We start from the raw sequence: 72089 nt of genomic DNA on the forward strand, positions 1-72089 counted from the left end.
GGCTATGGAGGTCGGCTGGCCCAGATCTTTTTTGTCTGTGGCTGTTAGTTTTCCGTTTTAATAAACTTGATTCCCCCATTATCTTCCCATCAGTGTTGTGCGGGGCTGCCGCAGTTTTTTGGGGTGTTTTGGTGATCGTTTTGGTTGTTCTTTGGGTCGGCAAAGAGGATGATCCACATCTGGTTAGGTTTCTCATTCGGGCGCTTCTTTGCGAATGGAAGTTTGAGGGGTGTTCTCGGTTCAGATCTATGGAGGTATTTCGGTGTTTTGGTCAGGGGGAAGCATTCGAGCGCTTCCATGCGTATGGGAGTTTGAGGGGTGAACGCCGTCCAGATGTGTGGTGTGTTTTCAGTGGTTGGGTTGTTCGGCCATAGGAGTGGAGAAGTGGAGATGGCAGTGTTTCGACCATAAGAGTGTTTGGGTTGTTTGGGTTGATCAGCCTGGGGTGTGTTTGGATGCATTGAGCATAGGTGAGGTGTGGTGCAAAGGAGCGTGCAGCAGGTAGGTGGGTGTTGGGCGTGCAGCAGGTGTGTTTGGATGCATTGAGTACTCGGAGTCTTGGGTGGCTATGGAGTTTCTAGGTCGGTTCAGCAGCATAGGTGAGGTGTGGTGCAAAGGAGCGTGTGCAGCAGGTAGGTAGGTGTTGGGCGTGCAGCAGGTGGGTGTAGGGCGTTGGGTGCTGTCAGGTTTTGGGCGTTGGGAGTTGAAGCAACCAGGTGTAAAGCTTTAAATTTAAAAAATAGCAAGTGGGTGGGAAAGATTTTGTTTAAAAATAGCAGGTGGCGTTGGGAGTGAAGCAGCATTGGATTTGGTGTGGGGTTTTGGATTTGGTCTTAGGTTTTTATGGGCTAATTTTGTGGGGATTCTTGTATTTTTTTTTCTAGTTAAGTCCTTCTTAACTTTTTTTGTTTTTTTTGTTTTAAAAAAAAAAAAAAAAAAAAAAAAAAATCGTGAGGCCAAGGGGTTGGTTGTATGGATGCGAGTAGCAGTAGTAGGGGTATTGTGTACTTTCCGAATCTCTCTCGATGCATTTCATCTTCCTGTACCTTTAATTTCATGCTGTTAATGAAATTTTTCTTTGCTGATCAAAAAAAAAAAAGAGATAGAGGGCTGATAGTGGAGTGAAAAATAGGAGAGGTGCGATGCGATGGATGACAATAAGAGCGAGAGATGTTGTCAACAATAATGAAGGAAATAAATGAATAAATTATGGCGGTGTTTGCAAGATGTGGGTTTGGTTTTTTTTTTTGATTTTTTCCATTAATAGACAAAATTTTTGTAAAACTAAAAAAAATTAATCCAAACAAAATATCACATTCAACTCCATAATCATTTCACTTTTTCTCTTACAAATATCACATCCAACCACAAAAAAACCTAACTATCTTCCCAAACACCAAAAAAATTTTCTCCAGTAATATCCTACAACTAAAAAAACCTATATAAAAACCCACTTTCCAAACACCTATGTAAATTACTTTTTCCGTTAATTATAACTACTAGCATAATTATTCTTGCCATGAACGGGTATAAATAAATAATTAAAAATTAATTTTTAAAATTAAATAATAATTTAAAAAATTTATCTACAATATTTAATAAAATTGATTTAGAATCAGTTAAATTTTATTCGTTTTTATCATAGTTACATATAAGAGAATTTTTATTTATTTATTCTTATGTCATTAATTGTGTGCTGTAAGTTTTTAATAACAAATATATGTCATAATTTAAGTGGTAAAAATTAAAAAATAAATCACAAAAATTGTATTTATGATAAAATATAAATACATTTCATCTTATAAATTTCGTAAATTTAATTTATCATATGATAATGGTAAATTACATTTGTCAATATAGTAATTTTTTCAAATTTTGTGAAGTCTAAAAATTATAATTTGCCTTATGTTACAAGATTTATATAAAAATGAATTAGGATTCACTGTGATATTAAATTTGGGCTTAATATTAGATTTACGTCAACTTGTCCTTCACCTAATCGTTAAAAATTGTCTTGTTCTGTTTCCAACTTATATGAATCATTTGACCTATCCTATTTATTAAATTAGTAAATAAATATTTGTAAATATTTTTTTTATAATAAAAATAAGAAATATGGACTTATTTTATGCATACTTATTATAAAGTTTCAACTATAGTTTAAAAAAAAATGATATATTTATGTTTAAAACAATTAAATGAGTAGTTATATATATTTATGTATAAAAAAATTATTTAAGATAAAACCACCCTAAATTGTCGGTCATATTCTAATCGTAATAAATTTAAATTATATCATAGTTTATTATTTTGTGATTGATATGAGCTAATTTGGGGGTTTTAATATTAGATTAAACACTAAAACGTAGCTAAGAAAATTTAGTTCAAGTCGATTTTTTTTGTTAATAATTCTTGATTTAAGCCTAGTCTTTAGAGAATCGTCTAATTCATGTCTAATCCATGAGTTAGTACACCTACCTATTTATTTAATTTTTAATTAGTAAATATATATTTTTTAAAAATTTATAACAAAAATAGGAAATATGTACATATTTGTCTGGTTTATTTATTAACAATTTCAAAATTAATTATGAAATTATATACTTATTCTTAAAATGATGAATTACATTGGTAATCCCTATATTTTAATTCTTGTGTTATTTTTGTCCTTGCAATTTTAATTTTCTCAATTTTGGTCATAAATTTATAATTATGTCTCAATTTAGTCCAATTGTTATAATTGCTAGTTTTTTTTTTATTTATAATTTATTGAAAATACACACATGAGTAGCATTTGTTATACTTTTATATACAAAATTATAAACTTGTTCAACTCAATAACTATTTTCTTTAAAAAATCTTAACCGGCATTATCAATTGGACCAAATTAATACAAAATCTAAAATTAGGGGTAAAAATCAAACTAATTGAAATTACAGAGACCAAAATGACACAAGAGACAAAATGCGGGGACTATCGATATAATTCACCATTCTTAAAATATGTCTAATATTGATTGTATCAATATTAAGATATATTCATATCTGAAAAATTATTTAAGACTAGATCAGATTAAAACCTGAATAAAAAATTAATGACTTGACAACAATACATGCCAGTCTCCTACTGTGCTACAAATAAATAAATACAAATACAAGACCCATTTTCTTTACATATACTACAAAGTTATACAAAGGGACTCAAAAACTCCATAAATCTTCAATCAAATAATCCAAACTTTCTTCCTGTAAAAAGATAAAAAAACCACGGGGTGAACACTAATGCCCAGTAGGAATCTTATAGTTCTCAATTAATAACTAACACACAGATAGAAATGATCATGTATGTACGGTGATACCATATAGTAAAGTGACATTTTGTAATTCAAAATATTATACGAAAAGTATCTTTTCTTAAAATTTCACTTGAACATTTAAGAAAACTCCCTGCCATAAATGTAGTCTCTCGTCATTAGGAAGCCATAAATTCTCTTTGAAAACAAGTGCACTTAAAGAAGAACATCATCTTAAATTTGTCAACCCGATTCCAAATTATTCCTCATTTCGTTTCCATTTTAATATTCCACATTTCATTTCCATTCTAACATTACCATACTCCATAACATCAAAATCCAAAGAATTAGGGTTCAATATAACACAAGAATTACAAACCATTTTTTTAATTCAATTTCCCAATTACTTACAAAACAAAACTCATAATCTTCCATTTTGTCACAAGCAATCCATTGAGTTCATCATCATTAGCCCCTAATTCAATTACCCACATGATGCCAATTTCAATCCTTAGTCCATTTTCCTTCAGTTCGTTTTCAATTCATTTATTCTTCTCAATTCATGAGTCAATTTCATTATTTCACAACAACCAAACTGAGACTACAACTCAGTGGTTTTCCCAATCATACAAAATACACATAAACACTTCAAACTGTCATTTTATGGAAATTTTGTCCGCGGGATCGACACCCATATATAAATTTCGGGACTTTCACCCAGGACAACTCCGGCTAACTTAGTCATAATGGAGTCAATCCCCTTTCTCCTCTCAAACAAACATACATATACAATGTATTTAATCACTGTAACGTCATCAAAATAATACATATAAACCCAACTAATATGACATCCATAGACATAAGAGAATAAAGCATATTTCCATATGTCAGAGTATTCATTATAAAAGTATTACATGTTGACAACAAAAGTAAATGCCTTACGGGCTTACAACTTTCCAAGTCAACACTTGGTTACAAAAAAAAGAGTACTAACTCAAAACACATTAAGCCTTTGGCTTGAATTTACATGTAACACAAATATAACTACACCAAAATAAGCCTTCAGCTTTTACAATCTCCCAAGCTACAACCTTGGTGGCGGCATATCACCTGCACCTGAAAATGATGTCCTATATAGGGTGAGCCAACGCCCAGTAGAGATATGCTAAACATAATATGAGCGATAACTAAAACATTGGCATTTGATAAATGTTGAACTCATATAAACAAACGCACATCTCTTCAGAACCAATCCGCATTCACACACACACACACACACACACACACACACACACATATATATATATCAGTCATTTTCACTTTAATTATCCAAAACCAATTCATAGATATGGTGCTCTATTCATCCAGACAGTTCATAATAAGATTACAACTCACATCATTAACATTTCAATATTCCAATTTCAAATGAGACTACAACTCATATCAATAATACTTTAACACTTCAATTCATTTACGTTATGCAAACGTAATCAAGATTTCGGGACTTTCACCCTAGACACTCCGGCCAACTTAATTATCACTGGAGTCCATCCCCTATCTCCTCCCAAATCCGGTTTAGGAGTACATCCCGTATCTCCTTCCAAACCGTGGAGTACATCCCTTATCTCCTCCCAAACAACATACATATGCAATGTATTTAAACACTTATCATATTCAATGATCAAGCAAAGCACATATTCAATGTGTTGTTCCATCCGTCATATTCAATGACATATCCCAGGTGATTAGTTTCAGTTTTTCCTAATCAACATACAGGGTCTACAACAATCAAGATTATCCTCCACCGATAGCCCAAAGCAGTTATCTCTAAACAGATAATAAATTTATCAAACAGATAAAATATAAACATTTTCATAGGTGAGTGATTAACTAATCCAACTACACCATTCAATCCCATAATTTCTCAATTTCATGATTTTCAACTCAATTTCACCTTTTTTCAAATTAATTATTCAAATTAATTATTCAATATAATTAGGGCATTTTTCTCCCTTTTCCCAACATTGACCCAAAGATCCAAATATCATCAATGAACATCAATAACCTCATTTTGAGACCCATATACACATGTATAGTTCAAAAGGAACAAAACACCTCTTTATACATTTCAAGTTTTGAAACCCTAATACCCAAAATTTTCCAACTTCAACATTAAATCAAAATGGCCACAAGTTTATGTCAAAGGCCATAAATATGAGTAGTTATCCCTACCTCAAGTGAAGAGACTCATAGGAGATGAAGGTAGAAACCTAAGATACTCCAAACACCAACTTTTTCGGATAGAAATGAAGCCCACACCAAGCTCCACACTTTTTACAAAGGGATTAGGGTGGAAGATCACTAGAACTAGGTGGATTTGTAGAGAGAAGGTGTATTGTAGTAAGAGAAACTCTCAAATTAGGGTTTTGGAAAGTTAGAGAGAGAGAGAGAGAGAGTGATGAAAAAATGATTTGAAATGACACAGTCGCGATCTGATATATGTATAGTCCGCTCGAGCGGAGAATAGGACGCTCGAGCGTAAAACACAAAAACTTTACCCACTTGAGCACCAAGGCATAACAACAAAGCACTATCCGCTCGAGCACAAAAGGCCCGCTTGAGCGTAGAATATACTTCTCCAGTACTTTACAGACTTCGAATACCCGCTCGAGCGCCAATATACCCGCTCGAGCTCAGACCCGCTCGAGCGTAAGGAACGCCGCTCGAGCGTGAAAAACACCTCTGCAGTAAATCTGCAGACGCACAAAATGCTGAAAGGATGCAAACTCTGTTTGAGCGTAACAAGGCCTGCTCAAGCGGATCATCAAAAATCTGGGCAACAAGATTAGAGACTAAAACTCAACCAACCTGTTACAAACCTGCCCAACACATCCTAAAACTCAAATACAAATAATTAAAGGACGGAAATGAAACATATGCAACAACCGACATCCACGGAACCGAGTTCGGAATACAATAACCAATGGAGGGAAAACCGGGATCGCTATAATCACACAATCACACATGGAGTACATCTCCTTTCTCCTCCCAAACAATCATACATATACAATGTATTAAAACACACAGTCATATTCAATGACAACCATTTCTCAGACTTATCATATTATTTACTCTTTTCAACTAGCACAATACATTTGATCCAAAATATGATTTTCAAATGAAACAAGTGCACTTAAAACATAACACAAAAATTTTCAAAATCTCTTTTCAAAACATATAGTTTAAATTCTCAAAATCCATTGCCTTCTCCATGATATGCATGATTTATAGATAGTTTGGTTTGCCTAGTCAATATGCAATTTCTACAACGATCATAGCTATCCTCCACCGATAGCCCAAAACAAATTTATCTAAATCGATACATAAATTCCTTTAAAGATATGTTTGTTTTTTTTTTTTCAAAATCTCAAATGAGAGTGATAATACATACCAAGCTCCACCATCATCATTAATAATCCTCCGATTTCACATTTACAATGACAATTTTAATTATTTATACAAAATAACAATTTGATCCAATTGGGGCAAAACTCCCCTTTATCCAACTATCAACCCAAACTCAACACAACCCAACACAACTCAACTTGGTTCAAGACAATTCAACATAGTCAAACCAATTCAACATAATCAACACTATTCAACATGCTTCAATTTAACACCACTAATGGTGTGTTTGGTTGGGTGATTTGGGGAGGGATTTGGAAAGGGAAAGAGAAATGGTGTGTGAAACTTTGTGAAATATATACATATTTTGTTCATATTTCACCTACCTTTTCTATTTCTCTTTCCAAATCCATCTCCAAATCCTCCAACCAAACACAGCATAAATGTAATTCAACATAATTCAAGGTGAACTCTTAAATCCCCATTTCATCTTTTCATCCCAAGTCTCATGCCATCCATATCATTAACGAATCTTTTTTCCCAAATTTCATTTCATATTATAGCATTATTTATAATATCCATAACAAAGGTTCATTTGCTAATTTTAACATAATTTTCAAACACTTCCAAAATCTAATTAAATTTGTATATATATAATTCAATACATCAATTTCATGATTCTGCTTTCAATTTGGGCAAAATCATTATTTATCATCATGGATCAATTTAGGGTTTCAAAAAAATCAAGAATTTCAATAAAATTTCAAACTTCTCAAGCCATTACTTTTTATTCCAATTTTCCCATTGATTTCATACCTAAGGTTCATAATCCATCATCTTAACCCAACAATTGAACCCCCAACATCTCAAACCCTAAACCCCCAAATCTCATGATTTACTCTATATGCTCAAAAATGGAGATTTTGCATTTATATAATGAAAATACCACAAATCTATTTATTAAAGTAAGTATTGAAGAGAAATAGAACCTCTGCCTCAAGAATCAAGCAAAAGAACGAAGCTCCAAGAAGAAACCTTCGCCAATCCGAAATCCAATCGGTTGAAAAGTGAGTTCTTCAAGCCTTCTTCACTTTTTGGTGGAAGATCTTGATCAATCCAAAGGGAAATCAAAGGCATTTGAGGTCAAAGACCTGGGGTTTTCGGACCTAGGTGAGAGGGATGAAGAGAGGAGATGAAAAGTGTAAAGAATGATCTAGAAAAGTCCCTTTAAACTTGCTGAATTCGCGCGGTCCACTTGAGCGTCTCTTTTCTCGCTCGAGCGTACCTGCTTCAAGCACAGATTCCAAAACTTCAAACATGCATAACTCTCCCATCCGGACTCCGTTTTAGGTCGTTCTTGTGTCCAAATCGAAGCCCCGAAGACAATATTTCCAATGGTTCTAGCCTCACACCTAAATTCAAAGTGTGGAAAAGAAAAGGGCAAAAGAGTGACGACTGTTCGTAGGAAGATTATTCAAATTAAAATTTTTTGTCCAATCTTACTTTACCATCACGTTACCACTTCAATCAATGAACCAAAATAAAATATGGAGGCTCCAAACATAATAATAAAAGGTCAAAAACAATCCCATTAGCCTCAGAAATACAAACTCAACCAGGCAGACCGCTCGAGCGCTCAATCTTGTGCTTGAGCGCGCAGACCAACAAAGCCGGCCGCTCGATCGACCACTCCTACGCTTGAGCGGAAATTCACAACTCTCAGAATTTCGGATAGACTGCAAAAGTACTAGAAGCCTCACAAGTCCGCTCGAGCGTCAACTCCTCCGCTCGTGCGGAGGGAAAAAAATTCTGGATTGCTACAACTTGAATTTGGTTAAAATTTATTATTGACTTCTCATCTTTAAAAACTAACAATAAACATAAATTAATTTTTTGAACATTGTAAAAAGGTAAATAAAGAAATATATTATCAATAATAATAATAACAAAACATATTTTTATTTATCATGTGACGTTTCACCACTGCGTTGGTAATAGATATTAATACTAAAATTCATTACGATAATACAACAATAATATATCAAATGATAAGTAACATGTGATCACAATAATTTTTGATAGTTATACAAAAGTACCCAAAATTATATATAAAAAATAATATATGATCTGTATTCAATTTTTATATAGTGAAATTCACACTTAATCTCAACTACGTATTAGTTTTCCAAATCAATTCATCACCCAAACTATCTACTATTCTTTTAATATTCACCGTTTCAAAATCCAGCCAAACAATGCTCTGGCCGAACACATCATCACCCTTATTGTTGCCATGCTCATCACCTCCACTAACCATTATGCAACTCCGGTCTAGTTTTTTTTATCTTTATAAATATAAAAAGACAATGTTGTGGAAATAATAAAAATGTACTGTTAGAGTTTTAAAGAGTTAAAAATGAAAAATAAAAAAATGCATGATTTTAGATTTTCTTATTTTATATATGGGTGTTAATTTTTTTTTTAAATCCATAAATTATTGAATAGTATTCATTATTTAAAATTTTATTTATTGATGGGTAAGTCAATTAAACGTTTTAAATTTTTTATAAATAAAAAATTTGAATTTTTTTAAAGAAATTTAAAAAAAAGCCAAATCATAAAGAACAATATAAGATGCCTTATTCTTAAAAAAAAATAAAAAAATTCATAACTATATTATCAATTCACATATATCAAAAGAGATAATACCAACAACATAAAAAATACACAAGCATCCACCAAAAAAAAAAAAAAAAAAAATTCAAAACAAAGATAGTTAACAGATATATATTTATTATCAATTTAGTTGAAAAAAATACATTGGAAAAAAAAGTCATATAGAGGAAAAAAAAAAAAAAACACTCACACGAAAATATAAACTTACAAAAAAAAAAAAAATCACAAAAAATAAACTTGAAATAAGTTTGGACTATTGGCAAAGAGAGAGAATAATCATTACATCATTATATTTGGAGAAGAGTTGGTCGGGTTGAAAAAAAAATCAAATATTGAATATTTTAAAGAGATAATTATATTGAATTTTTAATTTGATTGAGTTTTTAAAATTTTAAAATTATATTATTTTCAAAAAAGGTGAGAGTGGGATGAAAGTAACTTACTATATTATTTTGAATTTTGAAATTCAAAATCATAGATAATTAGTGTCTTTTTTTTTTTTTTGAATTGTTTTGATCAATATTATTTTTGAAAAGAGTGAGGGTGATTTATCATATTGTTTTGAATTTTAAAATTCAAAATTGTAGATAATTATAACTTTTTTTGTTTTTGGATTTTTGACTTAAGGAACTAACCAATAGATTTTTTTTTATTTCTTTAAAAATTAACAAAATTAGTTTGGAAGTTTGAAACTTTCACCGTCATTGTTATTTAAAAGACAATTTTCCTTATATATATAGATTGGATACAAAAGAATAATTAGAAATGAATTATTTTGATATAGAGTTAGGTGGTGTTCGACAAAATTGAAAATTGAAGATTGAAAATTAAGTATCGAAACTTAAATGCTGAATTTTTTAAGTTGAAAAGTTATTTGATAAAAGTTTAAGTGTTGAACTAAAAATAAATTATTTCATATGTGTAAGATCAAATTTGAAATTTATATTTTTAAATTATATATTTCAATTTTTAAATTGTGGTGGTAGTAGTAGTGATAGTGGTGACGGTGGTGGTGATAGAGGTAATGGCAGCAATAGTAATAGCGATGATGGTGGTACTTATGACAACAATGACAATGGTGATAAGTGTGGTGGTGGTGGTGGTAGCAGTAGTTATGGTGGTGGCTGTGGTGGTGGTAATGGTGGTAGTAATGAGTTTATAATAGTGTATATCGATATTTATGCTTAATACTTATAAATTTAGTCAGAATTAAGTTTTATATAATCTATTTTTTTTTTAATTTAACTTACATTTTAAGAAATATTTAAATTTTTAAATGATATCAATTATGATTATCAAACGAGTTTAATTCGTTTGGCAATTCAGGTTGAAACTTAAAAAGGCATAAAAGACAAAATCGATTAAATAAGTCAATAAAATAAAATATCACATTTAAATCATAATTATTTAACTATTTCTTTTACAAAAATAAAAAAATTTTTACCAAACAATTTTTTTAATTTCCAAGTTAAAAAATCCCAATTCCAAAAAGCCGATTAACAAAATTTTTGCCAAAAGGATAGCTTAATACATACAATTTTAAATACTGAGTAATATTATCAACCATCCCCATAGACTTTAACTCATTTGTCTGTGTGTTGTTATTGGACAACTAGGCATCACTCGGTACATGCGTAACCGGACCAAACTACCATTCTGGTTGCTAAACTAAATTCCCAACTGTCACCAACGAGTCGTTAAACAACTTTCTCGAGAAACAAACCACTCAAAAAAAAAAACCCGAATCTCCCCCTCTCTTTCTCTCTCTAGAAAAAAAACTCTACATTGTATCTATCGCCGTTGCAAATTTGTCTCTCACTTTCTCTCTCCTCCTTCGAATTCCTCACTGCATTTCTTCGATCTCACCGCCTAATTCCTCCTACAAAATAGCAATTTCTCAGACCCCTCTCTCGGCTCAGACTCTTCCCCAAATCTGAGCTTTTATTGCTTCGATTGTGATCGGGAATTGTTCGACAATGGCATCTTTCTCTGTTCCTTGCCCTAAATCTTCTGCCCTATTCACTGCTTCTTCTTCTTCTTCTTCGCAGCAGCAGCAACCAAACCCAAAGCAAACCCAACACTGTTTGGTTTCGTTCCCATCGAGCTCGTCGGCGTTGTTAGCTGGATCGTCCCTCAGACTCCAGGTTAATTCATCATCGTTTGTGGGTTTTTATTGAATTTGCTCTCAATTGATCATAAATCTTTTTTATTTTTCGATTTTTGGTAGCTTTTGGAATAGTTTCGCTGATTGAATACTAATATTTTTGGATTAATTTACAAAGATTTCAATTTAGAATGATGGTAGTTGCATTTTTTGGAATTGAAAATGTGCATTGACGAGGATGCTTTGGCCAAATCTTCCTATTTCTTATTATGTTAAAAATGGTGAACAATTACAGTAGAGGTGAAAATTATCACAAATGTTTTATTTATTTTTATTGTTGTCTCTTTCTCATTGTTTATAATCCAAATTATCTATACTTGCAAACTTTCCAGCCAATTCCTTATCCTTATGCCCCCTTGACCAGTCATGTTACATTGTTTGATTCTAATATTATTGCATTTTGTTTTATATTTCTTTGGCAGGGGACTAGGGACAATCAATCTAATGTTTCCAAGGTGTTTGCCCAGCTTAATGAGGTAAGCTGCACATTCTTATAGAATGTTTACACTTCCTTTTGTTATAATGATGTTCCCTTTATGCTCTATCTAAAACCTACTCTACACATCCTAGGTTGCCCTCAAATCTTCAAATTGTGCACCAGTTCCATCTACAAAGCCCGTGGAACCTGCAAAAGAATCTCCTGCTCAAAATACTGTTCCAGATGCATCATCCATCTCAGCATTTATGACCCAAGTGGCAGACCTTGTTGAGTGCGTTAAAACCCCCATTTTTCTGCTCACAGATGTTTCTTTATGTTGCGGAATATATGTTAATAGATGCTTAAAATTCCTCCTCATTATTCTTTGTCAGGCTTGTAGATTCAAGAGACATCATGGAGCTACACCTTAAGCAACTGGATTGTGAAGTCATTATAAGAAAAAAGGAAGCTTTGCAACAACCTCCTGTAATTATGATGCAGCCTGCTTCTCCCCAAACTATGGCGCCATATCAACCACCTCCAGCGCAGGTCAATGCTCCTGCTGGTCCTGTTCCTTCAGCTCCAGCTTCAGCACCAGCACTACCTAGCCCTGCAAAGCCAAAATCATCCCATCCTCCTTTGAAATGCCCAATGGCTGGAACTTTTTATCGTTCTCCAGCACCAGGAACTCCCCCTTTTATCAAGGTAAATTTCTTAATTGATTTCAGTTGTGTGCGTAGCTGCATTTGTGCATGCAGCTGTGCTCATGCTTGTGTTTTTGGAGAGTGTGTGTGCACGTTTAAGAGAGAAACTAATTCTAATTCTAATTCTAATTCTTATTCTTGAAAACTTATTTCATTGTTAAATTACACTTACTTTCATTGTTTTTCTGAAGCAATTTTATCTAGTAATTTTTTTAGTGTTTGCATGTTTTATTGTTATCTTTGTAGTTAGAAAACTTCAAAGATCCCTAAAAACATTACCCCTAAATTCACCCTAATGATGTGGCAGGGAGTTGGGTCTTAGGTGATTGATTTTTAAATCAATATATAATTGACATGGAGTAGTCTACGTCATGTAAATTTAGGGGTCTCAAGCTTTTCCCTAATAGTTAATACTGATAATCGCTTGCCTTCTTTTTCCTCCAAAATTAATATTAGTTTGAATAATTTAAGAAAGAACCCCCTTCCTACTCTCTTTCTCATATGCAATTATTACATATTGAAATATCCATGGTATGCTACAAACTGCTTATTCCACGCATTACTTTTGTTTCTATTGAACTTCTTCTTTCATTTTCAATTTTTTTTTTTCTCTTTTTTCTGTTACCTCTGAATTAATATAATATGTTTCTCCTGAGTTCTAAAAATTCATATCAATTATGGTGGCAAATGATTCAGTTAACCAATTTATTAAGCAAAAATAACTTAAAATATGTTGGAAAAAGGTGATTATCCTGCCTTTCGGTTTTTTATTATCAACTTTCAGCTTATAAAAAGCTGCACCAAACAGGCCCTATACTGTGGCATGTGGCAATAGCCACACAGTAGCACTATGACCATGTCCTAGTTTTTCTATTGATGTTTTCAAAATGAAGTACAAGTCATCTTTTACCTTATCTCTGGCTATGATTGTGGTTCTCCAGGTAGGAGATAAGATCCAGAAAGGCCAGGTAGTTTGCATCATTGAGGCCATGAAACTGATGAATGAGATCGAAGTAAGTGTCTGCTTTAATTATCATTTTTTACGATTCTTAGTTTCAGTCTTATATACTAGTTGGTTAATGTTCCACATGCAAAATAGATAAAATCTTGGGAGTTCTAGCTTTCTGGTTTGGAATTGTTACTTCATGTGTGAGCAAGGTTCTGAAAAGCGGTTGCGGTCGCCGTAACGGTGGCGGTGGCGCGGTTGCGGTTGCGGGGTGTAAAGGCCGTAGTGTAACGGTTGCGGTAACCGGAACCGTGAATTTTTTTATTTTTCGCACAATTTGAAAAAAACTTACCAATACGCATATTTTTTTTCCATGATCATATTTATTGGGTTAAAAATAAATATTGATCAATTTTTATAAATTTTTAAGTATGATCCAATATATTTCATATTTTTAAATCACTATAAACTGAGTTTTTTACATTTTATTTTAATAATTAATGACTTTATATTATACAAAAAATCAATCACTAACTATTATATATAAGATAAACAATGACAAAAGTAAGAGAATAAATAAGAGCCTAAATATATATATATATATATATACATATTTTAACAAAGTCAAATAGATAATGGTGCTGTTTGGTATAGCTGTTAAAACAGATTATAGATTATAACTTAACAGATTATAGATTATGGCTTTAATCAGAAGCTGTTAATCTGTTTGGTATAGCTGTTGGATTATAGATTTAAGTTGCTGAGTAGTGTTTGTTAAATAAGCTGTGAAGTAGTTTTTTCAATTAATTTTTATTTTTTATTATTCACTATTTGTCTACATTTCTCATAAAAAATAATAATAATATTTTATAGTTCATTTTGATCTTTTTCTATTTTTAAAAAAATAAAAAATAAAAAAATTTAAGAGTATAACGTGAATTAACATGTCCACAGCAGAAGCTGATAATCAGAAGTAAGGAGTGAGCAGCTTCTCAGAATCAGCTTTTTTGACTTAAAATAAGTTGTTAGAATCAGAAGCTGTTTGAGATAAGTTTAACCAAAAAGTCCAAAATAACTTTTTAAAAGTCAGAAGCCATAAGTTAGCTAAAAAAAACCCCACCAAACACCCCCAATGACCACACTTATTATTATTATTATTATTATTATTATTATTATTATTATTATTATTATTATTATTTTCAAACAATATATAGATAGACACACACAAATAAAATGGTTGAGTGATAGTAGCTGAATAGAATAGCATAGGTCTTACATCTTTAACAAATCAATAACATGTTCTTCATCTTCACTCTTCTCTCTCTATCTCTTACTCCTCAATTTTCTCTCTTTATCTTTCATCTTCTCTCTATCCCTCTTCCCATAGTTTCAGCTTTTTTTTGTATGTTTTTTCAAAAGAAACAGTTTGGAACCGTTACGTAACGGTGTATAACATGCCGTTACGACCGCTACGGCACCGTTACGACCGCTACGGCCAACGCACCTGTGAATCTCAATCACACTGCAAAAGCGGCCGTAACGGGTGGCAGTAACCGCCAGAACCGTTACGTAACGGTGTTACGTAACGGTGTTACGTAACGGTTGCGGCCGCTTTTTAAAACCTTGTGTGTGAGATTCCTGGCAACCTAATTAAAAAATCTAAAAAATCCTGAGATATTGATTTGTGATTATGATTCGATTTTAAACAATGAATAGCAATCTGAATCAAACAATCAACAATAAATTGACACAACGATTTAATGTGGAAAAAATCATAATTGCACACCTTCAATTGTGATAAAAAAAATAACGGGCCAAAATCACAAAACAATCCACTAAGAAGATAAAAAGAAATTATACACGAGAACCCTCAATTACCTGGCGAATCCACACTCGAATTAAGCCGAACTCAATGTGTCTCTTCCACCACCATCTTTACCTCGGAATTGCTTTACCCAATGTTGAATCCATAACGCCAATGTCAAATCTACGATGATGAGTCACTCCAGAATCTATCAAAGCTTCAGATCCAAGTTTTCCAGAATCCACTGATGAACACCTTTCTTGTTTTGTGAAACAACCCTTAATGCTTATTAATAAATTGTTCATTGATCAATTGATCACCTTTTATACATTAAAGAAACTCATATATAAACATCCTCCAATTTAGAACACTTTGTTTTTACTCCTCTCTAAGAATCTGAACGGGTTAAACTCTAAAACGTGCAAACGACGCATTTTATACTAAACAAAGCCCCGAAAACTGCGCGATCCCCGTGCTTAGTCAGCAAAGTGGCAAACAAGGAATGCTCAAGTTAAGATATGGAATGTCAGCACAAACTCCTTTACATAGGTACAACTCGGGTTAGGTTCGCATCTAAACTCTCATAACTCACAAATACAATATAGCGAATAAAATAAAACTGAATGGAGTTTTGTCCAATAAGATTGCCAATTACAAAAACCTAATAATCTCCCCATTCGATTGCCAATTACAAAAACCTAACACTAACTATTATCATGGAAGATTCTTAGGAAACTAGGAAGCTCCAATAGGTTAGCCCACTTTTTTGTGAGGTCAGAAATCTTAAATGTCATTGTAGAGATAGAACATCCGTCTTTTGGATTTTGAAATCTTATATAAATGAGAGAGAAAAAAAGGTAAAGCTACTGACAACTTTGAGTTAGTATTGATTGGCTAAAAAGACCCATTTTGCTATATATATATATATATATATATATATGTATATAAAAGCCTTAGCTAGTTTGGCAAACTCATTTCCCGCCAAACAAGACACTTTAGCTACTCTAAAAAAACCATTATAATAAGTCAAAAAGTTAGGAATGTGCTAAACAAACTAGCCTTTTTAGCCTTAACTTTTTCGTGGACTTGGCTTTTTAAGCTAACTTCCAAAAGAAGTGTGAAAGCTTGGTCTTAGATTCTGCATATTAGTTGAATCATTTTTAGCTCACCAAAATTTTAGCCCCCTCAGCGATTTCACACAAAATTTGCAAAGAAACATGCAATTTAATTCATGATATATATATATATATATTGTAAGAAGCTAGGACAATTCTAAAAAGGTGGCATGTCCGTGTCATTGTCGGATACTGACACTCGTTGGACACTTTTACAACACATGCCCGACACTCATCCAAACATATATTATTTTTTAAAAGAAAATTTGGACTCAGATAGTCTTTAGACAATTAGAGGACACACATGTTCATTGCTTAAGCACATGTATCCATTGATTAAACACATACGAAACTAGTTAAGTTTGAACAAAATAACTTAGAATACGTTGATAAAAGAAAAATGATGTCTATTTATAGAAATTAATGTTATGTTGTATTTATTTATTGTGTTAGAATGATAAATTTATATATATGACATAAAATAAATATATAAAATTATATATTTTATGCGTGTCCTCCATGTCGTGTCCAATATTTTAAAAAAATTGTTGTGTCGTCGTGTCCGTGTCATGTCACGTGTCTGTGTTCATTATTAAATAGATTGTCTTTTTGATGCTCTGTGTCAGGCTGATCAATCAGGAACTGTGGTTGAGATAATTGTAGAAGATGGTAAACCAGTTAGTGTGGACACAGTATGTATCTCTCTTTTCTTGGAAAATTTTAATTTATTTTCTTTTCTTAAATCATTGAATACAGAGTCTATGGTTTTCTAAAATATTTCATTCCTTTTTGCAGCCCTTATTTGTCATTGAGCCTTGAAGAATTAAGCTACTTCTTCAGTTATTGGATCATGTATGAGAAAGCATATGATGAGCTTGAGCTGAGTTCATTTGTGTTCTTAGATTGTAATGTCTTCAAAGCTTAGTTCATTTGTGTTCTTAGATTTGTAATGTCTCACCTTTGTTACTTGGATTCATAAATTTTGAAACAATAGAATTATTTATATAGTGCTTTCTCTGTCATAGAGGAAGGTATTTCATTTTCTGTATGATTATAAGAGAATAATCATTCTGTACTGAAGCAAATGAATGACTATTTCATTATATTATATTTCATTTTAATGAACTAAACACTACATTAGCATACGTTTAGTAATAGTTATTATTATTATTTTGATTGTTTGTCTTTAATTCTTTTTATTCATTTATTTATTGTAAACGAAAATCAAATTTAACAAATATTTCATTTCTTAAAAATGTAAATAATCTCCTGAATTTATAATTAGTTTAGGGCGAAAATGCTTTTTTCTTTTTCTTTTCATTATTTTGAATATAAATTTTGAGGCCAGTCTCAAAAACTCCTTTTGATCACCTTCTCTCGCTAGCCAGCCCCACTCTCCGGCCATTACTTCCAAACCTAGTGATGGAGCCATGATTCTATTATTAGAGAGCCAAACGTATTAAAATTGACTTTTGAAAATTCCTTGTTCTGATTTCACACGGAAATTGAAAATTGGTAATTCAAACCCTATCACTCAATTAACATACCTGAAATGCAAATTTTGTGAATTGCATCACAATTTCAGCATGATTTGCACACAAAAGTGTCAATTTCACATAATAAACTCTGTTATTCATAAATTATATCATAACAAACAACTGATCATCGAACTATGCATTGGAAAAGGTTCCCTCTTGGGACAGATTGGCAATTTTATCAGATGTTCGTTGGTTGGCACGAAATAGGCGTTGAGACTTTGTCTGGACAAGGAGAGTCAACAACAAAGTAGCTCACTGGGTAGCTAATGCTCTTGCTAAGCAAAATCTTCCTGTGACTTGGGCTAGTTGTTCCCCTTTTGCTCTAGCTTCTTTACTTTCTCTTGATGTATCTGAAGCTCTTTCTTGAGTTTTTATTATATCTTGTGTTCAAAAAGAAAAAAAAAAAAAGAAGCAATTTCAATGCATAATAGATTTAGGTGTTTCAATTTGATAATCAAATTTTATATCAATTACCAAGAATAAGGGAAACCCGATCGAGTGCCCAGCAATTTTTTAAAATTTTCTAAGGGGCTACTATTTTGGAATGGGGAGGCTCTAAATGTACCCTAAAAATTTGGTTGGGCACCCCATTACTCTGAACATCTTAACCTTAATTTTGAATTTTGAATTTTTTATTTATTGAACACTCCAAAACACTTAATTAATCCCACTTTTACCCTTTACACCCAACTGTTGTTGCAATCGTTGCCACCGCCGAAGCCTCCTTTGTCACCGCTTTTGCCTTCAGACACTCACCACTCCTTCTTAACCATCTGTCACCCCCTTTCCTTCTTTCATAGCCATTTGCCGTCCCCACTTCATTTTCTCCTTCTTCTTCCGAAACCGAAAAGAAAGAGAGAGAACAAGAAAGGGCACTTTTACCCCTTTCACCCAACTGTCGTTGGGATCGTTGTCACTGCCAGAGCATTCTTTGTCATCACTTTTGCTTCTAGACGCCCGCTACCCCTTCTCAGCCATCCATTAACCCCTTCTCTTCCTTCACCGCCATTTGCCGCCCACACTTAATTTTTAGTTTCTCCTTATCCTTCTCCTTTCAAAATCAGAGAGAAATAGAAAGAGAACAAGAAGAAGGGGTTGTGAGGGGATTTCACGATAGGAGAAGGTTGGGGAGCAGGGAATCATGGTGGCAAAGAAGAAGAAGAAGAAAGAAGAGGTGGTAGTGGCAATGGCGAAGGCAAGTGGGGTGTGAAAAAGAAGAAAAAGAAAAATGGAGAGTTGCAGAAGAGGGTGGAGGGGTACTAGTGGTGGTGGTAGCAGAGTTGCAGAGGAGGGTGGGAGATTGCCGGTGATGGTAGTGGCGACAATGGTGGACGTTTAAGTGGTGTTGGTACGTGGGGAAGTATGGTGGTGGTGTCGAAAGGGGAGGAAAGGTCGGAGCATGGTGAAAGGGGTTAAGAAGGGTTAGCTGGAGCTAGGAAGGGAATGGCCAGAGTTGGATTATTGGCTAGAGTTGTGTGGTTGGATGGTTTAGGGTTTTGGCCATTTTGATCATTTTATTAGGCGACAAAATTGTATTAAAAAAAATTAGAGTAAATCTTGGGGAAATTTTATTTCCACACACCTAAATAACTCAGAGCAAATCTTTTCTCAATACACACACCTATTAATTTATTTATTGATTGTTTTTCTCAACCCACACAATAAAAATTACAATTATATCATTCACTCAAATATTATTGTACACACGCTTACCTCTCCTTTTCACACACTTTTTGAAAACTTGAAGACCAAAAAACTTCCACCCACGTAAAGCTTGAACACTAGTCTGAAGACCACATTCTTGAGCTACCCGTGAACTTGAAGACCTCCATTGAAGTGAAAACCTTCACTGTCTGAAGTGAGTCCATTGAAGCCATCCATGGAAGACCTCCATGAAATCCATTGAAAACCTCCAAAATAATGTTGAAGGTAAATAATCTTCCCATTTTGTTTTTATATTTATTATTTTGTTATTACATTTTATCATTTTTAAATCAAACCAAGGAAAATACTACAATGAAGACAACCTCCAGGTATGGAGGGTCAGGTGTTGACTCGGCCTCGCTTTGGCGAGCCGTTTCCCTTTTCTTGCTTCACCTCTTTGTTTCCCGACGTATCTTCCTCGGCCCTGGCGTATTTCTCAATTCTTGCCATGAGTTCTTCCATGCTCTTTGGCAACGTTTTTGCCAAAGACTTCCGTAGTGGGCAGTCATCTTTCAGGCCGTTCTTGAAAGACACGACTGCTACTTCCTGGTTGCATTCAGGTATTCGGTTGAACACCTCGTAGTATCTCTTCGCATAGGCCCTAAGGCCTTCTTCCTTGGTTATTCTTAGAGCCATCAAAGCATCAACCCTCAGGGGTTGCAGCTTGTTGGTCACGAACCTGGCCACAAACATCTCGGCCAAGCCTTCCCATGTCTTTATACTTCCTTTCGGTAACTTGTGGAACCAATCAGATGCAATTTCCCCAAAGGATGAGGGGAATACCTTGCAGAGCAGTGGTTCGTTCCCGCTATATAGTGCCATTGAATTTAGGTATAGCCCAACATGAAAGTTTGGATTTGACTTACCATCATAGATTTGGAACCTCGGCATACTGAACCTCTTGGGTGGTTCGAATTTGTCCAGTTCTACTGAGAAGGCTGTCTTCGGTTTTACTGGGGAGTTTACCTCGGCCTCTGCATTTTGCTGCCTCCTCTTGAGGTAGTCCCTTAAGTCTTCTTTGCTCCTCCCTGGAGCTCGGCTGTCTTTTGATTTTAGTCTTTTTGGTATACTGCTCTCGGCCTCGAGGTGGGTCCGTTTGGGTCTTTCTTCATGGGTTGTGTCAAAGTGGAGTACTTGCCCCTGAACATGTCGATGTTCTTTGGGGTCTGGATTCTTCATGTGTTGCGTCCTTCGTGACTCCTCTTGCCTTGGCCTTTCTCGTCCGACTTCCCTGGAAGACCGGTGAGAATGCCTTCCGCTCCTGGTATGTTGAGGGACCTCGGGGATTGTTTTTCCTCCACCTTTCTGGGTGTTGGTTGCTGGCATCGGCGTATCTTGCAGCGGGTACGGTGGTTGCATAACATTGTTCTGCATCATGAAGTTGACGACCGACTGGAGGTCCGCCAACTTGTTTGCTAATTCTTTTACTTCTTCGTCTCTGCGTAGGCACCTGTCCCTCCATACCTGGAGGTTGTCTTCATTGTAGTATTTTCCTTGGTTTGATCTTTTTGTTGTGTCACCTTCCTGGATATCGTCGTTCTCCCTGTGACCCTGGTCACGGGCTTCTGTATTGTGATTGTCTCCTTCGGTGTCAAGGTTAATCGGTCTGCTGCTTCCAGAAGGAGCATCGTCCCTAGCGTTTCCTTGTTGTCCGTTACTGGCCATCTATTCTTCCTTCGTTCCCACAGACGGCGCCAAATTGTGTGGGTGAAAATCTGACCACACTGCCCGTTTAGTGATCAGCAGCAAAGCACCGGCAGAATAGATGGCTCCAGCAACCTGTAACAGAAAAGAAAAGCTCCGGCGGTGGTTCTTCCACCCGGGGGCACTCCGACGATCAAGTCAGTATGTTTCTCAAGGATAATCAAGTATTAAACTGAATACTCAAAGTCTGAATTACATACCTTAGACCCACGGGGGTGCCTCTCTTTTATAATATACTCAATCCAAGTCCAACTAGAAGTATGACTTCTATGAACTCCAATCTTAGTGCTTACTCTGGACTCTTTAAGAGATAGAGATAAACTCCCTAAGAGTTTTATCCTTATCTTAACTAAGTCCCCTCTTTGCCTTAGGACTCTTGTCCCTTATCTTCGGACTCCGACATCTTCGGAGATGACCTCGGCTTCTCCGAGATTACCTCGGCTTGACTACCAGGGCACGTGGCACCTCGGCTTATACGTCGGCGTCACCATGCCACGTGTTAATATTAAAAAAATATGTCCCCACAATCTTCCCATTTTGTTTTTATATTTATTATTTTGTTATTACATTTTATCATTTTCAAATCTTTGTACACTCCATTGCCATAAAATCATTGATTTTTCCATCATGTTCATGGTTGGGGATGTCGTCACTGGTTTGCTGAATTTGTGCACCAAATTTGGAAATCAACAACCGAATAAACTGTTATAGATCAACTGAATAGAGTCGAAAATAGTTACAATATTCAATAGTTACATTTCGAATGAAGAAAGTTATTTCGGTTTTGGAGTTTTGAAACTTTTTATTATTTTTGACAGTTATATTTTGAATTTATTAGATATTTTTGGTTATGTAGTTTCAAAAATTTTGTGTTCTTTCGGCTCTAAAGTTTCGATTTTTTTTAATATTTTAATTACATTGATTGATGACATGGCTATCTCTACAATAACAAATTCATTTAGGCTCTATTTGGATCATGATTTCAGTAGGGATTCATTACTTTTCTATTTCTTTTTCTATTTCCTACACAAATCCTTCATTCAAACTTAGCCTTACAATTATTTGATTGTGTCTCGAGATTCTTGTACTTTGAAATTTCAATAACTATATAAGTGCATTAAGATAGAAGATTGAGAATTTTTGAGACGAAGATTCATTGACTGTTTTTTTCTTTTTTCTTTTTAGATTGGAGATTCCTTGACTGTTAACAGGTGATTTTTTGGATAAATGATCCCTCAATATTGATGGGTGCCTAAGTGCACTAGTTAACACTTAATTAAATTGGATAAATACATTATTTTATAAAAGTGAATAAGTAAGGAATGTATAACTTTAATGCTTTTGAAACACTTGTTACTTAATAACCAAGTCAATAGAATCATAGATGAGTCTAGTTTAGTTTTACCATGAACCTGGAGGAGAGAGAATTGGAGCTCCTGGTTGAACACTGCTGTAGACAGCCAAGTTCCTAAATGCATTAATCCATGATTTTGGACAATTGCAAGGACCTCAAAAGTTATGTACTCCAAAAAAATAAATCTTTCAAATATGTAAATTCAAACTCACAAAATGCATAGCGATGATCAAGTGACCAAGAATATAGTACTTACATCTTTGAACATAGTTTTCTAGTTTGTATTTTCTTAAATACAAATATCATTTTTAGGTTTATTTATTTATCAAAAGAATGAATTGATGGATTGATGAGAACAATTTTTTGTATGCAGATGGATGTCGATCTCAGTCAACGTCGGTCAGTAATAGTTTCGAACAGAAGACTTCATGAATTAGAGAATGCTGGACGTGGACATGCTATGGATGATGATCCTATACATGATGCATCAGTTATGAATGATATTGCTATAGATGATGACCCTAATGGTGATAATGCTGACATTGTTGATGAAGATATCCTTACTCAGTTATTTCTGAGAGGGCCAACTGATTCATCAATACTTAGAAGTTTTAAAAGTTATGTTGCCGCAACTATTTGGACTGGTGCTGATGAAAGGGGGCCCTTGAAGTGTCATAATCACTCGTTTAAGATTTGTTCGTGGTCGTGGTGGGAATAAGGCAACAATGCTACATTTGTAAATATTGTGGAGATGTCAGGACCTGCACACTTAGCTCGTTGCACATACCGCTTTGTTAACAAAATTGTAGTGTCTAGTTTTGTTGAGAGATGGCAACCAGAGACAAACACATTCCATTTGAATGTTGGAGAGATGATTATCACATTGGACGATGCTGCCACTATCCTAGGGCTTCCCATTGTAGGCAAATCTACTAGTGTGCGTAAATTGTCAAAAAGGTGGGCCATTGCATTAGTAGTTAATACCTTGGAAATTGAAAAGCAAGAGGTCAGACATGAGTTGTCTAGTGATGGAAGCAATTTAGTAAGGCTTGAGTGGTTAAGGGCACACTTTCATAATGTCACAGACAATGATTCAATGGCAAGAATTGCATGTGCAGGTAGAGCATACTTGTTATTTTTGTTAGGTTGTTGTAGACACCCCATTTTTGACGGCCCTTCAAGACTTGGATGTTCTTGCAGGTACATCCGATGACGAGTTTGGTTGCTCGCTGAGCGCTCAAAGTCCTCAGCGGAACGCCACAGGTTTGAGCCTTTTAAACCCTGCATCTTTTTTGCCTTATTGACCATGTCTTGGTTTCTCTCCCCTACAGCCTTTGGTGGCCTGCCGGCCATCTATGAGGGCTGTCGGCCAGGGCTTTTGGCCTGCCGGCCATTGATGTGCCTTGCTGGCCATCAATGATGCCTTGCTGGCCATCAGTGATGGCCAGCCGGCCACCAGTGTTTTCTGTAGATATTTTGTGCCAGCTGTGCCAGCTAGTTACACAGAGGCTTGCATCTGCCCACACGTGGAGGGCTGGATCTCTTTGTATGGAATTCATATTTTCTATATATAGGGAAGCCCTCTCTCATGTTTTGAGGTTGGAAGAATTAAGACTCAAAATTCTCTCTTTCTCTCTCTAGATTTCTCTCTCTCTCTCTTTCTCTCTCTCTCTCTCTTGTATTTCTCTACACCTTTGCCTACGTACACTACACTTTTGCACATCAACCCTTAACCAAAAGTGATCACCTTTGAGCTTAGGCTGTTTGAGGACCTCTCGGAGCTTTACAAGTTGTTTTGGGCTTGAATTGTTGCTTGAAACCACTCTTCTCTTCAAGAGGTACAATACTAGTCTTTTAAACTTGCTTTGCTTACTTGTTTTTCCATCTCTTTCCTACTGTTATGGGCTGGTTTTGAGCTATAAAAAACTTTTTTTTCATGGGCTGAGATTGGTGTTTTGGGCCATCAAAGGTTAGAGGGTGGCTCATCCCTCTTTATCCCTTATTGTTAAGGCCTTTGTGCACTTTTGTTTCCCATTTTAAAACTATCTTTTTTTTGACCCTTTAACCACTGAATTTTAGAAGTTTTTCAGTGGCAAAAAACTCATTTTGAAGTCCAAAATTGGAGGGGTTAACCTCCCATTCTTGTGTCTTGTTTGTTAGTTTAGTTAACTTCATATGTTAGCATGTTTTTCTAGTTTAGTTTAGCTTAATTCCAGCATGTTTTTGCCTTTGAAATAGACTGCTTTAGCTCTGTTTTGGGCTGTTTGGATCAGTTGAGTTTTGTTTTGCATGGTTGTAGTGCAATAGTCCTCACAAGCTTGGTGATTTAGGCTCTAGACACCTTCTTGTTTGAGTTGATAGCATTTGTTTATGCTTTTATCACTCATTTTCAGCACTTAACCATCTCTGCAACCTCTCTCATTTCTTGGTTTTATTTTGCTTTGAAAGTGGTTCAAACCATTTGCTTGTTTAAAACATGAAATTGAGGTTTTTGTGCTTAATGGTTTAATCTCTTTGGGGGTTTATTACCAACGACATGAGATCTCTTTCATGCCTAAAACAACCTTCGATTTGAGCTTTTTTTCCATTTAGAGGACTTAACTCATCATTTGGACTTAATGTGATTAAAGGATGGTTGGTAACTAAAATGTGTAAACAAAATTGATAAGTAAAAGAGGCAAGATAAGCATTCTGTTGTGTTGCATTGCATGTGTTCAAATCAGACGTTAATTTGAACATAAGGAAAATGGGACATTTCATACTAAAAAATGATGAAATGTGCCACTTTTCTAGGTCTCCATTGTCCTTGATCATGCATGATAGGGTGATGGTTCTTGAATGTTTTGTTTTGCATTTATTAAGCTTGCACACCTTGAAGCACAAGCCATCATGCAATGAAATTGCTTTGATTGGTGGTTTGTGGTTTAAGTTCACAATTCCTCGGATTTGTCCATGAAAATGAGAGGTGAATTGTGTAGACAACCCTTGGAAAAACCTTCTTTTTGCTCTATTTGTACTCTGTTGCAACATGGTGATCCAATGCATTAGTGGCTAGTAGTTCACCATTGGTGGCCGGCAGACCACCCTTTTTGGCCGGCAGACCACCCTTTTTGGCCGGCAGATGGTCGGCAACATCCATCCATGGCCGATGGGCCACTGATGTAAACTTCAGTTGATTTTGGTAAGACGAAGCAGAAAGGTCTTGGAAATTCTCAACCCTGCAAACAGAGGCTTTCAAGAGCAAAACGGAGGTCTTTTCGAGCCAAAACCGAGCATGTGTATCTTCCATTTCCTGAGGCGAAATAGTGGCAGCATAGTTTAATGTCTTAAATGCTTAGTTCGTGTGCATTTGTGTTGTAAATTAATTAATTAGTTTGCTAGTTAGTTAAAGTGTTGTAATAATTAGTAATTAGCTTAGCTAGTCATTCATTTGGCTTGTAATAATTAGTCTAATTAGCTTAATTAGATTAGTTTAATCAGCTAGCTAGTTAGTTCTTATTCATTCGGACCCTCCTTCGCGAGGGCGTAATGTTGTAATAAGTGTGCATGCGTATGTGTATGTTTTTCAACCCACGTCTTTCTCCCTTTTATTTACCCGCTTTCGATGGTTAGATTAGGAGTATCATGTTTTAAATTAGCATGCCTTATGCTTGCATCCATTCATCTTGTCTTGCATACACTGAGGCTCGGCACATCATTCAAACTGCATTGTCATTTCAATACCTTAGTTGAATACGTGTTTAATCGCATGTTGTTCAAATCGATCCATATGCCATATTAGTAGCCGAGCTTATTAAATTGCATATTGCATGTGTTGCATTAGACATCTTGTATAGTTAGGAACCACACATATTTTTCTAACTCATATCTTCTTAGCCTGGAGTATTAGGTGAGTTTTTATGCTTTAGCATACTTGCATGAATGTGAATGTTGCCATAGTTAGCATGCTTGCTATGAGGCTATGTGCTTAAATGATAAACTGCTTGAATGCCTGTGGATGAAGGTTTATTGTTTGAATTCGAACGATTCAACAAATGTGCGTTTTAAGCCCACTTTGTTGAGTGGCAAATCATGTTTTAAGCCCATTATGTTTGGTGGCAAATCCGCAAACTTTAAGCCCACTTGAGGTGGCAAATTCAAACTATTTTCGCAAACAAACATGAGTTGAATTGTTCTAACTTGAGCAAACTAGTCTATACTTGATTGTGCGCATCACATAGTAAAACTAGCTTAATAATCAGAATAAGAGCACATAATATTTATAAAATATCATATCATGATTAATAGAGATCGATCTTTGATCGGGCGAGTGGGGGTGCTCAATTCATGACCTTTCCCTCTCGTACCCAAGTTCCCGAGCCGAGGCAACTTTGGAGATAACGGACACATGGCCTTTGGCATGAGTCATGGGTTTCCTAAATTTTTACAAAATAAAATATTTAGGTGACGACTCTATATCTGGCAAAGCAGTCTACTTTTGGCACTTTTTGATTCAAAATCAATTTTTCAAAACGATTTGCCGGATTTGGACTCTTTGGTGATTATCAGTTTCACATTGCACTTGTGAGATTAGATTTAGAACCGCGGGAGCCCGAACTGTAGAGCTTCTTTCAAACCTTCCTAAAGAGGGCGCGAAAAAGCCGAGCCACAGTTGTACACTTTTCAGTGACAAGACTGGTACTAGGGTCCCAGTTGTTTATTTGAGTTTGTTGTCTGATTTGATGACCTTATCTTCATATGCTTGGGGTGCTGCTGCATTGGCATATTTATATAGACAGCTAGGGTACGGTAGTACCTTCAACGTGAAACAAATAGCCAGTTACATGACACTTCTTAAGGAATGGATTTATGAGCACTTTCGTGGATTCCGACCACACTTGAATATGAATTACAGTTAAGACATGCCACATGTTTACCATTGGACTTCTCAAAGAAAGTATGGTGAAGAGACACAATTACAGGCTTTTCGAGAGGAGCTTGATAGGTTGGGTATACATGATGTAAGTTAAAAAGTACTTCAAAATTTGAAACTCTATTTCATACAAAATTTACATTTGTCATATCTTATAGTTATTATTGTTTGTAGGTTATTTGGGACCCGTACCAGAGTTACAGAGATGTCCATCCGTGTCATCCAGTTACGTTCTATCACGGTTGCCTAAAGTGTTTGGAAGTAGTTGAACCATATCACCTTGATAGAGTTTTGAGATAGTTTGGTAGAGTGCAGACAATCCCTAATCCACCACTTGGCCCTATGCGTGCTTCTCGAGGAGCCACAACTCCACACTACAATGTTATATACGCGTATTTAGACATCATTTGGGAGGCATGGGACAACCATGTGTTATCTGATCGAAGGAGAAGTACACCGGTATGTTAACGTTGGGATTGTGTTCCTGGATACATGGATTGGTACGAAACTATTACCCATGTGTATGTTTAAAACCCAGCACGTCGTTCTCAGGTGGACCCGAATATTCATCATTATCATGATCCTAGCCACGACGCACAGGTATGATTTTTTTTCTTTTACATTATAAATTGTTTATGTAAACTGTTATAGGTTTGTACATAATGTTGTATTCGTTCTCGTAATGCAGCGTATGTCACAGATATATCAGATTATTCATCCTTTTGTTGAGGCTGGCTATGCGGACAGTGTTCAACATCCTAATAGGCTTTACTACGGAATTGATGCAATTGAACAGCTTCTTCAAGATCAAAACATTACTGAAGCTAAACCCAACACATCTGCTCAGGGTTGGTCTGCACCTGACTCTTCCACTACACATCGTTTTGGAGCACATTACACTTGCTGGTCACGTAGTTGACAATAGTTCATAATGTTAGCACAAATAGTTGTTGATGGTGTTGGTGGATGTATAAGGAGACAAATATTATTATTATTTTTGGATTATGTACTTTTTTGATTATGTGCAAGGAGACGGGTATGTTGTGATTATGTGAATGGATTGAAATACTAGTTAATATTATTATTTCTTTTTAGATATTATTTAATATCATTACTCTTTAATAGTAGTTGCACTTGGTTAATATTATTTTTATTACGTTTTGTGTTTAGACAATATAAAAATATCCAATTGCATCCATTCCATAAATAAGAGAATTATAAATCACATGATATTCTATTTAAAAAAATGACCATTACAAAATCTAATGGAAAAATGAAATCCATCTCGTTACCTCATGCTAGTAAATCATAAAACTAATGTCTTAAACCTCTCATAACTGTTGTCTAATACATCAATCTATGTCAACTACATCAAATGTCTCTCTAGTAGTTACATTAGGCCCTATGTTGTCTTTGAATTTTTGAATGTGGCTAACATATGCATTCTCTCATTCTAATGCACAAGGGTGATGATCAACTCACCAAAGCACAACAATGGGAGGAACTGGATGATGGGCCTTAAAAAATACCTGCACGTACATCCCAAAAATTACATATTTTACCAAATCCATCAAATTTGCAATTACACAAAAATTAAACAACAATGTTAGGTTATTTTCATAAGTTATACCTATATAAAATGATTTCCGTTGACAAATCCAATGGCAATCTCACGACGATGAACTGCAGTTACATGCAATGATCTCAAAGGTAAGAAAGTGAGACACTGTTGCAAAGACAAGTGGTGAAAGACTACATTATAAAATGATGCAATAAGATGCTCCATGTCAGGCATAGTCATCCAACGATCAAAGCCTGGGCTATCTTCAAAATATGATAGGATGTGTATTAGCTCCTTAACCCTTTCATGCGACCCATATAGTATGATGTATTCATCTCTATGATTATTCAATTCATGTAAAGGATCACGCCTAATTTGCACCTAGTCACTCTCTCCAAGACCAAGTAAACCTGCAATAGCTCTAAAACCACAATTCCCATCACCATCTACATCCTTCATCAACTTTATGAATGGTTTTAACATATGCGGTAAGTCACCAACATATGCACTCGGTAAACTTGTTCTTGTACGATAAGCTTTTGTCTTCACATTCTGCTTCTTCTTATGCACTTTTGAAGCTCTCTTTTTCTTTGACTGATTGTCAGCTAATGTGTTGTGGCTATCATGACCATCGTCAACCAACTCAAATGCACAAGGGTCACGACGGCAAGATATATCAATTTTCTTATGTCCTCGACGTGGATTCGACTTCACATCAGGCTCAATAAGAAAAGTGCTCGCTGGATTTGCAATTTCCCTCAACTTCTTCAACAGATCCAATTACGTGGCAATATCAGACTCATTGAACCGCTTCAAAATCATCTCAAGTTCTAGGATACAAGTCAATTCCAATTTCTCAACCTTCGGATTATGCACACATATATTAAGTCGTGTCCAATGTACATGTATGTTACTGAGGGGAATAGGACAGCCTTGTCTCATGTAATCTGCAATCTTGTGAGCACAAGGTAAACCATGCATGCGCCTAAGAACACACCCACATACTGTAACATCAATTCCAACTAAATTTTCTCTTTTACTCTCTGCCAATACATACTCCAATGCATAATAGACTCATCACCCCAAAGCTCTCTGAATTGAGAAGGTTAGAATTGATGTTGCACAGTTGTCAAACTCTTCTCGAATGATGCTTTAACTTGAATGTGCTGCAACTCAAGTAGACAATGTATTTTTTCAAATGAAATCTCAAATGTCGTTTGACTTGAACCTAATTGCCTTTTCAATCTAACATGAGCACTCTTAACCCTGTTCATATGGATGTAAACAAAAATAGTCAAGCATAATAATTAAAAATAATAATATGATTTATAAGATTTTTTTTTTAAAAAATTACCGATTGGTTGTAACATTGCCAAAATGCATGCACATATCTGTATGTACCACAATGAATTTTTCTTGATACGGATTCAACTAATTCACAGTAACATACTTGTTTGCCTCCGAATAGTTACTGGAATCCTTATGCAGTATTATAAGGTGATCATTGTATTCCTCTTCAGTCGATGGCAATACCAAATAGTTCTATGCAGTGTTAAACTTGTCCCATTTTTCTTTTGTCTCAAACATTTTCTTGCATTTCGTCAATACATTCTTATTAATATGCCAACGACATAACAAATGTCGTGCATTCAGAAAGGTGTTGTCAATGGAATTCATCAATGCAAGCTCTTTGTCTGTGACAAGGACTTCAGGTAAAACAACGTTGTCCATACGATCACGCAATGTTTGTAACGCCCATGCATAATTATCAACCCGCTCAGTTTGCAAGTATGCGATAGCCACAGAGAATGTCATATGAGTTGATGTCACTCCCATAATTTCAAGAAGAGGAAACCGATATCTATTCGTCTTATATGTGCAATCCATAATCAACACACGAGGGAATGTACGAAGTAAATCCAAACTCACTGGATGTGCCCAAAACAAGTCCATGACAATCATAGAGCCTTCCTCACATTGATGGCGCTTAATGTACAACAATTGTTGCATCTAGGATCTACCAACTTTTTGTAGAACGCTACATCGATGTCGTACACTGTAAACTGTCTTCATTGTGATCATATTAAGGGCATCCCTCTGTTTGAGTGTAATGAGTATCTTTTTTGGCCTTACTAGGCTCTTTGACATATTTACTAACAGCGACTTTTCATTGGCTGACAATCTCCCTGCATATGAATGTCTACGGAGATGCTCTACAGTTGGATGATTATGCAGTCCGCAAACTACATTCAGTGTACATTCATCGTTGGTTTTCAACTTGTATGCCCTCAAATCAAATGGACATTCACACTTCTTTGTACCAGTTTGTCTCAATAAGTCGTTTGTGCCGTCTTTCAACTTCTTACGTGATCTATACTTGCCACTCCACTCACAAGCAAGATAAATTCTTGGTCTCTTGTGACCGCCACCATAGTCCGACATCCTTATAATAATAACAAAGCCATTTTTCCTTCCAATACCACGTATCCAAGTGAGCAATTCATCTTTGTTGTCAAAAACCTATATGTAATGTCACACAACTTTCATAATAACAAACTAAACAAACTAACTAATAAAAATGATGAACTTACGAATTTCATGTTAAATGTTACCCGTTTAACTGTAAAATGACTAGTACAATCCACCATAATATTTGATTGAGCCTCAGTTTCTTCAATGCATGTAATCTAGAAAAGGGTGGGAAATTTTTTTAATTCGGCACTACAGAGCCGAAAGAAATTATATATTTCGGCATTTGGTAACCGAAAAAATTAAAAATATTCGACTTTAAAATATCAAATATAATAAAAAAAATCGGAACTAAACTACCGAATTTATTAATATATTTCGAAATATAGATGTCGAAGAAGTAAATATATTTTGGCAGTTGATATCCGAATTTAATACATAAATTCAACACTGGTTCTCCGAATTAAAACCCCCTTCCCCCAAAAAAAATACTACTAAAAAAAAACTAACATTTTTATCACTGATTTTGCTATCACCCGACATATTTTTACTTGAGTTTGAACTTCCATAGATTTAGAACTCTTCCATATCAAAATCAATCAAAAATTATGAAATTGATAAGAAAACGATATAAATAATAGATTGTAAATCTAGATATTAAACCAATATGAAAGATGCTTTGAGAGTATTGCTTTGCAAGTAATAGAGGAGTATAGAGTATGTAACAAGCAAAGTGACAACAATGGAAAAATAACTAGTGTTTATTTTTTTTAACTCAAAAGGTGTACATTGAGATCTTTTTGTTCTTAAAAGATGTGTACAGGGAATTGTATATAATGTTATAAGTGTTGCTGGATGTCTATTATGGTCATTAAGGTTTAGGGTATAATTGTTATTAAATTAAAAATTCATTAAGTGTTCCCTGAGTTATTTAGGCCTCTGGAAATAGAATTTTCCAAAATATTGGGGTGTATTTAGAGCCTCCCATTCAAAAGACTTTAAATTCCTTAGATATGCCTATGGTACCCTTTGGTCGAGCCTGTATTCTCTCGAGTGATCTTTTTAGATGCTTGATATTTAATTTCATAAAAAATAAAGGTATATTAATCAAAAGTTAAGGGTAAAATAACTATCTAAAAAATTACTCTAGAGGATCCAAACGTCGACTACCCATCAATCTCCTCTAGCAACCCTTACCCTTTAGTCACCTTTCTTGGTAATTGACCTAACATGTTTTTATTTTGAGTAGTGTTATTTTAGTCCAAAATATTTTTCAAGTCTAATGATGTGACAGTTTATTAAAATATTTAAACCATCTCTCTCTCTCTCTCTCTCTCACACACACACACACACACACACACACATACATTTTTTCTCTAATCATTCATCAATCATTATCTATTTTGCACATTACTAGGTCTGGAAATTATGTTTAGAAAATAGACTTATATATCATTTTTCTTTTATTATTCTAAATTTTAAATTCATATATATATATATATATATTGTTGGACAATCTTCACTGTATTTAAAAAGATTAAATTCTGTTGTGTACAAAACAACAACAAGAATAAAATAAATAGAGAAAAGGAGAGAATTTGTTTGATTACAAAAATCAAACTCGAAATAAAAAATAAATAAATAAAACCATAGATTTTATTTTGTTACAAAAACAAAAATAAAATCTGATTAAATAAACATAATAAAAACAGAATAAAATTAAACAACTTACTTGGTTAATTTATTTGAATAACTTTTCTGATCAAGTCCAGTGTTTAACACTGTGTCCTTAAGACAGATTCGTCCTCTCCACGGTGCTTTCAGAATTTGGACGTCTATCTCCCAGGATGAAATGATCTTACCACAAACAATAGCAGCACTACAAATTGTTTGCCTTACGAACACACTAAGTGTTTACACTCTTTCTTTCGGAAATAAAATGCAGCAAGATGAAGAATATAATTTGCAGAGGATGGAGTACGAAATTTTTTTTTAAGTAAAATCCAAATGGGAGGCTAGTCTATTTATAGATGTAAAGGTGGCTTTTGGTTTTGAATTGAACAGGTATGAAACCTGTTAGATTCAAATTTAAACAGATTTGAATCTGTTTATTCAAACAGATAGAAACGGGAAGGGCTCTGTTTGGATGAGCAATAAATCCAAAACAGTTTAATTCTGTTTGAAAACGGGAAGGGCTCTGTTTGGATGAGCAATAAATCCAAAACAGTTTAATTCTGTTTGAAAACGGGAAGGGCCCTGTTTGGATGAACAATAAATCCAAACCAGTTTAATTTGAATTCTGAATTTTATTTTAATAAAAAATAAAATTAAATTCAAATGTTTTTGGCCCAAAAAGATTAGAAGCCCAACCCAACCACGCACCCGCGCCCAAGCCCAGCCCAGCCCGCCCGACCGGACGGACGGCGGCGCGCGCGTGGTGATTTTTGGGTCCAATGGGTCTAGCCCATTTTGCCCATAACCTCTCCCTCTAAAACACTTGGGTATCCCTTAGGGCACACGCCAAGTATCTCACCCTAAGCCTTATAAACCCTTTCAAAACTTCCCACCAAATCAATGTGGGACAAGCCAATTTACAACTTTAAGGAATTTCCACCATAACTCCATTTCCATGGAGCACACTTTGGCTTCAATTTCCCATTCACTTGGTAATGGTTTTGAGCAACCAAATATACCACGTGAATCACAACGCGGCATAGAACGCGTTACCACTTTGATCCGAGTAAATCGACACTCGGGGCCCATTTCCAACAATCCCCCACATGAATGGAATTTGATGACAACGGAAATGCAACAATATGCAGATTTATCGAAAGAGTATAAGTCGAAAATATCTTGCATCAGGATAGGTAGTTTGCGGCCTTGAACCTTCCCTAGTGATAACCTATCGGACTTACTGGCTAACCAATGGACGCGATGCCTTGAATTGTTCAGCCGTTTGTGTAAGCCAAGACAATAGATCTCACACAAAATATCTTCTAACACATCGTGGTTCTCACTGTTGTGTTCATTTTGGCCTTGAACGCGCCTAGTTTTCATAAGTATTTCTAGAGAATTTAGCCTCTTCATTCTCATAGAACCGGCCCCAGTTCAACACTCATATAGGTGATTCTTATTGTGAGTATCTCCTTATACTCATCTTGATTTTATGCCTTAACCAAGATATAAGTAATCATTAAAAGCAAAGCTTATCCTTATACCCCTGCATACAACATATATTGCAGATATCACTCTCACCATAGGAATGGGTAGGGAATTTTTAATCCCTTGGTGATTTCTGGTGAGCCATACATAACTTAGTTGTCCCTTTGAACTTAGTTTTTGGGATCTCCAGTCATATAAGTAGGGTTACCATTATGACGACTCTTATGTAATAGGCTTTAATCCCATCCCCTTCGATGAACTATACACTAGCTCTTTGTCAAACCTTTTGTTAACGGATCCGCAATATTCTCTTTAGATTTTATATAATCTATTGAGATTATTCCGTTTGACAACAATTGCCTTACGGTATTATGTCGACGACGAATATGTCGTGACTTACCATTATACATATGATTCTGTGCCCTGCCTATTGCAGATTGACTATCACAATGAATGCAAATAGCTGGCACAGGTTTTGGCCACATTGGAATGTCTTCTAAGAAGTGACGAAGCCATTCTGCTTCTTCTCCTGCTTTGTCCAAAGCAATGAACTCGGATTCCATTGTGGATCGTGCGATGCATGTTTGTTTGGTGGATTTTCAAGAAACAGTAGCGCCTCCTAAAGTAAAGACATATCCACTAGTGGATTTTGAATCTTTAGTATCCGATATCCAATTTGCATCACAATAACCTTCAAGTACTGCTGGATATCGAGTAAAGTTCAAACCATAATCACGGGTGAATCTTAGATATCTAAGAACCCGAATGATCGCTTTCCAATGGTCTTCTCCGGGATTACTAGTGTACTTACTCAATTTACTGATAGCATAAGCTATATCAGGACGAGTACAATTCATTAGGTACATTAGGCTTCCAATGATTTGGGAGTATTTTAACTGAGACACTGCATCACCTTTATTTTTTGATAAATAAAGACTGATGTCTACAGGTGTTCTAGCTAAATTCAAATCATCCTTGATAAATTTATCAAGAATTTTCTCAATATAATAAGATTGAGATAATGCATATCCGTCAGATGTTTTAGTAATTTTCATTCCTATTATAACATCTGCGACCCCCATATCTTTCATATCAAATCTTTTGTTAAGCATCTGCTTAGTTGATTTGATCATGTTTTGACTACTTCCAATGATAAGCATGTCATCCATATAAAGACAAACTATGACATATCCTTGGTCAGTGTTTTTAACATAGACGCATTTGTCACATTCGTTTATCTTAAACCCATTAGTAAGCATTGCATGATCAAATTTTTCATGCCATTGCTTAGGTGCTTGTTTTAATCCATAAAGGGATTTTACAAGTCGATAAACTTTCTTTTCTTGCCCTGATACTATAAACCCTTCGGGTTGTTCCATATAGATCTCTTCATTTAGATCACCGTTTAAGAAAGCTGTCTTAACATCCATTTTATGTATTTCTAAATTAAACAACGTTGCTATAGAAATAAGCATGCGAATGGATGTTATTCTTGTCACAGGGGAATATGTGTCAAAATAGTCCAGACCTTCCTTTTGTCTGTAACCTTTAACAACAAGTCTTGCTTTATACTTGTCAATTGAACCATCTGCTTTCATTTTTCTCTTGAATATCCATTTATATCCAAGAGGTTTAGAACCTGGTGGAAGATCCACCAATTCCCAAGTACGATTTTGCATAATGGATTCAATTTCATTATTAACAGCCTCTTTCCACAAAGGTGCTTCAGGACCTGTCATTGCTGCCTTAAAGCTTTGAGGTTTATTTTCTAACAAGTATGTCAGAAAATCTGGACCAAAGGATTTTGATGTTTTTTCTCTCTTACTTCGTCTTGGTTCATCATTAGTTAAATCCTGTTGGTCGAGACTATTACTAGTCTCTTGTGTTTGATTGCCATTAGTCTCTTGACTTTGTGTACAATCATAAGTTCTTTTCTGTGAACTTAATTCCTGTCCTTTCTTGTAAGGAAAGACATGTTCAAAAAACACAGCATTCCTTGACTCTATGATAGTGTTCACATTTATATCAGGTATTTCTGATTTATAAGTCAGAAACCGATATGCACTACTATTCTGAGCATAACCAATAAACACACAGTCTATTGTTTTTGGTCCAATCTTAGTCTTTTTAGGAATAGGAACTTTAACTTTTGCCAAACACCCCCACACTTTTAAGTATTTGTAGGAAGGCGGTCGACCTTTCCACAATTCATAAGGAGTGTTGTTGGTTTTCTTGTGGGGTATTCTATTAAGAACAAAATTAGCAGACAATATTGCTTCCCCCCACAAGTTCTGTGGTAAGCCTGAACTTAGTAACATGGCATTCATCATTTCTTTTAGGGTTCTATTCTTCCTTTCAGCAATTCCATTTTGCTGTGGAGAATAAGGGGCTGTAGTTTGGTGAATAATGCCATGTTGTGCACAAAATTTATTTAATGGTGCATCATATTCACCACCCCTATCACTTCTAACCATTTTAATGGTTTTACCAAGTTGATTTTCAACTTCTGTTTTGTAGAGTTTAAACATTTCTAAGGCTTCATCTTTACTTCTAAGTAAATAAACATAACAATATCTTGTGCAATCATCGATAAATGTTATGAAATACTTTTTGCCTCCTCTAGTTTGAATAAAGTTTAAATCACATACATCAGTATGAATTAATTCTAGAGGTTCGGTTTTTCTTTCAACCGATTTAAATGGAGCCTTAGTTAGTTTCGCTTCTACACAAATTTCACATTTATGATTAGGATTAATTTCAAACTTTGGTATATGATCTAAACCAATTAATCTACGCAAAGCATTAAAATTCACATGTCCTAATCTACCATGCCATAAATTTGACTCAAGAATATAAACAAAAGATGTGTTATTCTTATTCATAGCAACTTTCGGTACAACTGTCATTACATTCAACTTAAAGAGAGCCCTTACCAACATACATACCACTCTTTGTTAATACAAATTTATCAGACTCAAATACAAGCCTAAAACTATTTTTACTTAACAAAGACCCAGAAACTAAATTCTTCCGGATGTCAGGTACATGCAGTACGTTGTTGAGGGTCAGTTCTTTCCCTGATGTCATCTTCAAGATCACTTTCCCTTGTCCAGCCACAGTAGAAGTAGAAGAATTTCCCATGAAAAGTTGTTCACCATTTGCAGCCTTATTGTAGGTAGTGAACATCTTCTTGTCCGCACAAATGTGACGAGTTGCTCCAGTGTCAACCCACCACTCTTTGGGATTTCCAACCAAGTTAGCCTCAGACACCACAGCAGAGAGGTTGATGTCATTCACTCCGTCAGAGATGTAATCCAATTCTGTTACATTGGCCTGATTGGTGGTCTTCTTACTTGTACTTCCATGATCCTTCTTAGGGCGGCGGCAGTCAGAAGCTCGATGTCCAGTTTTGCCACAGTTATAGCATTTTCCTTTGAACTTCTTGCTACTATCGCCTTGTTTAGGACCATCTCCAGTAAACTTCCTCTTTTTGTTATGTGGTTTATGAACTTGTTCAACCACATTAGCTTTGGACTCAATGGGATTTTTCCCATTCCTCTTTTCAGCCTTTCGGTTATCTTCTTCAATTCTTAATCTTACAATCAATTCATCCATAGTCATCTCTTTGCGTTTATGTTTTAAATAATTTTTGAAATCTTTCCAAGCCGGTGGTAACTTTTCCACTAAAGCAGCGACTTGGAATGACTCGCTAAGAGACATACCTTCTGAATGAATATCATGCAAAATTATTTGAAAACTTTGAACTTGAGATATTACTGTTTAGGAGTCTACCATAACAAAGTCCAGAAATTTACCGACGACAAATTTCTTCGTGCCGGCATCTTCTGTCTTGTATTTCTTCTCCAAAGAATCCCATAATTCTTTTGCTGTTTTCAGAGGACTGTATACATTATACAGCATATTGTCAAGGCCATTTAGGATGTAGTTTCTGCACAAGAAATCTGAATGTTTCCAAGCATCTACAGTGGCAACAACTTGTCGATCACTTTCACCCTCTTTAAGTGCTGGAGCCTCTTCATGGAGAAACCGGGCCAAATTAAGAGTTGTAAGATAGAACAACATCTTCTGCTGCCATCTCTTAAACTCGGTACCGTTAAATTTTTCCGGTTTTTCTCCATGATTGATTGGTACATGAACATGGTTCTGGATAGGGACCGATGTAGGTGTAACAATAGGAGTACCACTGCCAGATGCAGTTTCAGTTGTAGTAGCCATAATCTCTGATTACAAAAATCAGAAAATATTAAAACACAAATTAATTTTCTAGTTACTAAAACCAGAAAATAAATTATAACAACAAAATAATTTTATTTTCCTTGTTACTAAAACTAGAAAAATAAAATATCACAAGAATTTTCTGTAATACCAAATAATATTCTGAAATGTTAATGACACCAGTATCGTACTACTAGTTGTTGTCAAAGAAAAGAGACAGTATATTACTACTATCTGTCAAATAGCATAAATCACTATTTATTTTTCCAACCAGAATATTAATTTGAAAACACAGAAAATTAAATACAATGAAGATACCCAAAAAGGAGTCTGTCTTAAGATTGTTGGACAATTTTCACTATATTTAAAAAGATTAAATTCTGTTGTGTACAAAACAACAACAAGAATAAAAGAAATAGAGAAAAGGAGAGAATTTGTTTGATTACAAAAATCAAACTCGAAATAAAAAATAAATAAATAAAACCACAGATTTTATTTTGTTACAAAAACAAAAATAAAATCTGATTAAATAAACATAATAAAAACAGAATAAAATTAAACAACTTACTTGGTTAATTTATTTGAATAACTTTTCTGATCAAGTCCAGTGTTTAACACTGTGTCCTTAAGACAGATTCGTCCTCTCCACGGTGCTTTCAGAATTTGGACGTCTATCTCCCAGGATGAAATGATCTTACCACAAACAATAGCAACACTACAAATTGTTTGCCTTACGAACACACTAAGTGTTTACACTATTTCTTTCGGAAATAAAATGCAGCAAGATGAAGAATATAATTTGCAGAGGATGAAGTACGAAATTTTTTTTTAAGTAAAATCCAAATGGGAGGCTAGTCTATTTATAGATGTAAAGGTGGCTTTTGGTTTTGAATTGCACAAGTATGAAACCTGTTAGATTCAAATTTAAACAGATTTGAATCTGTTTATTCAAACAGATAGAAACGGGAAGGGCTCTGTTTGGATGAGCAATAAATCCAAAACAGTTTAATTCTGTTTGAAAACGGGAAGGGCTCTGTTTGGATGAGCGCCCAAGTCCAGCCTGCCCGACCGGACGGACGGCGGCGCACGTGGTGATTTTTGGGTCCAATGGGTCTAGCCCATTTTGCCCATAACCTCTCCCTCTAAAACACTTGGGTACCCCTTGGGGCACACCCCAAGTATCTCACCCTAAGCCTTATAAACCCTTTCAAAACTTCCCACCAAATCAATGTGGGACAAGCCAATTTACAACTTTAAGGAATTTCCACCATAACTCCATTTCCATGGAGCACACTTTGGCTTCAATTTCCCATTCACTCGGTAATGGTTTTGAGCAACCAAATATACCACGTGAATCACAACGCGGCATAGAACGCGTTACCACTTTGACCCGAGTAAATCGACACTCGGGGCCCACCTAAAAAATAGACCGAACTTAAGAAAAAATTCTGATTTTTACCCAGAATTTATGACCATTTCCAACATATATATCAAATGTAAATATTTTAATGGTGTACACAAATCATAATTCTAACAATACGAAAATTTTATTGATGAAATGATAAACTACATTAACATACAACCAAATACATCAATAATTAAGCGAAGATTATTCAATATTTATGGAATAAGCTTAAGCGGTATTTTAAATAATTAATTATTAGTCTAAACTATAGAATTTACCATTTTTACATTAATTTTAAGAGATAAAGTGTTAGGTGTCTACCAATAAATGAAATAGAGCTTTGAATAAATTCTCATAACTAAGAGGCATGTTGGGATGTGCAAAGCCAACACAATCATATTCAAAATATAGCCTTTTTTTTTTAATTGTTTGATGCAGTTAAGCATAAATAATTTAAATAGATTGAAAAAAATAATTATTTAAAAGTTAGAGGACGATGGTTCTGAATTCTAATTTCTCATTATTGTTTTTATTTTACAATAAATTACACTGAACATGCCTAATATAAAAACAAAGCTATCTAAACCGCCAACAAAAAAATAAAATAAAAACCTTGAAAGCTCCCTTGACATCAACCAATATCCCACCATTCATTAGGCCATGTTTGGGAAAATTTTAAAAAGTAAAAAAATAAAAATCAAAATAAAAATAAAGATTATTTGTTATTAGCTAAAAAAATTACAAATAATACACAGACGATGAAGCAAAATAGGATACAAATGTTTTCATAAATTGCGGGTTTCACATGTAAGTTTTACATTATGTGAATCCTAGATATTTGGGGTATGTGTTTCTAGCATTGTAGGAAAATTAAATATCACATCAACTTTTTGTTGCTTAAAAAAAAAAAAAAACCCTAATCAATGAGACTTTTCAAATATTTTTTAAATTTTTTAAAAAAATTATAAAAGAAATTACTGAAAAAACCAATCAGGCTTTTAGCGGTAAGTTGGTAACAGATCGAAGCCAAGCATTAACACAAGACCATTGGAGCAAAAGAACAAAACACACAGTAGATTAATCACCCCCCAATGTCAGCTTCTTTATCAATTCATTCAGGTTGTGTTTGGTTTAAGAATTTAAAAAAAAAGATTTAGAAAAGGAAAAATAAAAAATGTGTGAAATTAAGTAAATTTATTCATATTTTACCACCTTTTTCATTTTTCCCATTTCAAATCCTTCCTTAAAATTTTCAACCAAATACAGGCTTAAGCTTTGCAATCTCTCCTTTATCACATTCAAGTCCTAATTAATTTAATATCTACCAAGACCCTTATGGAAAGTTGATGTGTAACTGCACCTATTGTCCAAATTATGAAATTAAACAATTAAATTCACAAATAAATCAAAATTATATACCAAGAACACATGCTGAGAAATACCCATTTCAACTAAATTACAACAGAAATACCCAATACAATAAAATGGTAAAGAAAGAAAACTGAAGCCTGCACGGTAGGAGTTTCCTTAAAACAGATTTTCGCCGCCTCATGGGTCGAGTGCTTGAGGAATTCTAGCGTCTGTCTCTCAGGATATGATGGTCAAAAAATCAGCTACGATAGAAGCACTCTCTATCTAGCTTAGCGAACAAAAACCGTGGAAGCACTCTCTCACTGTAGGAACTTTCTGGCAAATTGACTTGTAAAATGAAAGCAAAAATTTCTGTGTTGAGACTTGACAGGAGGATCTCAATTTATACATGTATAGGGGAGAGAGGAGGAGTGTCACGACCCAAACCTACTCCTAAAAATTTAGGTCATGACCGTCCTACACTTAGGCCTTAGGATAGAAGTTCAAAATATTTTACTCAATAACGGGGCCTAATACGGAAGCAAATAACAGAACGTCCATTGAGCAGTGCATATATACTAGGATCATTACGCATCTAACTGTGGACATGGATGTCCGCATGCACACTTCATATAAATGCAAGTCCAAGTCATGTGTATATACAAAGAGTTAATAACCCACAAGTTACATAATCTTAAAATGTTGACCAAAAGCCACCAACAGCTTAACAAAAATATGGCATTAAAGAGACTCCTTAAGAGGTAAAAGACTCCAAGTATGAGGCTTAGCAAAATAGGTGCTCAAAAGACACCTGAAGCTTACCTAGGGCAGACCTCCAAGTTGACCACAGTGATCCGGTCGTGCAGTGGTCCCTGCCGGCAAGTGGCCTAGAGTCTTCATAAACACTTGATCTTGCATAATCTTGACAAATCCAAGCCAAATCTTGAGTTTCTCTACACTTTCCCTCTTCTCTAAGAGCTCTCTCTCTCTCTCTCTCTCTAGAACTCTCTCTTTCTCTCCACGTTTTTGTTTCTTAAAAAGGCTAAAGATGAGCTCAAGTATATATAACATGTCATATATATGTTTATTTAGGCCAACCAAACATAACTTAATGAATCAAACAAAATCAATTTTCAATTAAACTGTCCAAATGGCTCTAAAAATTCCCATTAGCATATCCATGCATTCAATTTCGGTTTCTGAACTCATTAAAGTCATCAATTTCGGTTTCAAAGTGTTGACTCTAAGAGTTTTAGCCAAATAAGGCCAATTGATTCATTACGAATCAATTTTTTTACAAAACTTCATATTATGTCCTAAAAATCATGCTCATCATAATTGTAAAGTCAATTTCCGGTTATCGCACCTCTAAGGCTTCCAATATCAATCCAACAGTTGTAATTTCAACAGATGTTCTGATAACCGATAGATGCAATTCCATAAACATGTAATTCACACATTAAAACATGAAATTTCATATCAAACATATAAACACACATATAATCACATATATAATGAAGGAATTAAAGCATATGAAGCATGTTAGAGAGTCGGGTTATTACACTCATCTCCCTTATAAGAAGTTTGGTCCCTCAAACTTCCTGATACCGTTGTTTCATTTCCTTTTCTCTTTCCCAAGTGGCTTCTTTCCTATAATGTTCCTACCATTTAACTTTCACCATTGAAATTGTCTTGTTTCGTAGCCGTTTCATTTGTCGATTCAACATTTGAATCAGTTTCTCTTCATAGCTCAAGTTGTTATCCAAAGCAATTTGATAGTAATCTATAATATGGGACGGATCTTGGAGGTAAACCCGTTACAAATGTTCAATTCATTCCTCTGTTTGAGCGATATTCATCACAGTTTCTCAGAAGTTATCAATATATAAAACAAACCCATAATTTTATCCAATTATTCATTTCGATGTTCCATTTCAGGCATGTAAAACTCAAAAACAATTCCACATATCTATCCCATAGAATCATATGCCAAATTAGATAAGGTTGTAACAAAGCATACATTTTCCAGCAGGCAGGATTTATAATGACAATATTTTCCTGTCAACAAGTTCCATAGCATCAATTCCCAAGTATAGGAACACGGTAGCAATCATCCCTTTATTCATATATTCTCATAGCATGGGTCTATTTCTATCATAATAAAGATATTCTCAATTGTGTTCATAACCAAATCAGCTCAGCATTAATAGTTCATATGCAATTCTCATTAGAAGGTGCATGTTCAAATATTTCTCGAAGGCATAGCAAAAGCATACCATTATATTGGTTCAAAATCGTATGTAATAGTTCTTAGCAAGGCTAGTGCGATAGAAAGTAGAATCACTGTAAATATTATTAATCCCTCATCATATTCTAAGAGATAACACTTTATATTAAATTGCCCAAATATCGGGTGAGGACTACTCAACAAATTTCCACATTCATGCTCTATAGCATTACTTCTGAGTACAACAACACAAAGGGAACCAGACTCTGAATCAAATAGTTACGATAACATCAAAGCAATCATGCAGATATTCCATGATAGATACGTAATCATATAATCATAAGTTTGGCTCTAGGCAATAGAAACAAGTATAACAGCCATCATTCCGAGCAAAGGTAGTTATCCAAAGATAAAGTAAAAAATCAGATTCAGAATCATATTTAGTTAATCAGTCATAACAGTAAGGTCCAACATGCTCCCTTAATATGCATTTCCTCTTGTTGCGACATAAAGTAATTTTGGTCCATTTTTAATCATTTCAATGTTCTATTGTTCAGATAATTATTCATTTTCCCACTGTAGGACACAAGATCGACCACTTTATTCCGTATTCACAACTCATAATTACACTGGGTCAGCACAGGTACTCCCCGTATGTTGGTTCTATTAGGTCTGCTCATAGGGCCATAAATTCCATTAGATATACTGCACTCTTAGTGATCACCCCATCCGGATTCCATAACGTCAAAAGAAATTCAATGGTGTAGCAAAGGAATGTTTTGACCAACGACTATCAAAATTAACAGTCCTTGGCGAGCTTAATTCAATATGGCAGTAAATCAATTCACAACTACATCATGAATGTTTGTACAAATCTGTATAAGCATAATACATGCACAGTAATTATCGTTCCATTTGTTTCCAACAAGGTTCACAATGTTATGTAGAATAGTTCATGTTATAGCATCCAAGTACACAATAGAGGGCTAATCCAGCAAGTTGCAAAAATCCAACATTTGCATGTTTATACGGAAATATGCCACAAAAATGAGTTCCCAATCATAAGTCATTACTATAGCACATACATGATTTTATTTCTCGCAGTAAATTATCAAATTACCAGTCATTTAGTTCATTTATATGCGATTTCGAATCAGTTAATCATTACATTTCCTTCTACAAGTGTCACACGAGTTAACACTTACTATGGGTAGGGTCATTCATGTTGTTTAACCATCCCTTATAAGCAAATGATATCAAACACACTTATGATTACAATCCCCATAAACAAGTCCCAAGTACACACAAACAGTACTCATCAGAAATCGTCAGTAATTATCTCGGTTCATATCAGCCATATATTGTTTCTAGGTCATAGTTCATAATGCTTGACCAGATCAGTTCAACATGTTAATAATCAAATTCCCAACCATAGCTAATGTGTATGCCATTCTCTTATTCCGCATAAGCAATCGGTAGGAAACAAAAGCACAATCAATGCAATGCAAAGAGAAGTCACTATATGCATAGCTTCTTATCATAGCCACTTACACGCAACACAATTCAAAGTATCATACAAAACAAGTCTTAGCAAAATGTCTAAGCACACTAATCAAAATCATAGGTCTTAAAATCACAAGTCTAACCATTGCCATAGCAAGGATGACGTGTCCATGTCATAAAGTTAAAACATTGCATATATCATTTTATTTGGTCAATAAGTCTCAGGAGTAGTCAACACTTAGAGTTCAATCAGTCCATCTAAACAGATGATAGGAAACACAGTCATGTAATAACTGATAACACATATTCCACCTAAACATTTGCATATAATTTGCATTAGTTGTCTTACCGTTCAACTTGAACTCCCACCAAGCTTCCATTGCACAACTCTGTTAATTCGATCCCATCTGTATGTCTTGCATTGTCCGCCGATCTTCTTACAAGAAACAAAGGCAATAGTTCATTCCCAATGCATTTCATATGTTCGCATCAGGTCGTACACGTTTCTTTTTATGTCCTAAAGGCAACAAAGCATCACTCCTTACAGTTTTCACCGTACTCATTTTTCAGTGTCTAATTTCTTTCAGCCCAGATGTTCATTCTAACATTTTAGTTCAAATGTGCTCTTTTCATTTCGTTTATGTGAGCATTTCATTTATGTGTGCACAAATACTCTCTCTCACACACACATACACACACACACATGCCATGCAATGCCTCATTTCTTTTCTAGGACACCCTACAACTCAAATGGACACGTGTGTAAGAGGGTAACTCGTGCTCTGATACCAACTGTCACGACCTAAACCTGCCTCTAAAAGTTTAGGTCATGACTGGCCTGCACTTAGGCCTCATGATAGAAGTTCAAAATATTTTACTCAATAACGGGGCCTAATACAGAAGCAAATAACAGAACGTCCATTGAGCAGTGCATATATGCTAGGATCATAATGCATCTAACTGTGGACATGGATGTTCGCATGCACACTTCATATAAATATAACCAAGTCATGTGTATATACAAAGAGTTAATAACCCACAAGTTACATAATCTTAAAATGTTGACCAAAAGCCACTAAGAGCTTAACAAAAATTTGGCATTAAAAAGAATCCTTAAGAGGTAAAAGACTCTAAGTTTGACGTTTAGCAAAACAGGTGCTCAAAAGATGCCTGAAGCTGACCTAGGGTTGACCTCCAAACTGACCACAATGATTCGGTCGTGTAGCGGTCCCTGCCGACGAGTGGCCTAGAGTCTTCATAAACACTTGATCTTGCATAATCTTGACAAATCCAAGCCAAATCTTGAGTTTCTCTACACTTTCCCTTTTCTCTAAGAGCTCTCTCTCTCTTTTTAGAACTCTCTCTTTCTCTCTACGTTTTTGTTTCTTGAAAGGGCTAAAGATAAGCTCGAGTATATATAACATGTCAAATATATGTCTATTTAGGCCAAACAAACATAACTTAACGAATCAGACAAAATCAATTTTCAATTAAATTATCCAAATGGCTCTAAAAATTCCCATTAGCATATCCATGCACTCAATTTCGATTTCTGAAATCATTAAAGTCATCAATTTTGGTTTCAAAGTGTTGACTCTGAGAGTTTTAGCCAAATAAGGCCAATTAATTCATTACGAATCAATTTTTTTACAAAACTTCACATTATGTCCTAAAAATCATGCTCATCATAATTGTAAAATCAATTTCCGATTATTGTGCCTCTAAGGCTTCCAATTTCAATCCAACAGTTGCAATTTCAACATGTGTTCTGATAACTGATGGATGCAATTCCATAAACATGTAATTCACACATTAAAACATGAAATTTCATATCAAACATATAAACACACATATAATCACATATATACTGAAGTAATTAAAGGATATGAAGCATGTTAGCGGATCATGTTATTACAAGGAGCCTCCAACCTTTATGGCTGGTCACTAATGCACCATTACAAGGAGCCTCCAACCTTTACAAGAGTTACAAACATATTATACACAAGTGCATAATAATCCTGCAGCAGCCACACCAAACCCTAGATCTGGAAAAAAATATATAGAGTTTGATGGACCACCAACACAAGCCCAAGCCTTATAGCCTATAGCTTCAAGCCTGAAGCCTAAGCCTAAGTCCAAGCCCAAGGGCTAAGGACCAAGGACCAAGGACCATGGACTTGAAATGGGTTGGTGGGTGTGGCACTTTTTACAGAACCAACTTGGACCATAGTTTTGGCCCAAGCCCATCCTATGAACCATCCATAACTCCCTTCCTTCGGAAAGTTGAAAAATTTGGATGCCCAAAGGGCTCACACCTTTTTAGCCAAAAAAGGGAATTCAATACTCCTCAATGCATTCCTCTATAATCAATGTGGGATAGATGTTACACACTAATCCCAATATCTCTTTCATGAAGCTAAATTTATGAGGCAATTTCTTTTTCAATTCTCAATGGTTTTTGGCCATTCTTTTTGTGGTGTAAAGATCTCATTGCAAAGTATCTAGACCCACTTGGACCTAACACAATAGATGGTTGGGACCCACTTTAATATTTAATTAAAGTCACCAAAAATTCATTTTTTCCCAACAATCCCCCACATGAATAAAAATTGACCAAATGACTCAACAAACAGACACTGTTCAACAATAATGACTTGGAGAGAGAGTATAACGGACTAACCCTGACATTGGAAAATGTAGCTTTTGCCTTTGAACCTCTCCCAATGAAACCTATCGAGTTTACTGGCTGATCAGTGAATATGACATCTTGAACTGCTTTGCCGTTTATGTAAACTGAGACAATAGATCTCACATGGAAATTACTCCTACCACCATTCTGTTCTTACTAGTGTGCCCTGTATGGCACTAAGCACTAGCTTGGTTTTGCAAGTGGTTTCAAAGAATTTTTGGCCTTCCAAATTCTTCTAGAAGCGGCCCCTTTCACACTCACATAGGTGACTCTTCAAAGTATCTAGTTATACCCTGTTTGAATTCTCAACACATAAGAGTCATTAAAAGCTTTGCTTAACCTTCACCCCCACAAGTATCACTACTTAAAGAAATGGCTGGAGTGTTTTGCCCCCATAGTGACATACCATTGTTGCATGCAATTAGGTTGTCCCATTGAACCTAGATCTTGAGATCTGCAGTCAACTAGGTTGGGTTTCCATTCCGATAACTTCCAAAGGCCTCAGTCCCATTCCTTTTGACGACGTCTCGACTAACACTCGATTTAACCCTTTGGTTAGCGGATCCGCAATGTTGTCCTTAGACTATACATAGTCTATAGAGATAACTCTATTCAAGGGTAGTTGTTGTATGGAATTATGTCTACGACAGATATGTCTAGACTTTTCATTATACACATTACTTAGTGCCCTACCAATTGCAGATTAATTATCACAATGAATACAAATAGCTGGCACAGGTTTATACCAACGTGGGATATCTTCAATGAAATGGTGAAGCCATTCAGCTTCTTCTGTTGCTTTATCTAAAGCAATAAACTCTGATTCCATCGTTGATCTAGATATACACATTTGCTTAGAAGATTTCCAAGACACAATTACCCCACCAAGAGTGAACAAATATCCACTAGTGGACTTTGAGTACTTTATATCTGATATCCAATTCAAGTCATTATTGCCTTCTAGCACCACTGGATATCGAGTACAACACAACCCATAATCTCGAGGGTAGCGTAAATACCTTAACACCCGTACAATGCCCTTCCAATGAGTAGCATTGGGATTACTCGTGTATCTACCAAGCCTGCTAACCGATTAGGCTATATCTGGCCTAGTATAACTCATCAGATACATCAAACTTCCAATTACCTAAGAATATTCTAACTAAGAGACACTCTCTTTATTATTCTTGGTAAAATGTAGAGTTAAGTCTACAGTTGTCGATGACACACTCGTATCTGATCCACTAAACTTGTCAAGTATTTTATCAACATAATGAGACTAAGAAAGTAAAATTCTGCCAGATGTTCTGGTAATCTTAATTCCCAGAATAACATCTGCAATTCCCATATCTTTCATGTCAAACTTAGAGTTTAACAACTTCTTGATAGTTTTGATCATTTCATCATTATTAAGTACAATGAGCATATCATCAACATTTAGACACAAAATGACATAACCTCTGTTAGTGTCTTTGACATAAACACACTTGTTACATTCGTTGATTCTAAACCTACTTGACAACATTACGTTGTCAAACTTCTCATTCCATTGTTTAGGTGCTTGCATCAAACCATACAATGATTTGACAAGTTTACAGACTTTCTTGCTTTGCCTTGGAGCTGAAAACCCTTCAAGTTGCTCTATATAGATTTCTTCATTCAAATCCCCATTTAAGAAAGCTGTCTTTACATCTTTCTGGTGTATCTCCAGATTGCACAAAGCTGCTATCATAATCACCATACGAATGGATGTTATCCTAGTTACAGGTGAGTACGTATCAAAGTAATCTAGGCCTTCTCGTTGCCTGTACCCTTTGGGCATCCAAATTTTCAACTTTCTGAAGGAAGGGGGTTATGGATGCTTCATATGATGGGCTTGGGCCAAAACTATGATCCAAGTTGGTTTTGTAAAAAGTGCCACATACGCGCGTGCGCCGCCCGTCTGCCCGATCCAGGTCCGTGGTCCTTGGTCCTTGAGCTTGGGACTTGGGGCTTGGGCTTGCGCTTGAGGCTTGAGGCTTGATGCTTGAGGCTCGAGGCTATAGGCTATAGGCTATAGGGCTTGGGCTTGGGTTGGTGGTCCACCAAGCTCTATATATTTTTTTTCCAGACCTAAGATTTGATGTGGCTGCTGTAAGATTATTATACACATGTGTATAATATGTTTGTAACTCTTGCAATATTGCAGAGGTTAATGGTGCATTAGTGACCATCCATAAAGGCTGGAGGCTCCTCCTCTCTCCCCTATACATATATAAATTGAGACCTTCCTGTTAAGTTTCAACATAGAATTTTTTGCTTTCATTTTATAAGTCAGTTTGCCAGAAAGTTCCTATAATGAGAGAGTGCTACTGCAGTTTTTGTTCGCCAAGCTAGAGAGAGAGTGCTTCTGCCATAGTTGGTTTTTTAACCGTCGCATCTTGAGACACAGACGCTGGAATTTCTCAAGCATTCGATCTGTGAGGCGGCGAAAATCTGTTTTAAAGAAACTGCTACCGTGCAGGCTTCTGTTTGCTTTCTTTACCATTTTATTGTATTGGGTATTTATGTTGCAATTTAGTTATAATTCCCAGCATGTGTTCGTGGTATATAATTTTGATTTATTCATGAATCTAATTAATTAATTTCATAATCGGGACAATAAGCTTAAAACATATTTTCATGTTTCTCATAAGCTTAACTAATATATTCATTTTGATGATCAAGGTGATGATCAAATTGAGGTTATAGATAAGCCTAAAAAGAGTAAAAGGGCTAGGATGTCGAAGTCTTTTGGTCCAGAGTTCTTGACTTATATGGTTGAGAACGAACCTTAAACTTTCCACGAAACTGTGACTTGTCCTGAGAGTCCTTTGTGGAAAGAAGCAATCAAAAATGAAATTGACTCTATCTTACAGAACCACACCTGGGAGTTAGTGGATATACCTCTAGGTAGTAAGCCTTTAGGCTACAAGTGGATTTTTAAAAGAAAGATGAATGCCGATGGGTTAATTGATAAGTATAAGGCTAAGCTCATTATCAAAGGGTATAGGCAACGAGAGGGCTTGGATTACTTTGATACGTACTCACCCATAACTAGGATAACATCCATTCGCATGGTGATTGCGATAGTAGCTTTGCGTAATCTGAAGATACACCAGATGGATGTAAAGACAGCTTTCGTAAATGGAGATTTGAATGAAGAAATCTACATGGAGAAAGCTAAAGGGTTTTCAGCTCCAGGGCAAATCAAGAAAGTCGGTAAACTTGTCAAATCATTGTATGGTTTGAAGCAAGAGCCTAAACAATGGCATAAGAAGTTTGACAACGTAATGTTGTCAAGTGGGTTTAGAATCAACGAATGTGACAAGTGCGTTTATGCCAAAGACACTGACAAAGGTTATGTCATTTTGTGTCTATATGTTGATGATATGCTCATTATAGGTAGTAATGATGAAATGATCAAAACTACCAAGAAGTTGTTAAACTCTAAGTTTGACATGAAGGATATGGGCGTTGCAGATATTATTCTGGGAATTAAGATTACCAGAACATCTGGCGAAATTGTATTTTCTCAGCCTCATTATGTTGATAAGATACTTGAGAAGTTTAGCGGATCAGATATGAGTGTGTCACCGACACCTGTAGACTCAAGTCTACATTTTACCAAGAATAATAAAGAGAGTGTCTCTCAATTAGAATATTCTCGAGTAATTGGAAGTTTGATGTATCTAATGAGTTGTACTAGGCCGAATATAGCCTACTCGGTTAGCAGGCTTAGTAGATACACGAGTAAACCCGATGCTACTCATTAGAAGGGCATTGTACGGGTGTTAAGGTATTGAAGCAACACTCGGTATTATGGGCTGTATTATACTCGATATCCAGCAGTGCTAGAAGGCTATAGATAACACAAATGTGTATATCTAGATCAAAGATGGAATTAGTGTTTATTGCTTTAGATAAAGCAACAAAAGAAGCTAAATGGCTTTGCCATTTCATTGAAGATATCCCACGTTGGTCTAAACCTATACCAACTATTTGTATTTATTATGATAGTCAATCTGCAATTGGTAGGGCATAGAGTAATATGTATAATGAAAAGTCTAGACATATCCGTCATAGACATAATTCCATACGACAACTACTCTCGAATGGAGTTGTCTCTATAGACTATGTAAAGTCTAAGAACAACATTGTTGATCCACTAACCAAAGTATTAAATCGAGTGTTAGTCGAGACGCCATCAAAAGGAATGCGACAGGGGCCTTTGAGAGTTACCGGAATGGAAACCCAACCTAGTTGACTGGAGATCCCAAGATCTAGGTTCAATAAGACAACCTAATTATGTGTAACAATGGTATGTCACTGTGGGGGTAAAACCCACCAGCCATTCCTTTAAGCAGTGATACCTGCGGGGGTGAAGGTTAAGCAAAGCTTTTAATGACTTTTATGTGTTGAAGATTCAAATAGGGTATAGCAAGATACTTTGAAGAGTCACCTATGTGAGTGTGAAGTGGCGCCACTTCTAGAAGTATTAGGAAGGCCAAAAATTCTTTGAAACCACTTACTAGACTAGGCTAGTGCTCAGGACCATACAGGGCACACCAGTAAGAACAAAATGGTGGTAGGAGTAATTCCCATGTGAGATCTATTGTCTTAGTTTATATAAACGGCAGAGCAGTTCAAGATGTCATATTCACTGATCAGCCAGTAAACTCGATAGGTTTTCACTGGGAGAGGTTCAAAGCCAAAAGCTACATTCTCTAATGTCAAGGTTAGTCTATTGTACTCTCTCTCCGAGTCATTATTGTTGAACGGTGTCCGTTTGTTGAGTCATTTGGTCAATTTTTATTCATGTGGATGATTGTCGGAAAAAATGGGTTTTTGGTGACTTTAATTAAATATTAAAGTGGGCTCCAACCATCTATTGTGTTGGGTCCAAGTGGGTCTAGATGCTTTGCAATGAGATCTTTACAACACAAAAAGAATGGCAACGGACTATTAAGAATTGAATGAGAAATTGTCTCATGAAGTTAGCTTCATGATAAAGGTAGTGGGATTAGTTTGTATAATGGGTATGTTTGGTTTGGATTTGTAGAGTGATTTTGGGAAAAAAAATTTAAAAAATTTGTTTGGTTTGTAAATTTTCCAAAATCACTTTCTCTCTCTTACCTATCAATCAATCACTTTTTCTCTCTCCTATCTCATTTTCAATTACTTTTTCCCTCACACACATCTATTCAATTTTAACAAAATATCAAATCATTTCAAACTCCCAAACTCCAAAACTACTTTCAAAATACACAACCAAACAAACCAAAAAAATTTCTAAACTCTCTCCCTAAAACAATTTTTAAAAACTACTCTCCCAAAACCAAACCAAACATACCCAATATGTTTGTAATTCCTGCAATATTGTAGAGGTTAATGGTGCATTAGTGACCAGTCATAAAGGCCGGAGGCTTCTCCTCTCTCCGTTATACATGTATAAATTGAAACCCTCCTGTCTAGTTTTTTTGCTTCCATTTTATAAGTCAGTTTACCAGAAAGTTCCTACAGTGAGAGAGTACTGCCACAGTTTTTGTTTGCTAAGCTAGACAGAAAGTGCTTCTGCCGTAGCTTGTTTTTAATCATCGTATCTTGGGAGACAGACGCCAAAATTCCTCAAGCACTCAACCTGTGAGGCGGCAAAATTTGTTTTAAGGAAACTGCTATCGTGCAGGTTTCGGTTTATTGTTTTTACCATCTTAATCTATTGGGTATTTCTGCTGTAATTTAGTTGTAATTCTCAGTATGTGTTCTTGGTATATAATTTTGTTTTATTCATGAGTCTATTTATTTAATTTCAAAATTTGGATAACAAGCTTGATCATCACCTTGATCTGAATCATCAAAATGATTATCATCACAAGCAAGCTCATCAAATTGCTCCAAAGACCTCAGAACCCGTTCTTGGGTTTGGCAAGGAAAAATGTCTTCAAAGAAACATGCATTCCTTGACTCCATGATGGTATTCCTATGTATGTCTGAAATTTCAGGCTTACGTACAAAAAACCGATATGCACTACAGTTATGTACATAACCAATGAATATACAATCTACGGATTTTGGGCCTATCCTAACTCATTTGGATGTAAGTATCGCCACTTTGCAAGAGACCCCCACATTCGTAAGAATTTATAAGAAGGCTTAACGCCTTTTCATAACTCATACGGGGTCTTGTCCACCTTCTTTCAGGGTACTTTATTTAGAATGTAATTTGTGAAGAGAATTGCTTCCCCTCACATGTTCTGTGGCAATCCAGAACTTATCAACATTGTATTCATCATTTCTTTTAGTGTCCTATTCTTGCACTCAGCAATCCCATTTTACTGAGGAGAATAAGGTGACGTGGTTTGGTGGATAATCCCGAATTGAGCACAAATCTCAATAAACGGTGATTCATACTCACCACCATGATCACTTCTTAGAGCTTTAATCTTGCGGCCTAATTGATTCTCAACTTCATGCATATAAAGAACAAACTTGTCAATAGCCTCAACTTTGTTTTTGAGCAAATAAACATAACAATACTTAGTGTAATCATCAACAAAAGTGATGAAGTACTTATTGCCACCACGTGATTGTAATGGTGGGTTGAAATTTCATTCTACTGAAAGAAGTTCAGAGCCGTTGGACTTAGTGCATAGTGATGTGTGTGACTTAAAGTTTATACAATCACGCGGTGGCAATAAGTACTTCATCACTTTTGTTGATGATTGCACTAAGTATTGTTATGTCTATTTGCTCAAAAGCAAAGTTGAGTCTATTGACAAGTTTGTTCTTTATAAGAATGAAGTTGAGAATCAATTAGACTGCAAGATTAAGGCTATAAGAAGTAATCGTGGTGGTGAGTATGAATCACTGTTTATTGAGATTTGTGCTCAATCTGGGATTATCCACCAAACCATGGCACCTTATTCTCCTCAGTCAAATGGGATTGTTGAGCGGCAGAATAAGACGCTAAAGGAAATGATGAATGCAATGTTGATAAGTTTTAGATTGCCACAGAACATGTGGGGGGGAGGCAATTCTCTCCATGAATTACATTCTGAATAAAATACCCCAGAAGAAGGTGGACAAGACAGTGATGATGATCATTTTGATGATCAAGATCAAGGTGATGATTAAATTTAGATGATCCTGGAAGGACTAAAAAGACTAGGATGTCCAAGTGTTTTGGTCTAGACCTCTTGACTTATATAGTTGAGAATGAACCTCAAACTTTCCATGAAGCTGTGACTTCTCCTGAGAGTCCTTTGTAGAAAGAAGTGATCAAAAGTGAGATTGACTCTATCTTACAGAACCACACCTGGGAGTTGGTGAATTTACCTCCAGGTAGTAAGCCTTAGGCTATAAGTGGATTTTATAAAAAAAGATGAAGGCCGATGGGTCAATTGATAAGTATAAGGCTAGGCTCATTATCAAAGGGTACAAACAACGAGAAGGCCTGGATTACTTCGATACGTACTCACCTGTAACTAGGATAACATCCATTCGTATGGTGATTGCGATAGCAGCTTTGCGCAATCTGGAGATACACCAGATAGATGTAAAGACAGTTTTTGTAAATGAGGATTTGAATGAAGAAATTTACATGGAGCAACCTAAAGGGTTTTCAACTCCAGGGCAAAGCAAGAAAGTCTGTAAACTTGTCAAATCATTGTATGGCTTGAAGCAAGCGCCTAAACAATGGCATGAGAAGTTTTACAACGCAATGTTGTCAAGTGGTTTTAAAATCAACGAATGTGACAGGTATGTTTATGTCAAAAACACTGACAAAGGTTATTTCATTTTGTATCTATATGTTGATGATATGCTCATTGTAGATAGTAATGATGGAATGATCAAAACTACCAAGAAGTTGTTAAACTCTAAGTTCAATATGAAGGATATGGGTGCTGTAAATGTTATTCTGGGAATTAAGATTACCAGAACATCTGGCGGAATTTTACTTTCTCAGTCTCATTATGTTGATAAGATACTTGAGAAGTTTGGTGGATCAGATACGAGTGTGTCATCGACACATGTAGACTTAACTCTACATTTTACCAAGAATAATAAAGAGAGTGTCTCTGAGTTAGAATATTCTCAGGTAATTGAAAGTTTGATGTATCTGATGAGTTATACTAGGCCAGATATAACCTACTCGGTTGGCAGGCTTGGTAGATACACGAGTAATCCCGATGCTACTCATTGGAAGGGCATTATGCGGGTGTTAAGGTATTTGCGCTACCCTCGGGATTATGGGTTGTGTTGTACTCAATATCCAATGGTGCTAGAAGGCAATAATGACTTGAATTGGATATCAGATATAAAGTACTCAAAGTCCACTAGTGGATATTTGTTCACTCTTGGTGGGGTAGTTGTGTCTTGGAAATCTTCTAAGCAAACGTGTATATCTAGATCAACGATAGAATCAGAGTTCATTGCTTTAGATAAAGCAACGGAAGAAGCTGAATGGCTTCGCCATTTCATTGAAGATATCCCATGTTGGTATAAACCTATGCCAGCTATTTGTATTCATTGTGATAGTTAATCTGCAATTGGTAGAGCACTGTGTAATGTGTATAATGGAAAGTCTAGACATATCCGTCGTAGACATAATTCTATACAACAACTACCCTTGAATAGAGTTATCTCTATAGACTATGTATAATCTAAAGACAACATTGCAGATCCACTAACCAAAGGGTTAAATTGAGTGTTAGTCGAGACGTCGTCAAAAAGAATGGGGCAGAGGCCTTTGGAAGTTACCGGAATGGAAACTCAACCTAGTTGGCTGCAGATCTCAAGATCTAGGTTCAATGGGACAACCTAATTGCGTGTAACAATGGTATGCCACTGTGGGGGTAAAACCCTCTAGCCATTCCATTAAGCAATGATACCTGCGGGGGTGAAGGTTAAGAAAAACTTTTAATGACTCCTATGTGTCGAGGATTCAAACAGCTTATAACAGGATACTTTGAAGAGTCACTTATGTGAGTGTAAAATGGAGCCGCTTCTAGAAGAATTGGGAAGGCCAAAATTCTTTGAAACCACTCGCTGAACAAGGCTAGTGCTCAGGGCCATACAGGGCACACCAATGAGAACAAAATGGTGGTAGGAGTAATTCCCATGTGTGATCTATTGTCTCAATTTACATAAACGGCAGAGCGGTTCAAGATGCCATATTCACAAATCAGCCAGCAAACTCAATAGGTTTTCACTGGGAGAGGTTCAAAGCCAAAAGTTACATTCTCTAATGTCGGGGTTGGTCTGTTGTATTCTCTCTCCGAGTCATTATTGTTGAACGGTGTCCGTTTGTTGAGTAATTCGGTCAATCTTTATTCATGTAGGGGATTGTTGGAAAAAATAGATTTTTGGTGACTTTAATTAAATATTAAAGTGGGCCTCAACCATCTATTGTATTGGGTCTAAGTGGGTCTAGATACTTTGCAATGAGATCTTTACACCACAAAAAGAATGGCCAAAAATCATTGAGAATTGAATGAGAAACTGACTCATGAAGTTAGCTTCATGAAAGAGATAATGTGATTAGTGTGTATAATATGTTTGTAACTCCACCAATATTGCGGAGGTTAATGGTGGATTAGTAACCAACCATAAAGGCTGGAGGCTCCTCTTCTCTCCCCTATCCATGTATAAATTGAGACCCTCCTGTCTAATCTCAACAAAAACATTTTTGCTTCCATTTTACAAGTCAATTTGCCCGAAAGTTCCCACAGTTAGGGAGTGCTACCACGGTTTTTGTTCGCTAAGGTTGACAGAGAGTGCTTTTGCCGTAGCTGATTTTTGACCATCGTATCTTGAGAGACAAACGCTGGAATTCCTCAAGCACTCGACCCGTGAGGTGGCAAAAATCTGTTTTTATGAAACTGCTACCGTGCAGGCTTCGGTCTGCTTTCTTTACCATTTTAATCTATTGGGTATTTCTGTTGTAATTTAATTGTAATTCTCAGCTTGTGTTCTTGATATATAATTTTGATTTATTCGTGAATTTATTTATTTAATTTCACAATTTGAACAATATGTAATGAGAATTGTGCTATTAATTTGGAAAATAATTACAGAATGTGATCACGTTGTCATCTGCTTAGAAGTCATGGTTAGGAAGTTTTTTTTTAATAGTATATTTTGTTATGCGTTGCTTCTGTTAGTACTTGGACAATGGAACAAATTCATAGGACAGTGAAATAAGTGTTTTTTCCCCGTTAGAATTGCATATTATACTGTTAGTGGTTAATTTAATATAAATACTTTGCATGCTATTCAACATTGTACCACCTATAGCATATATCATAGCCCATGGTTTTATGATGGTGCTTAATTGGAAGTTTACAAATATTTTAATATATTTCTCATGTATAAAATTATGCTCTGTTATGTTCTAATTTTTAATGCGTGTACATAAATTGCATGCTTCTAGTGTTGGGGAAATTTTTTACGTGAGATGTACTACTTTATTTAAGTAAAGAAATACATTTTGCATGCTATTTGGTTCTGGGGTAATTTTAATTTCATGGGCATAATTCTTATTTTTCCTACCATGTTTTGCATGTCCTTGTATTTTTCTAATATGTTTTGCAGTGTTTAAATTTTTGGTCAATATTGACATGTTAAGTATTTTCTAGGTTTTAGTATAATCAACATGTTTCAAATTGTCTAAAATTTAGTTTATGTTTCTAGAATTATTTACATTGCTTAAACATTCACATGGTTATTGTTATGTAACAATTTCATATAACTCTCCATCAAATTTTAATGTAAGTGTTTGGAGTTATAAATGTTTTGTAACTGATTTATATTTATTCGCATGGTTATTTGTATTAGAAACAAAACTGTTTCACTTTCTGAAATTTTGATTAGAAATTAATTTATTTATGTAATTGATCACTGTTTTAATTTATTTAAGTGGATATTTTTTTTACCCATGTTTTGTATTTCTAGTACTTTATCATGATTTGCATGTTGCTAGTTTACAATATAATTTGCATGTTAAATTGCTTTCTAATTTAGAACTGTTCACATGAGTTATTTACAATGTAATTCCTCTAGAATTAAGTGCATATTAATTGTTCAAATTTATTTACGTGTTTATTATGTAACAATTGATTTTTAACTCATGGCGATAGATGTTAATTTAATTAGTTGGAATTATAAATTTTTAACGTTTTGTAACTTGTCTAATTTATTTACATATTTATTGTGTAAATTAAATTGTACATTTAGTTTTGGAGTTTTAAGTTTTATTTGTGTAACTTATACTGCATTTTTAAGTTTATTTAATTGTGCTATTCATGATAGTGCTAGAAGGGTTAATTACAAGTTTCTTTTAATTAGTTGCTTTGTATTATTTTGTGGTTTGCTACTAACTTTCTTTGTAGGCATACCTATGCAAAAGAAAAGAATACAAATCCAAATCCAAATCCAAATGAAATTTGGGATTGTAATAAAAATTTGGACTCCTAGCTTTTTTGACTGAACAAAAATACCTAAGTGAAGAAAGGAGTTTTAGACAAATAATAATCCTATTTGGATTGGTTTACTTTTGTTTATATATGAATCAATTGTTTGCTTGAGTTTTAATTATGGTTATTTACCAACGTGTTATAGCAATTTTTTTATTGCTTGTAATTTGGTTAGCAATTTTTTGAAATTGCTTGTTGTAGACGTCCCTAAACGCCCCGGGAGGGAAATCCCCCGTTATGTTCGTTTGCGCTCACTACAGTTCAGGACTCAATGTCACGGTCCTGTATCTAATCTCGCAGAGTGCAATGCAAGACCGATGAAATCATCAAAGAGTCCAAATCCGGCAAATCATTTTTGAAAACAGATTTTTTGAAAGAAGTGCCAAACATGGACTGCTTTGCCAGATATAGAGTCGCCACCTAAATATTTTATTTTTGGGAAATTTAGGAAACCCTGACTCGTTGCCTAAGGCCACGTGTCTGTCATCACCAAAGTTGCCTCAGCTCGGGAACTTCGGTACGATTGGGGAAGGTCACTTCGTGAGCAACCCCGCTCGCCCGATCAAAAATCGGCCTCTACTAACCATGATATCTAGTTTTGAAAACATTATGCGTTCTTATTCTGGTTATTAGCCTAGATTTACTATGTGATGCGCACAGCATACAAGTATAGACTAGATCGCCTGAATTGGAACAAAACATTTCATGTTTGTTTATTTGAAAATGATTTGATAGTGCTACTCTTAAGTAGGCTAAGACGTGGATTTGCCACCCTCGGATGGGCTTAGAAAATGTGATTTGGCCACTATCTAGTGGGCTTAAAACTCACAATTAATGAATTGTTCCAATTCAAATAGCCCAACCTTCACCCACAGGCATTCAGGCAGGTATATCATATAAGCAAATAGCCTCATGGTAAGCATGCTATCATGGCAATCACTCACACACATGCAAGGATGCTAAAGCATAAGTACTTACCGAGTACTTCAAGCCACAACAGAAGCTATGTTAGAAATCCATGCATGATCCTAACTATACAGGAATGCCTTATGCAACACATGCAAAATGTAACTAAGATAGGCTCGGCTATTCTAAAGATGGCATGTGATGATGCTACAGCTAACACGTATTCAATTTGGAATTTGAAATACAAATGCAGTTAGTATGATGTGCCGAGCCTGGTGCATGCAAGACAGATGAATGAATGCAAACATGCTATCATACTGTATGCTAATTGAAACATGCCCTAATCTAACCATCATAAGTTGGTAAATAAAAGGGAGAAAGACGTGGGGTTGGAAGACATACATCACATGCACACACACTTATTACAATTGGCCCTTGCTCGGAGGGTCCGAAAGAATAATACAGTCCGAATAAATAGTACAGTCCGAAATGAATAATTAAATATTACAAAACCCTAATTAATTAACAAATTAATCTAGGAAAGTGAGTAAATCAGCATGCAAGCCTATGGACTGCCTCAGCTCTGTTTCGAATGATGGGAGATGCATGCTTGAGTTGCCTGGCGGGGAAATCCATTGTGATGCCCCGATTCCCCTCTGTTTGCAATTAATGCCGGAATGTTGTGCAAGGCTTTAGAAAGCTGCTGATTTCTGATTTGCTGCAACAGAGAGCAACAAAGGGGCATGGCAAAGTATTTTCACATATGTATGCATGACTACTCTTCAGGGAGTGTAGTCCTCGATCCGCGTGTCACCAATCACACATATCGATGCATGATGGTTGAGGAGCCGAATTGCACGACTCAATATGAGATGAATGCATATGAAAACACAACAAGACCTAAACTCCATCATGGATAATCCGGAGTGTCGGCGACAGGGAATTGAGACACGTTCCGTCACTCGGAGCACGAAACGTCCCTCGTTTTCCGTGTTCGAGCTAACTCTTATCCCAAACACAATGCAAATGAGATGGCATACACAATGCGACTAACATACAACCTAACATACGCAATGCTATGATATGACAAATACAATGCTCGATGTAACATGGCATACACAAAGCTCTAACAGGCAACCTAGCATACGCGATGCTATGAAACGAAAAGGCATACACAATACATAATGGACTTACACCAACATGAGTGGATCTCATCCACACTCACATCAGTAGCCGTTAGATGAAAATGAGGCAGCCGAAATGCGTGCACACATGCACGCATACCGAGGACCGAACCTAAGGCATAAAATACCACTCTACCAAAGCATGGCAAGGATGAAGCATGGAATTCAAACATGTAATTTTCAGCACTGAAACATAATGCTAAATGGTCCCGAAACATGGAAATATGGCACCCGATGCATGGAATAAGCCCCGAAACTCAAAACTAGTCCAATGCATTGAACCATAAGTATACAAAGCAAGCATTATTTGATCATGAAGTCTAAAGACAGAACCAAGGCAGTTCCAAAACATGCACATTTCCAGTTTAAAGCATGGCCAAAAGATGCTAACATGATGGACTAAAATAGCATGCAACATTGGCTAGCAAGCATGGTTTACATGGCATGTATATGAAGCAAATAAGAACTCATCAAACTAGCTAAAAACAGTGAATAAAACATGATAAAATATGCCCAAATAACCACTGAAATGTAGCCAATGCATGCAAAAATGAGGGGCTTCTTTGGAAGGCCATTCAAGGGGTTGTTAAGCACATATAAGATAGACACTTAGCATGACCAAACTAACTCTGGAAATGAGATATGACAGCCCTAAAACTCACCAAATAGGCTCTGAACTCAGTCTTGGAAATATGCAAATAAAGGCTCCTTTGAAAGGCTTTGGATGGGATTGCTCTACACATGCATTGTAGACATAAAATATGACCAAAAGGGCCTTGGACAGAGCCAAGGCAGACCTTAAAACTCACAGAATGAGGCCTAAAAAGTGACTTCAATGCATGCAAAATAGAGCCCCTTTGGAAAACCAATGATGCTAGTAAAGAAAATGAGGGGTGAGAGGGTCACCCCTCTATGATTTCAAAGCTCAAAACCTCATCAAAGCCACTGAAAATCCCCTGGATTTCAGTGGCTAAGAGGCCAAAACAAGTCCAATGCAAATGCTCTAATGCATAGCCCTAAATATGAAGGAATGAAGCATGCAAAGAAGGAGATGACTCCAAACAGAAAAGTGACCTCAAAAAAACTTAAAGAGGAGGTCAAAACAAGGCTTTTTCCAGTTTATAACAAATCTCGAAAATGTTCACAAGTAAGGCTAAAGTATGATGCAAAAATAACCCTAAAAGAGAGATATAGAGGGTAAGGGGAAGTAGACGACCTCAAACAGCAAAGTTCCCTTAAACAAAGTTGAAGAGGAGCTCAAAATATGACACTTTCTAGTTTATGACAAAGCCCAGAAATACTTGCAAGTGAAGCTAAGTAATGAAGCAAAAAAATGCAAGGTTAAGGGATTTAGACACTTACCCTTGAAGAGCCGACCTCCAGCAGCTTTTGGACCAAGTTGGTGAGCTTTCAACCTCTGAAAATGACTTCCAAGGTGCTAGAATGGATGATGAAGGTGTGGTGCTAAGGGTTGTAGTGCAAATGGACCAAGAAAATTAGGGTTTTGGAGCTTGGAATAGTGACAATGGAGAAGGGAGGTTATAAGCTTTAAGCAAAAATGTTCAACCCTTGATATGAAGAGGAGGGCCTCTCTTATAGAGAAGAGAGGCCAAAGCTTCTCTTGGAAGCTTCAAAGATCCTCCATACACGTGTATGGAGGATGCACCAAATGCCCCCCAGCTGGCACAGCTGTAAAGCATTCAGAGAGGGCATAAAGCAAGAAGTAGGTCGGCCAGTTCAAGTGGCCGGCCGGCCACTCCCCTTGGTCGACCGACCAGGGGTCAAAAGGTTCAAGCAAAATTACTGGTCGGCCTACCCAGAAAGGTGGCCTCTCAGATGAGTAGAACAGAGCTATGTAGAGAAAAACCGAAAAATGTGACCCAAGAGAGAGAAAAGCTAGCTTTTAAGCAAGGTTCAAAAGGGTCAAGATGAATTTTTGGCCAGCCTATCCATATTGGTGGCCTCCCAGATGAGCACAACACAATGGTGGTATGAAAAGCCAGAAAATGTGGCTCAAAAGTGGGAAAAACTAGCTTTCGGTCAGAAAAACCAGCTTTTAGAGAGAGAAAATGAGAAAACTGGCTTTTCAGGAGAAAAGGTGGCCGGCCACCATACTACCCCCTCCCTAATAGTGAAAATAGGGTCTCTACCAAAAATGGACCAAAACGGATGCAAAATGAAGGTTCGGGGGCCAAAACGCGCGGTTCGGGGCCCCGAAAACAGGCTACTAGGCACCGGAAGTGGCGTATGACCACGAAGGTGGTCTCCCGGGCCACAGTGTCCCTCTAAAGGGAGGAAATAAGGTGTGTGCCAAAAACCGGAGCAAACGGAGGTAGTTAAGTGGTCCCGAACCGAGGCACACGACCGACGGCTCCGAAAATTAAAAACTGGGCTCCAAACGGGAAAAATGGACTACGACCACGAAATGTATCCTATGGACACTAAGAGATGGTCTACGAGACCTCTCCCTCCCTTCAGGAAGAGAAAATAAGACCTGGTTCGCAAACCGAGGTAAAGCACAAAAGAGCCCCGAAGTCCAGAGGCAAGGCTCGCAGCCAGGACTTTGAAACCTCAGAACGAGCACAACATGCAACATCACCGAGCACTTAACTGGTGACGTCTAAGTCTTAAGGTCGGTCAAAAATGGGGTGTCTATAGTTGTAAGTTTGGAATTTGGTGTGTTTTAACCTAGTTCATCCATTGGAAAACTTAATTCTAAAAATTGTTTCTCACGGACTAGGACAGCATACTCTTGAAAGTTTTGTCAAAAGGTTAACTAGGTTTTAAGTGGGATCGATGTGACCCTTCCAGTCTTCTTGGAAACATTCCTGACCATGTTCGATTCTAGGTTAAGCGGTGAGACCAGTTTTGAATTAAAATTCCAATTATGGAATTTTCTAGTGTTAAATTTAATTTTTGGAAACACAAAAAGTGAAATTTTGTTGTATTTTCCAAAAATGGCCACTATCAATGCTGCTGTTGCTGCTGGTTTATCAACCCTAACTATGACTTCTATGGTCAATCCAACTGCTCTGACCTCTATGGTCAACCCGGGTGTTACTCCGGCTGTTCTGGGAGGACCGCTTAGTTACCGTGAGTGCCCAGAGAAATTTGCTAGGGTAAACTTCAAGAGATAACAGCAAAAGATGTTGTTCTACTTGACCACGCTAAACCTTACAAAGGTTCTGAGCGAGGATCCTCCAGCTGTGGCAGAGAATGAGCAAGACAGGCAAAAAAGTCATGGCACTTGACACATGGAAGCAGACTGACTATCTTTGTCGAAACTATGTGTTTAACAGCTTGGCAGACTCACTCTACAGTGTGTTTTGTGCCAAGAGCTTAACAAAAGAGTTATGGGAATCTCTGGATAAAAAGTACAGGAATGAGGATGTCGGGGCAAAGAAATTTGTGGTTAGTCGGTTCCTGGATTTTAAAATGGTAGATTCAAAAACTGTGATAAGCCAAGTCTAGGAGTTCCAAGTGATCTTGCATGAAATTCATGCTGAGGGAATGCCTTTGAACGAGTCATTTCAAGTTGCTGTGATCATTGAGAAACTTCCCAATAGTTGGAAAGACTTCAAGAACTACTTGAAGCAAAAGTGCAAGGAAATGTCAGTTGAAGACCTGATTGTCTAACTCTGAATTGAGGAGGATAACAGAAAGAAATGAGGAAGTACGTCCTCAATGAAGGCCAATGTCATTGAGCATGGCAGATCTTTTGGGGTGAGGAATAAGTCCCCTGTGAAAAAAGGCTCAAAGTTGGGGCCAAGGGGTAGTGTTACAAAGAAGCCAGCATATAAGCTGCAGGAACCTGGTTATCGGTTCTTAAGGAAGTGCTACAACTGTGCTAGCGAGGGTCATCGGGCTAGTGACTACCACAAGCAGAAGAAGCCATACAAGACCAAACCTCGTGCTCACATGGCAGATATACAAGAGCACTCCTATGATGAGGATGACGTGCACTTGTCTACCGTTGTCTCTGAGGTGAATATGGTGGGTTCAAACCTAAGAGAATGGTGGATTGACACTGGGGCTACACGTCATATCTGCTCCAAGAAGAAGTTGTTTACAACTTTCGAGCTGGTTACAAAGGGTGATAAGTTGTTTATGGGAAACTTTGCTACCTCAATTGTTAAGGGGAAAGGAAAGGTGGTCCTGAAGTTGACCTCAAGAAAGGAGCTAACCTTGAATGAAGTCCTGTGTGTTTTGGACATTCATAAGAATCTTATCTCAGGGTCACTTCTCAGCAAACATGGTTTTCGTATGGTCTTTGAGTTCAACAAGGTCGTTCTGACCAAGAGCGGAGTGTATGTGGGTAGGGGTTATATGTTGGGGGATATGTTTAAACTCAATGTAATGACTGTTATCCCAAAGATGCATCTTCTTCTGCTTACATGCTTAAGTCTTCTAATTTGTGGCATGGTAGACTAGGACATGTGAACTTTGAATCTTTATGTAGATTAATCAAGTTAGATCACATACCATGTTTTAAGATTAATCCAAAACACAAGTGTGAAATTTGTGTTGAAGTGAAGTTGATAACATCTTCGTTTCATTCTATTGAAAGAAGTTCAGAGCCGTTGGAGTTAGTGCATAGTGATGTGTGTGACTTAAAGTTTATGAAATCTATAAAATCACGTGGTGGCAATAAGAACTTATCAATTTTGTTGACAATTACACTAAGTATTGTTATGTCTATATGCTCAAAAGCAAAGATATAAGGCTATTGACAAATTTGATCTTTATAAGAATGAAGTTGAGAATCAATCAAGCCGCAAGATTAAGGCTTTAAGAAGTGATCGTCGTGGTGAGTATGAATCCTCGTTTATTGAGATTTGTGCTCAATCCAGGATTATCCACCAAACCACGGCACCTTATTCTCCTCAGTCAAATGGGATTGTTAAGCGGGAGAATATGACACTAAATGAAATGATGAATGCAATGTTGATAAGTTCTGGATTGCCACAGAACATGTGGGGGGAAGCAATTCTCTCAACGAATTACATTTTGAATAAAGTACCCCAGAAGAAGGTGGACAAGACCCTCTATGTCACGCCCCAAGTTTTATTACTCGAAATTATAACCAAAACCTTTAATACAAGTCCATTTAATTAACAGTTATTATTACAAACACCCATTACATGGGGTAACAACAACATTGTTCTCTCTCGAAAAATACAACAATAATACATGTACAAAATTCACATTGAAATACACATGAATCTCTCATTTACAACAAGCATCTCTCATTTACACTACGACCAAATAATAGAAAATAAACTCTTTAATCCTCAATCCGGCGTTTCAAACTTTGTTCCTGAAAAATGGTTAAAATAATTGGGATGAACACGAAGTCCAGTAGGAATCTTCCCTGATTCTAAACAATATAGTCCTTAAATACATGAGATCATGAAGTGCTAAAGAGTGATATAAACATAAATTCTTTGTGCTCTTTAATATGCTCAAATTATAATACATATAGGTAACACTATTCTCAAAAAGGAAATTCATGAAAACTTTTCAAAGAAAACCCTTTCATTTGTTTCTATATCAGTCAAATATATGTTTAAAAAAAAAGCCTTTTCAAGAATTCCTTGCTAACTTTATCTAGAATTATAAACATAGCAACGAGTCATACTCCTACATGTCACAACACATTATAACCCATTATAATCCACATAAAAGAACCCATACACTTCCATATATTCGATTTTTTCCCAATCAAGATTACTCACTTTCCATTATCTCAAACCTATGTACAAATCTTATTCTAATCATTCCACATAGTCCAAATTGGACACCGGCTCCATTACCACGCCTTAACATCATACCACACGCTTTATCGGTCACAAGCCGGAAGGAATGCGGAACCTCATGCTTTACCGGTCACAAGCTGGAAAGAACACGGAACCTTTACACATTTCATCAACCCACACGCTTTACCGGGTGCTACTTCGAAAGGAAGGCACAACCTTTATTGACCGCCACGCTTTGTCGACTCAAATACGGCGGGAAACGGACCCTAAGGCAACATTACAATCCATCAATTTTTTAAGTCATTGCTCATTATGAATTATGGGCAAAGCCAACACATTCATTCTGTGATACCCCTGTTCTGTAATATGCTAATCAATCCTTAATTTAAACGTGATTATGTTCTTGACATGATTTTGTGTGCCAATTATGCGAATATATGTGGTTTTGAATTTCTATCTGTCCACCGTAGGAATATCTGTTTGATTATCTGCTTTGAAAATTAAATTGAAGGCCTTATCGGCCATAGAACCCGAAATTGATTGCGCCATTGTGATTGGCATAAATTTTAGAGCCTACGGTGAAATTTAATTGAAAAATTGATTCGGACCGGATTAAATCGATTAGTTAATGAATTAGCGCCATATTATTTATTATTATTAAATTTGACTAGTGGGCTTATACATAAGGGCCATTACACTTCAATTCCTTCCATTTTTAACACCTTGGCTGATATTGAACTCAAATAGAGAGAGTGAGGGTCGGCCTTAGAGAGAGAAGGAAGAGAGTTATGTGGTTTTGGCTCAAGACTTGGGAATCTTGAAGATTAAGTCCAAGAATTGACTAGAGTTGGAAGATTAAGGCTCTTAGGTGAGTAACCAACCAATGATTCATGGATTTTTGTTTGTAATTTGTAAATTCAAGGTTGAATGATGCTAAGGAATATGAAATGAGTTGGTCTTGAAGAATTGGGAGTCAATGTATACATGCATGTAGGAGATTGCCATGGATTGCGTGTTTAAGCTTGAAATTTGTATGAGCTAGCATGTATAATGTTGAATATGGAGGTTTGGGCGTTAATCTTTACATACATGTATAATTTTCGTGGATTCCACAATAATAGGTGTCACTTGCATGTTTTGAAATGGGATTGAAGTCAAAAATCTGCATGCATGTTTGATTTTTGAAGAAATGAAGCCTATGTGAAGTTTGAAACATATGGGTTTTTGCTCATGATAAAGATATGAGAGTTGATTGAGAATTAGATGTTGATTTGAATAAATTGATGTAATAACCTTACACTCTCATGCAATATAATGTGCTGATATGCTTTTGGGACCAAAATCATGAATTGAGACCTTTGAACATTGAATTTGAACTCCAAGAACAGTTCTGGAATTTCCAGAAAGTTTGATTACCGCTCGAGCGGGGAAACCGTCGCTCGAGCGTGAATTTCGTGCTCCCAGCACTTTTTGCAGACATGGTGTCCGCTCGAGCGGGGAAGTTCATGCTCGAGCGTGGAGCCATGTAGGCCTTCCACTTGAGCGTCAGAGTTCGCGATCGAGCGTAATTTTGAGGCATCCAGTACTTTTGCAGGCCTTAAGGGTCCGCTCGAGCGGGGAAGTCCACGCTCGAGCGGGGAAGTCCACGCTCGAGCGGGGAAGTCCACGCTCGAGCGGGGACCCTGTTTTCTGAAATTTTGTTTTTGCCTTCTGTGTTCTGTTTTCCGTTCTCTTGCACTTGCTAGCACTCTTAGGTATATGTTAAGCATTGTAAATGAGTTAAAGAGATAAGAATGAAGCCTAAAGAGGAAAATGTGAATTTTGAACGGATTGAATTGTTAGTGACCCTTTTATGTTCATGGCATGTGTAAGGTCGAGTTCCAAGGCGAACCAATCAGCCAATCACTGTGAGTAATATCTGACATATGTTATTATCCAATTGCTACTTCTATGTAAGTTTTGTAAAGTTCATTAATTTGAATGGTGGACACAGTTTGAAACGAAAGGCCTATGAGCCAGTTTGATATAAAAGACCTATGAGCCAGTTTGATATGAAAGGCCTTTGAGCCAGTTTAATATGAAAGGCCTATGAGCCAGTTTGATATGAAAGACCTATGAGCCAGTTTAATATGAAAGGCCTATGAGCCAGTTTGAAATGAAAGGCCTATGAGCCAGTTTGAAATGAAGGCCTATGAGCTAGTCTGCTACTAAGGCCTATGAGCCAGTCTGCTAAAAAGGCCTAAGAGCCAATTTGACATGAATGAATTGGGCCCAAGGCCGTCCGTTGTATAATGTTGCAATGCATTGCCTTTACTTGATATTATTCACTGGGCTTTCGCTCACGCTCATTCATGTGTTTGTAGGTGAGCCAAAGGAGGTCCAGACCCAGCCCCAATGAAGCTTAAGTGGATCAACATAGGTTTTGGAAAGTCAGCCCTTGTGTCTCACGCACAAGACCCATCTTCGCCCCTTTTGTTCTGTAATTATATTTTGTCATGTTGGCGAAGTTTTGTATATGTCTGTACATAGTTATCTAGGGTTGACTTACTTTTGGATGATCCTGTTGTACAGAATTTATGCTACTGTTTTGAGTTGTGAGTTATTAATGTCTATGCGTATTGTTTGTTTTGACGTGCCATGTAAGCACAGTTCTAAGGACAAAGTTTTTAAAATTGCTTCCATTTAGCCCCCATCAATTCTGTTAAATACGTTTGGTTTAGATTGAGGCCCTAGGTAATCTCATGATTACTGGCCGGTTATGTCCTTAACCCATGGAGGCGGGTTCGGGTCATGACACATTCATCATTTCCATTACTTATTAGCTCAAGAACACGTACTCATTATTTTCCACCATTCTCTAGTATTCATCAAGTCATTCGTTGTTACAATCCCAACAAAACTAATAATAACATTCATTATTTTTATCACAAAATTCTTCCAATAACACATCCACTAAGAGCTTTTGGCGCATTTTTAGAAGCATTCTCAATTCTTATATTTCAAAGGTCTTTTAACTTTTTCACAAAATTATCAAATCTTCATACTCAATTTCATAACACAATAATCACCATAAGTTATCCCCAATTAATTAATTTAATTACTCATCTTAATTTCTTCAAAATAACCTTTCTTTACAATAGTTATTTTCCAACCATTATTCATCATAATTTATTCTCATCTTCTACAAAACATGAGCTCAATTCCATAAATCAAATGTCAATTGAAGCTTTCTTTGTTCCCAACATAGATTCCATAACTAGGGTTAAACATAAATTAGGGCTTTTTGCTATTTAACACAAAACCACATTCTCATAACCCAAACATCATGTATTCCACTTAAATCATCATAAATCAAAAACCCTAGCTCCCTTCACATGCCATTTCTAAAAATCTCCTCAAAATGAGGGTTTTATGCAATAAAAAGTATCACCCATCTATCCACAAGACAATATTGAAGAGAAGCAAGGAGAATCCCTACCTTAAGCAAGGAGAGAGAGAAACCCGAAGTTTCGACTTCAACAAAAACACGATCCACTTGGATGGATTGAAAGCCCTTGGCGCGCTCTACAACCTTCCTCAAGGGACCTAGGTGAGATGATGCTTCTAGATGTGTAGATCTAGCAATCAAAGTGGGAAAAAGTTGGGTATAGAGAGAGATGAGAGAGGCTCACGGTTTGAGAGAGAGGAAGGAGGAGAAAAGTGAAATGAAACTATGCTTGGGGCCAATTATAGTAGTAGAGAAGTAGCCCTAAGGTCAATAAAATAATAGGCCCAAAACTCCCCAAAGGTAGGGCCCATTTGAACCTCAAAATCTGAAGAAAAAAAAAGCACGCAGGGGGCGACCATTCGGGCAAGGTGGTCAACCCTTTAGGTAGAAAAGACAATCTGGCACAAACAAGGGGGGTCAACCCTTAGACAAGAGGGGGTCGACCCTATTTTCCAGTAACCAACACAAAAATTCTGTAACATAAGAGGGTCGACCCTTCCCAGACTGGTGTCGACCTTATAGAAAACCAGCAGAGGCACTAAGAATTCAAACAGGTATAACTCTCTCATTCGAACTCCATTTTAGGTCGTTCTTGTGTCCAAATAGAAGCCCCAGAAACAAGCTTTCCAATGGTTCTGGCCTCATATCCAAATTCAAAGTATGGAAAGAGAAAAGGGCAAAATAGTGAAGGCTGGTCAAAAACAAAAACTCAAATTTTGGGCTTTTAATCTAATCTTGCCTAAACACTTTGTTAAGGCTTCAATCAAGGTTCCAAACATCACCCAAGGGTCCTCAATTTAATGTTCATTTTCCAACCCATCAATACCAAGAGTCCGACAACCACACAAGTTTTAAGGTGACAAGCACCACTTTACACCAATCCGATAAGTATTAAAATCCGGGCCACTACACCGTATGAGTTATGG

At 36.1% G+C, this 72089-nt stretch overlaps 2 protein-coding genes across 2 annotated transcripts; one reads left to right on the top strand and one right to left on the bottom strand.

The window, feature by feature from the left end:
• The first annotated feature begins 10962 nt into the window (after positions 1-10962).
• On the top strand, positions 10963-17654 carry LOC114310482 (biotin carboxyl carrier protein of acetyl-CoA carboxylase, chloroplastic). Its single transcript, XM_028256471.2, has 7 exons — positions 10963-11517; positions 11960-12013; positions 12108-12247; positions 12348-12660; positions 13601-13672; positions 17151-17216; positions 17320-17654. The coding sequence occupies exons 1-7, from the start codon at positions 11350-11352 to the stop codon at positions 17341-17343; spliced, it is 837 nt and encodes a 278-aa protein (XP_028112272.2). The 5' UTR covers positions 10963-11349; the 3' UTR covers positions 17344-17654.
• Positions 17655-29678: 12024 nt separating this feature from the next.
• Positions 29679-31739, bottom strand: LOC145813249 (uncharacterized). The gene is made up of 3 exons (XM_082908532.1): positions 31319-31739; positions 30906-31225; positions 29679-30062 (listed from the first exon to the last, which is right to left on the bottom strand). Exons 1-3 carry the CDS (start codon positions 31737-31739, stop codon positions 29679-29681), a joined length of 1125 nt encoding a protein of 374 aa, XP_082764658.1.
• Positions 31740-72089: the final 40350 nt, after the last annotated feature.

This window comes from Camellia sinensis, chromosome 15 (assembly GCF_055761805.1).
Source record: "Camellia sinensis isolate YWXY chromosome 15, ASM5576180v1, whole genome shotgun sequence".
Lineage (NCBI taxonomy): Eukaryota > Viridiplantae > Streptophyta > Magnoliopsida > Ericales > Theaceae > Camellia > Camellia sinensis.

What these genes read in the sequence shown, in the direction of transcription:
- LOC145813249 (XM_082908532.1), bottom strand. Translation starts at nt 31,739, where the DNA reads ATGTCGGACTATGGTGGCGGTCACAAGAGACCAAGAATTTATCTTGCT. An exon ending in TAGCGTTCTACAAAAAGTTG is followed by an intron (nt 31,226 to 31,318) that starts GTAGATCCTAGA and finishes GGGCACATCCAG; the next exon opens with TGAGTTTGGATTTACTTCGT. An exon ending in GTTGGCATATTAATAAGAAT is followed by an intron (nt 30,063 to 30,905) that starts GTATTGACGAAA and finishes GATCTGTTGAAG; the next exon opens with AAGTTGAGGGAAATTGCAAA.
- LOC114310482 (XM_028256471.2), top strand. Translation starts at nt 11,350, where the DNA reads ATGGCATCTTTCTCTGTTCCTTGCCCTAAATCTTCTGCCCTATTCACT. An exon ending in CAAGTGGCAGACCTTGTTGA is followed by an intron (nt 12,248 to 12,347) that starts GTGCGTTAAAAC and finishes ATTCTTTGTCAG; the next exon opens with GCTTGTAGATTCAAGAGACA. An exon ending in AACTGATGAATGAGATCGAA is followed by an intron (nt 13,673 to 17,150) that starts GTAAGTGTCTGC and finishes GCTCTGTGTCAG; the next exon opens with GCTGATCAATCAGGAACTGT.